The sequence below is a fragment of the Melospiza melodia genome, chromosome 18, assembly GCF_035770615.1.
Source record: "Melospiza melodia melodia isolate bMelMel2 chromosome 18, bMelMel2.pri, whole genome shotgun sequence".
Lineage (NCBI taxonomy): Eukaryota > Metazoa > Chordata > Aves > Passeriformes > Passerellidae > Melospiza > Melospiza melodia.
The window spans coordinates 14,914,740-14,982,713 of record NC_086211.1 but is presented as its reverse complement, the minus strand read 5'-3'; the positions used below and the strand labels follow the sequence as shown (position 1 = coordinate 14,982,713).

Genomic DNA, 67,974 nt, shown 5'->3' with positions numbered 1-67,974 from the left:
GCGCAGCCCGTGGAAGGCGTGCTGCTCCACGGAGCCCAGCTGGCTGCTCTGCAGGTCCAGGAAATCCAGGGCTGACAGATTCCTGAAGGCTGCGGCCGGCAGCACCGTGAAGTTGTTGCCGTCCAGCCACAGCGCTTTGGCGTTGTGGGGCACGTCCTCGGGCAGGCGGCTGAGGTTGCGGCCGCTGCAGAACACGTTCAGCTCCTCGCTGTAATCGTCCAGGCTGCAGGCGCAGGGGCTGGGGCACCGCGGGGCCTCCCCGTCCCCGCCGTCCTTCGGGGGGTCCCCGCCGGGGGGCTGCGAGGCCGCGGCCAGCAGCAGGGCCAGGGGGAGCAGGAGGGGGATGCCTGCTGGGGACCGAGAGAGGGGACAGCGTCAGGGCAGGGCTGCGGCTGCTCTGGGGGACACTTTGGGACCCCCCTTGAGACCCCCTTGGCACCCCTTGGGACACCCTTGGAACCTCCTTGGGACTCCTTGGGACCCCTCTTGAGACCCCCTTGGCAACCCTTGGGACATCCCTGGGAACCCCTTGGGACGTCCCTGGGACCCCCTTTAGACACCCTTGGAACCTCCTTGGGACCCCCGTGGGACCCCCTTGGGACCCCTTGGGACATCCCTGGGACCTCCTTGGAACCTCCTTGGGACTCCTTAGGACATCCCTGGGACCTCCTTGGGACCCCTCTTGAGACCCCCTTGGCACCCCTTGGGACATCCCTGGGACCCCCTTTAGACACCCTGGGACCCCCTTGGGACCCCCCGTGCGACCCCTTGGTGGGTGCCCGCACCGCCGGGGCTGGGGTGGATAAAGGGGTCACTCCCGGCCCTGCAGCTGCGGGGGTTTCCAGAGCTGGATCCCCTGGGAAACGGTCTAAGATCACCCCCCAGTGCTGCTGTGACCCCTCGGGTGCAGGGACCCCCCGAATTCATCCCCATATTGCAGCGGCAGCTCCTCCCTTTCACGGGAAAGGCCCCCGGACCCCTCTCCCTGTCCCTCCCCGGTGCCCCTGGACTCGCTGGGTACCGAAGGGTCCCGGTGCCGGTACCGCGGTCCCTGCCCATCCCCGCGCTCCCATCGACGTTTGGGCTCTGCCCCGCAGCCCCTGCAGCCCCCCCAGGCAGCTCCGGCCCCCCAAAATGTCTGATTAGCAGCGGAGGAGGAGCAGAGCCAAGGGTGCCCGGAGCCCGGGCAGAGCCCCAGCGTGTCCCCCCCGGTCCCTGCGCTCCCCCAGGCCGAGGGGCAGCTCCAGCCTCACCTTTGCCTGCGCTCATGGCGGCGGGCAGGGCAGGGCAGGGCTCCCGCTCCCGCTCCGCTCTCCGGCCCCTCGCACTGCGCAGGGATGGATGGAGCAACCACCTTGACGCCTGTCCAGGCTCCCGCCCGGCCGGGCTTAACCCCACTGCTGCTGGAGCCCCGGGCACCGCCACGGGCTCTGGGGCTGCCTGGGGGCAGCCGGGGACAAGGGCACGCAGCGAGGTGTCCGGGAACCTGATGGGCACCTGCCACAGATGGGGTTTGTGTGGGCTTTGAGCATGGAGGGAGGAATGGGGCAACCTCAGAGAGTGCCCCAGCACCGTGCCCCGAGCTCCTGAGCAGCAGCGGTGACCCCTCCCTGCCCTGGGATGAGCCCTGGCAGTGGCTCCTCGCTTCCCATCAGGACACAAAAACCACACGCTGGGGCTCGGAGCATCCACAGGACACGGGGATTGAAGTTTGGGGGTCAGCCTTAGTGCAGGATGGGCTGAAACTCCTGAGGGTTTATGGTGATGGGAAAGGGGGAAAAACTCTTCCTTGTGTGGCACTAAAACCCTCAGCCGCTCCTGGGCATTTTCCCATTTTCCCTCGTGGCTGGGGATGCTGCTGGCAGCTCTCCACCCTGCTCTGCCCAGTGCCCCTGTGCCCAAGGGGAAACTGAGAGCCAAGGCAGGGTCCCCCTGTGGGGTGGTGGCTCTGGGGGTCCCCTGGCAGCCCCCAGGCAGGGAGATGAGGGCGGGTGATGCTCCAGGGCTGGCAGATCACACTCTGCCCTGGCAGCTCATCAAAACACCCCGGGGAGGCACTGACCTCATCCTGTGTCCCACCTTATTTCCCCACCAGGCTCCAACACGGCTCTGTGGAATATTTTACCAGTTTCCAGGAAAGAAATAGAAACGAAAAACCCCAGCAAGAGGAGCCCTGTGGCCAGATAGAAAAGCCGTGGCTGAACCTTCCCCTGTCCCTTCTCCCTGGAGATGCACCAGGCTGGCCCCGCTGACATCCAGCACCAGCAATCTCTGCCCTGCAGTTGCTTTTCTCTGCTCTGGTTCCCCCAGGCTGCTTTGGGAGGAGCAGGGATTCTCTCCCCACCATTCCCTCCCCATGGGCACCCCACCTTGCCCCTTCCCCTGGGAGCCTGGCATTCCCCAGCCCCTCACCAGGCCCTGCCGTGCCCATGGAAAGGGGTTGGAGAGACACATCCAGGCCCCAGCCTTGCCACCCAACTTTCCCACAGGCTCTGCTTCCCCTCTTCCCTTTTGGCCCCGAGTGGAATCCTCCTCCCCCTCTATTTTAATCCTGTCTTCTGGGAATTTATAGATCAGGAGGGAGAAATGAGGCATAGGGATACATGCACCCACTAATAGGCACTGAGCACATATTGACACAAGGTGTAATCAATCTGGAAGCTAAAAAGAGCTGAACCAGCACAGGTCAGCCAGCCAAAACCCACAAAACCTCGTTGGGAAGTTTAAACAAGCCCTGCCTGCAGCTGGGAGCAGGTTCATCCCTGCCTGCAGCAGCCCTCCCCAGGGAAATATCAAATGAGATGCAAAGGGAAAATAAGGAGGGTAAATAAGGAAATCCCTCCCCAAAGTGCTGCACGGAGGAGCTGGACCCATCTCCACCTCTAGAGCTCCTTGTGACAGCGTTCACAGGGGTTTTTAGATTGGAGAAGAGATGTTGATCTGACTCCATGTTTCAGAAGGCTGATTTATTATTTTATGATATACATTACATTAAAATGATACTAAAAGAATAGAAGAAAATGTTTCATCAGAAGGCTGGCTAAGAATAGAATAGGAAAGAATGATAACAAAAGCTTCTGTCTTGGACAGAGAGTCTGAGCCAGCTCACTGTGATTGCCCATTAATTAGAAACAACTGCATGAGACCAATCACAGATGCACCTGTTGCATTCCACAGCAGCAGATAATCAATGTTTACATTTTGTTCCTGAGGCCTCCCAGCTTCTCAGGAGGAAAAATCCTAAGGAAAGGATTTTCCATAAAAGTTGTCTGTGACAAGCTCCTTGAGGCAGCTCCTCCAGGCCTGTCTGCACCCCCAAACCCCCCTGGCAGCCTGGGCTCCAGATGTGGCAGGAGCTGCTGGGACCCTGCAGCTGCACCCCGGGCCCCCCATGTGCCCTGGACACCCCGGGGACCTGGCTGTGGCTCCTGTCCCCTCCCAGCGTGTCCCTGGCCATGGGGACCCCTGTGTGATCCCTCCAGCAATGAACTCCCAGCCGGGAGCAAAGTCTGAGCCCCTCCCCTGGTTGCCTTGGAGAAGGCTGTAATGGTATTAGGGAAAGCAGCAAAATCCTTTAAAAGTAGTTTTTAAAGCTATTTAAACTCTAAGGAATCATTTACCTTCCCCAGCAGCCCCTGCAGTCCCTCCCCAGGGAGGTCCCCAGTCCCTTTGGGTGGGACATGCCACCAGCTGTCCCTGCTGTGTCCCCGGGCTGGGGAGGGGACAGTGCTGGGCCACATCTGCTCTGGGACCCAGGAGGGCCCCACCAGGCAGAGTGGGTGACCAGGGACACTCTGCAGGGGCAGCCCTGGGGAGCAGGGAGGTGACACGTGTGGTGGCACTGTCACAGCTGACTTAGGGAGTATTTTTAGCAAATCTTGCCAAATATTGTCCCTGTCTGGAGGAGAGCATCTCGTGTTGCCAGGGTAACCAGTGCTCCTCGTTCAGGACCAAAAACGTGTCCCAGAGAGAGGGGAGGGGTGACAGGGACACCAGCAGGACCCAGCCCCACGAGTGGCACTGTGCCCGATGCTCACCCACATTTCTGGCCACCCTGGTCCTGCAGGTGGGCACTGGGGAGTGGTGGCAGCTGCTCTAAAGGTCCCCATGGGCATCTCTGAGTGCCCCCAGCTGCCCTGCCAGGGCTGCAGAGCCTCGTGTGGGAGCTGGGAAAGGTGCCCATGTCCTGGCAGCCCCAGGGATGTCAGCTCTGCCCTGCTGGCACACGTGGTGCCACCAGCACTGCCTGGCTGGACTGGTTGGACTGGGAGAGGTGACTCAGGGAGGTCAGGGCCATTGCTGGGGGCAAAGATGGGGAAATTCCCAAACACTGAGGTGTGGGGAAAGGGGGGCCCTGGGAGGGGATTTGGGGTGCAGGGAAGAGCAGGAGAGCAGCAGCTGTCACTGGAACTGGGTGGGGAGGGCAGAGGGAAGGGAGGCACCACCGTGCCCAGCCCACCCTGAGGGCAGTGCCAGGGACGGGGGAGAGGGGAGAGGTGCTCTCCATGTGCCAGGGCAGCTCTCCAGAGCCGGGCACGGAGGGAGCAGCCTGGTCCTTGGGGTGCCAGGGAGAGGGATGGGGTGGGAGGATGACAGGGGGACCAGAGCTGAGGGACAGTGGGAGGGGGGCAGAGGGAGCAGAGCTTTCCTCCTGCCCCAGATCCCAGCCCTGCCCCATCCCAAGTCTCCTCCCAGCCCTGCAGGGAAGTGCCAGGAGGTGCCAGGGGGTGACAAACAGGACGTGGGGTGGCAGTGGGTGCTGGCAGCCTGTGGGACTGCCATCCCTTCTCTGACCCAGGCATTTCTTATCTCAAAGTTTACATAGAAACACATCCCATGCTAACCTTCTATCCAACCCTAAAATCTCTCTCCAAATCCTTTTCCCACAGCACCCACAAACCCAGCATGGGGCAGGGCAGGGAGAGGGTTCCCCCTGAGCCCTCCAGAGCACACAAACACCCCCAGGATGGGATCCTGGCACAGGGCAGGCCTGGCTGGGCCAGAGCAGACCCAGAGGGGACCCTGGAGATGGTTTGGGGCTGGAAGAACCTTTGCTGTTCCTTCTGGGGGCTGGAAGAACCTTTGCTGTCCTTCTGGGGAAGCTCAGAGAGGTTCTGCAGCTCCCTCCTCCTCTCCCTCACCCAGGCTGGGGGAGCTGGGGCTGTCCAGCCTGGAGAATTCCTTGTGGCATATCAGGGCTTGGAAAAATCAGAGAAAAGCTTTTCCTCAAGCCAGGAGACACGGTGGCGATTTTAAACTGGAACAGGGTGGGTTTAGGTTGGAAATAAAGAGGAAATTCACTGGGGGGGATCAGTGGGAGCCCAGGAATTCCCCATCCCTGGGGCAGTGAGGTTCGGGCTCCCCTGGTGTGAAAAACGCCAATCACTTGTTTTCTTTAAAATTTTAAAAGTTTAATAGTAATAAAATGGTTATTAAAATAGTAATAGAATTAGAGTAATAATAATTTGGACAATTTGAATTAGGACAATATGAGACAATAGAGACGGCGTCTGGGTACTTTTTTCTGGGCAGCATGAGCCTGAAGAAGGACTCACGTTAACAGAGGATTAACCCTTATAAACAACAGTCTGCCCATATTCATACACCTCATACATGATGCAGAAATTCCATTCAAACACAGGATTCTGTCTGGTCATCCTCAACTTCTTCCTCTGAATCCTGACAGCGCCTTTGAGGCAGGAAGAATTCATTTCTTCTGATAAGAGAGCCATAAATTATTTTTCTCTGAAAGATTTGGGTGTCCTGGGGCTGCTATTTCCCTGCAAGTCCTTTCTTTAAAAAGAGTATTCTACATAGCACAGTTTCTATTTTAACAATTTTTATAACCTAGGGCTACATTTAGCAGAGTCCTTAAGAGAATTAATACAGCATTACTTTCTAACACAACACATATAATATTCTAATTATATATTTTACTATATAATATATACTTAATACAGCATTACTTTCCAACACAACACATATAATATTCTAATTATATATTTTACTATATAATATATACAATATACAATATAATATATACAATATAGTATAATATAGTATAATATAGTATAATATAATATAATATAATATAATATAATATAATATAATATAATATAATATAATATAATATAATATAATATAATATAATATAATATAATATAATATAATATAATATAATATAGTATAATATAGTATAATATAATATAATATAATATAATATAATATAATATAATATAATATAATATAATATAATATAATATAATATAATATAATATAAATTCTATTCTATTATATATTATATATTATAGTATATGGTATATTGTAGGTTATTTATATTATATTATATATTATATTATATTATATTATATTATATTATATTATATTATATTATATTATATTATATTATATTATATTATATTATATTATATTATATTATATTATATTATATTATATTATATATATATATTTTATATGATATAATATTTTAATATTTGCGAAAAGCCAATCATAAAATACACATTTTTCACACCTGGCATCCCTGGGGCACAGAGGGCTCCCCGAGCATCCCTGGGGCACAGAGGGCTCCCCTGGCATCCCGAGGGCACAGAGGGCACCCCTGGCATCCCGAGGGCACAGAGGGCACCCCGAGCATCCCGGTGGACTCCGGCGGATCCGGGCTCGGGTTCCTTTGCAGCCGCTGGAAGCCAGATGGAGCCCTCACTGCGCTGAGCCCGTGCGGCTGTGCCGGAGCTGCTCCCCCGCTCCTCCCGGGGTCCCTGGGGGGCACAGGGCCGTGGGTGACCCTGCCAGGGCTGGAGGAGCGGGCACCACGAGCAGGGGCACCCCAAAGCCTCCCGGAGCTCACGGGGTGTGGGAGCGGCTCCATCTCCTAAAGCCGGGGCTGGGTTTGGGGTGATCCTGGCGAGGGGAGCCCTCGCCTCAAACCCTCAGCACAGAGCCGGGCTTTGGCCGTGCTTCGGTCCGGAGCGGGGCTGGAGACTCAGCGTCACCCCAAAACTTCATCTCTCGGCCCCAATCTGCTTCTGGTGGTGTTGCCCGCCGCAAAATTGGCTTTGTATTCCCAGTCCCCGGGAAAAGGGGTGCCTGTCACTCCTGGTGCCGGTAGGGCACCTGGCACACGGGTATTTATTGCATAATTCACGCCGTGTGTGCATTTGTTAATTGCCGTTAATTGGAGTGGGCTCCGCGAGCAGCAATGGGATGGGGGGAGTTACTCCCCCAAATCAGGGGGTCCGGGGCAGATCCCGGAGCTGTGGGGTGGGGGTGGCCCTCCTTGGGGTGCCCATTGGGGCTGTGGGTGCCCCTCCTTGGGGTGCCCATTGGGGCTGTGGGTGCCCATCCCTGGGGTGCCCATGGGGCTGTGGATGCCCATCCCTGGGGTGCCCATGTGGGGCTGTGGGTGCCCATCCTTACGGTGCCCATCCCTGGGGTGCCAATTGGGGCTGTGGGGTGGGGGTGCCCCTTCTTGGGGTGCCCATGTGGGGCTGTGGGTGCCCATCCCTGGGCTGCCCGTGTGGGACTGTGGGGCTGTGGGTGCCCACTGGGGCTGCGGGGTGGGGATGCCCATGTGGGGCTGTGGGTGCTCATCCTTGGGGTGCCCATTGGGGCTGTGGATGCCCATCCCTGGGGTGCCCATGGGGCTGTGGGTGCCCATCCCTGGGCTGCCTGTGTGGGACTGTGGGTGCCCATCCTTAGGGTGCCCATCCCTGGGGTGCCCATGTGGGACTGTGGGGTGGGGGTGCCCCTTCTTGGGGTGCCCATGTGGGGCTGTGGGTGCCCATCCCTGGGCTGCCCGTGTGGGACTGTGGGGCTGTGGGTGCCCACTGGGGCTGTGGGGTGGGGATGCCCATGTGGGGCTGTGGGTGCTCATCCTTGGGGTGCCCATTGGGGCTGTGGATGCCCATCCCTGGGGTGCCCATGGGGCTGTGGGTGCCCATCCCTGGGCTGCCTGTGTGGGACTGTGGGTGCCCATCCTTAGGGTGCCCATCCCTGGGGTGCCCATGTGGGGCTGTGGGTGCCCATCCCTGGGGTGCCCATGTGGGGCTCAGACCCCCCGGGACGGAGCTGCTGCTGCTGCTGCTCGGCTCCCCCGTGCCCAGAGCCGTGGGCAGGGTGCGAATCGGGCTCGGGCTGGGTGTGAAGAGACTGCGAATTCTCATCAACACTTCCATTACCTTAATGAAATTACTTCAGGTCTGTTAAGTTCTTCTGCAGAAAAACAAGCTGGAATTGCGGGGTTTGCTGGCTGCTCCTTCCCCTGAGCCCCCCTAGTGCTCAGCCCCTCTGCCCACCTTCACTGGGGGTCTGGGGGCTCCACCAGCAGCCTGGCACAGGTGAGGAGCCCTGCTTGTCATGGAGGGCCCCTCTCCCTCCCATCTGCTGAGCTCTGACAGATCCTGAGGAGTTATTCAGAGCTTTGGGCTTTTTTGAACATTATATTGTCAAAGCTTTTTTTCTGTGGGAGACAGATTCTTACCTAAACTCACCCACTCTCCAGAAATAGCAGCAATAATAAGCCTGAAATGAGGAGATTAAGAGCTGGAATTCACTTCAGAACCATGGAAGAGTTTTGAGTTGGAAGGGCCCCCTGAAGGTCTCCCAGCCCATCTGATTTCACCCTTTCAAGGTTTTCCATGTTATCCTCTCCTTGTTACCCTCACTCTGACCCTGGAGATTCTCCAAACTCTTTTTGCTGTGGGATTTGTCCCCATTCCAGCCTGGCAGGTCCCAGTTTGGAGGCAGCAGCAGCCCCCAGAGCAGCAGAGCCCAGATTTGGCTCTGTCTGGGCTGATCCAGGCTGGTTTCAGTGCAATCTTTGCTTTGAAACCTCTTTTTCCACACAGCAGCTCTGATGTGGAGGATGAATTGGGAAAGGTCTTTGCAGACCCAGAGCTCAGAGATGCTGGGGCCTGAGGTGGCACGGGAGGTTCAAGGAGTGCAGGGATGCAGGGGAAGTGTCCTGGAAGGAAATCAGATACTATGGGACGGGCTTGGAGCAGGTGGATGGTTTAGTGGGTTAATCAGCCCTTGGAATCATGGAATCAGGGAATGGCTGGGGTGGGAATGCAACTTAAAATCCATCCAGTGCCACCCCTGCCATGGCAGGGACACCTCCCACTGTCCCAGGCTGCTCCCAGCCCTGCCCAGCCTGGCCTTGGGCACTGCCAGGGATCCAGGGGCAGCCACAGCTGCTCTGGGCACCCTGTGCCAGGGCCTGCCCACCCTCACAGGGAACAATTCCCAATTCCCAATATCCCATCCATCCCTGCTCTTTATTCATTCTCAATTTCTCCTCTATTACTTTAAGATCCCCCTCCTTGTCCTGTCACTTTTGTACAACGTCCCTCTCTCTCTCTCTCCTGTCAGCCCCTAAAGCCCTGGAATGTCCCAGTCCTGGAGATGGAGCCCATCCCTGCAGCCAGCTTTGGGAGTGGTCCCTGCAGGGCTGGAACCCCTCCCTGCCTGCCCTGGGTGCTCCTGAGCTGCTCCTTGCAGTGCCTGGGCTGGGATGGATGGGATAAAGGGCAGGAATTGTGCCCTGGGGCTGCAGGATCCTGCTGGGCAGTGCCAGGGCTCTCCCTCCAGCAGCTCCCAGCTCTGGGATCTCTGCTGCTCACAGTGACCTCAGATGGGTTAGAAAGTCTCTTTTCCCAGCCCAGCAATTGAAGAAGGAGTCAGGGCTCTTCAGTTCTTGGTCTCAAGGTTGTTTATTGTTTCTTATCTATAAAATTCTTTCTCCTGCCCTGCCGAGGTCCATTCAGCAGGACAGTTCCAGGCACTCTGCATGCCCCTGGGGTGGTGTTATCTTTTTATACTAAAAACTACACGTACATTATTTACAATTACTTCCCAATACCTATCACCTATGTTAGACTGTGAGTTTCTACCTTAAACCAATCCAAAAGTGACACCATCACCCAGAAGATGGAGGACAACAACAAAAAGAAGGACAGGAAACACCCAGATTCCTCCATCTTGTCCCCTGAACCTCCATTCTAAAAACCCCAAAAATCTATTTTTCACCCCATGACAAACTAACCATCATTCTACTTAGACTTTCATGGCTTGCAGATCCTCATATAAGGTTGGTAATTTTTTCCATGGGTTAAAATCAAAGTCACAGGGGTCTGGGGCTCTGTGTCAAGGTCTCTGAGCCCCCTGGCAGGGGCTTGAGCCATCCAGGGCAGCCAGAGGGATGTCCTGAATTCCAATACCCAGGGTGGCTGGAAGGTTTGGAGCCACCTTAAAATGCAGGTGGAAGCCTCTGGTAACCAGAGTTGGTAGCAACAGTGCTGAACCTCCTTGGAGATCCTTCCTGGGCTCCTCAGTCGCTGCCTGCCCAGCCCTGAGCAGAGCCCTGGCCTCTGAGCACATGGATCCTGGAATTACTGCAGAGAATGAGAGTGTGAGTATCCTGACAGAGCACCCTGCTGCCCAAAAATCCAGCTGTGAACGTCTGCAGCCCCTTCCCAGCCCATGGAACCAGCACTCTGCCAAGGAAATCCTCAGCACAGGGGAGAAATGGCTGCTGGAAGCCTGGTTGGGATCTGTCAGGCTCTGAAAAGCAGGATGTGCAGGGATGGGATCTGTCAGGCTCTGAAAAGCTGGATGGGAAGGGATGGGATCTGTCAGGCCCTGAAAAGCTGGATGGGAAGGGATGGGATATGTCAGGCCCTGAAAAGCTGGATGGGAAGGGATGGGATATGTCAGGCCCTGAAAAGCTGGATGGGAAGGGTTGGGATCTGTCAGCCCTGAAAAGCTGGATGGGAAGGGTTGGGATCTGTCCAGGCTCTGAAAAGCTGGATGTGCAGGGATGGGATCTGTCCAGGCTCTGAAAAGCTGGATGTGCAGGGATGGGATCTGTCAGGCTCTGAAAAGCTGGATGTGCAGGGATGGGATCTGTCAGGCCCTGAAAAGCTGGATGTGCAGGGATGGGATCTGTCCAGGCTCTGAAAAGCTGGATGGGAAGGGATGGGATCTGTTCAGGCCCTGAAAAGCTGGATGGGAAGAGTTGGGATCTGTCAGGCCCTGAAAAGCTGGATGGGAAGGGCTGGGATCTGTCAGGCCCTGAAAAGCTGGATGGGCAGGGATGGGATCTGTCAGGCCCTGAAAAGCTGGATGGGAAGGGTTGGGATCTGTCAGGCCCTGAAAAGCTGGATGGGAAGGGTTGGGATATGTCCAGGCTCTGAAAAGCTGGATGGGAAGAGTTGGGATCTGTCAGGCCCTGAAAAGCTGGATGGGAAGGGTTGGGATCTGTCAGGCCCTGAAAAGCTGGATGGGAAGGGTTGGGATCTGTCAGGCCCTGAAAAGCTGGATGGGAAGGGTTGGGATGTGTCAGGCCCTGAAAAGCTGGATGGGAAGGGTTGGGATATGTCCAGGCTCTGAAAAGCTGGATGGGAAGAGTTGGGATCTGTCAGGCCCTGAAAAGCTGGATGGGAAGGGTTGGGATCTGTCAGGCCCTGAAAAGCTGGATGGGAAGGGTTGGGATCTGTCAGGCCCTGAAAAGCTGGATGGGAAGGGATGGGATCTGTCAGGCCCTGAAAAGCTGGATGGGAAGGGATGGGATCTGTCAGGCCCTGAAAAGCTGGATGGGAAGGGTTGGGATCTGTCAGGCCCTGAAAAGCTGGATGGGAAGGGTTGGGATATGTCCAGGCTCTGAAAAGCTGGATGGGAAGAGTTGGGATCTGTCAGGCCCTGAAAAGCTGGATGGGAAGGGTTGGGATCTGTCAGGCCCTGAAAAGCTGGATGGGAAGGGTTGGGATCTGTCAGGCCCTGAAAAGCTGGATGGGAAGGGTTGGGATGTGTCAGGCCCTGAAAAGCTGGATGGGAAGGGTTGGGATGGGCAGGGGGAGAGCAGGGCCCAGCTGGAGCTGCTCTGTGCCCCTGGTGCAGCTGGAGGACAGGAACCAGGAGGGGCAGCAGCCTGGAGACCCACAGGAGGAGATGGAGGAACTGCCTGGCTCCAGTGTGGACTTCCCAGCCAGGATGGTCCTGAGTGAGGAGGAAAAACTGAAGGTAAAACTTTGGGAGTCGGAGGGAACCGAGCTGTGATGGACACTGGATCCACAGTGGGAAATCTGAAAATTCCTCCTTCTGGGGGAGCTGTGTTGTGCTCAGACATCCATCCATGGCCTTCACTGGTCTCAGAACCCATCCATGACCTTCACTGCCTTCGTGTCCCCCAGATTTCCAAAGACCTGGTGGATCTCCAGATCGAGACAAACAGGATGAAGGAGCGTTATGAGACAGAGAACTTCCAGCTGAAAACCATGGTACCTCTTTGGGCACAGCCCCTTCCAGCCCTGCAGCCCCTTCCCCAGCACTGCAGCTCCCAGCACACCCCTGTGCCCTGCTGCCATCTCCTCCTGGCTTGGGAGGGAGCTGAATCCCCCAGATCCAGAGGAATTCCCGTGAAATCCGCTCTGGTTTGGGGCTGGCGGTGCTGCCCTGACCCTGCTGTCCCTGTGCAGATGCAGGAGCTGGAGAGGCGGGTGCAGGAGCTGGAGCAGGGCCAGGATTCCCTGCGGGAGGAGCGGGATTCCCTGCGGGAGGAGCGGGATTCCCTGCGGGAGCGCCTGCAGAGCCTGGAGAGCAGCCGGCAGGAGCTGGGCCAGGAGTTCATCATCCTCAAGAGCAACTACCTGGCCCTGGGCAGGGAGCTGGACAAGGAGGTGAGGAGGCTGCAGGGATCATCCCAGAGCTCATCCCAGGGGTTATCCCACGGTTCCAGCTCCACCTCACCTTCCCTGGCTGCAGGGGCTTTGCTTGGCTTTCATTTGTGCAGCCCCATCACAGCTCAGGGCCAGCGAGGTTTCTCATGCAATTGTACCAAGGTTCTCGTTGAGGGATCTCTTAAATGTCACCAAGTCCACAAGAACCACCCAGTGCCACCCCTGCCATGGCAGGGACACCTCACACTGTCCCAGGCTGCTCCCAGCCCTGCCCAGCCTGGCCTTGGGCACTGCCAGGGATCCAGGGGCAGCCACAGCTGCTCTGGGCACCCTGTGCCAGGGCCTGCCCACCCTCACAGGGAACAATTCCCAATTCCCAATATCCCATCCATCCCTGCCCTCCGGCAGTGGGAGCCATTCCCTGTGTCCTGTCCCTCCATCCCTTGTCCCCAGTCCCTCTGCAGCTCTCCTGGAGCCCCTTCAGGCCCTGGCAGGGGCTCTGAGGTGTCCCTGGAGCTTCTCCTCTCCAGGTGAGCACCCCCAGCTCTGCCAGCCTGGCTCCAGAGGGGCTCCAGCCCTTGGGGCATCAGGGATGGTCTCCCCTGGACTCTCTGCAGCAGCTCCAGGTCCTGCTGCTGTTGTTCCCCAGGGCTGGGGCTGCTCTGCAGGTGGGGTCTCATCTGAGGGGACAGAGGAGCACAATCCCCCCTCCTGCTGCCCGGGGGGCTCAGCCCAGCCCAGAGGGGCTCAGGGTCCCAGCACACCCAGGACATGTCCAGGCTCTGAGCTGTGACACGGCACAGCCTGGGCTGGGGATTGTCCCTGGGTTTGATGTGACACAGCTCCTCCTCACAGGGCCTGCAGACCTGCCCTGGTCATGGGGACAGGGCTGGGGAGAGGAACAGGGACAGGGATGGGGACAGGGATGAGGAAAGGGCTGGGGACAGGGATGGGGACAGAGATGAGGAAAGGGCTGGGGACAGGGATGGGGACAGAGATGAGGAAAGGGCTGGGGACAGGAATGAGGAAAGGGCTGGGGACAGGGACAGGGACAGGAATAGAGACAGGGCTGGGACAGGCTGGGGATAGGGATGGGGACAGGGCTGGGAACAGAGTTGAGGACAGGACTGGGTACAGAGATGGGGACAGAGCTGGGACAGGGCTGGGGACAGGGCTGAGGACAGGGATGGGGACAGGAATAGGGACAGGGATGGGAACAGGAAGAGCAACAGGGATGAGGACAGGCTGGGGACAGGGATGGGGACAGAGTTGAGAATAGAACTGGGTACGGAGATGGGGACAGAGCTGGGACAGGGATGGGGACAGGGATGGGGACAAGGATGAAGACAGGACCTGGGATCGCTGCCCCGCCGGTCCCGTTCCCCCGGCAGATCCCTCCCGTTCCCCGGCGCTGCCCGGGGGTCACGGCGGGGCTGCGGGGCCGCTCCCCCGGCGCTGCCAGCCCCCTTTGTTTCCCTTTTTTCTGCTTGGCTTGCGCAGCCCGCACGTGAACGGGTTGGAGCCGCTCTCATTGCGGCCGGCGGGAAGGGGCCTGGCAGCTTTCAGGTCGTGAAGTTTATAAAAACCCCGAACTCAAGCCAGTTCCTGACGGTTCCTTAAGGGACGGACACCTTCCCGCTGCCTGCCCGCTCAGCAAGGATTAACCGGAGGTTCTGGACCCAGATTTGTGTATTTTTGTGGCTACTTCAACAGCCCTTCCTCCGTCCCCTCCTCTCCCCCCTGCCGCTTCTGCTGTTTTTGAATGGACGGGATGAGTGACACGGTGCTGCTCCCTCCCTCCCTCCCCCAGCGGCGGGGCTGCCGCAGCTCAGTGACCTGGTTTTCCATGCGCTGCGCTGGATGTGCAGCAGGAATGCTGCCCTGCTCCAGTGTCCGCAGGACACTGATCACCCTTGGGCAGACGGCGTTTGTGTCCCAGGAATCGGGGATTTCTCCCAGCTCAGCTCCTGCAGGGGGGGATCCCAGCCCGCGATCCCGCTGCAGCGCAGGGAGGAGCGGCTCGGCCGTCAGCGCTCTCGGCTGCCTCTCGTCCCCAAGGGGGTGCAATGTGTTTGTCAAAACCGGCGTCTCCAGGCAGCTGACATCTCTAAATGATGGGTTTAGCGGGCTGGAGGCAATAGCGCACGATTTTCACATGGAAGCCGGGGTGGCACAGAGGTGAAAGCACGTGGATTCGGTTCTGTGCCAGAGAGCATCCTGAGGAACCGTAGAGTCAAGGAATGCTTTGGGCTGGAAGGAATTTAAACCCACCTGATTCCAGCTCCTGCTGTGACGGTGTTCACAGGGTTGTTAGGATGAGGGAAGAGATGAGCATCTAACTCCATGTTTCAGAAGGCTTGATTTATTATTTTATGATATATATTACGTTAAAACTGTACTAAAAGAATAGAATCAGAAGGCTGGCTAAGAAAAGAAAAGAAAGAATGATAACAAAGCTTTGTGGCTCGGGCTCTGTGTCCCAGCCAGCTGACTGTGATTGACCATTAATTACAAGCAACCACATGAGGCCAATCCCAGATGCACCTGTTGCATTCCACAGCAGCAGATAATCATTGTTTACATTTTGTTCCTGAGGCCTCCCAGCTTCTCAGGAGGAAAAATCCCAAGGAAAGGATTTTCCATAAAAGTTGTCTGCGACGCCTGCCACGGGACACCTTCCCCAGAGCAGGTTGCTCAGAGTGCTGAAGCAGGGCCAGAAGCCAGAGGTGAATTCCTTGGATGTCCTCCATGTGCCAAGGAGTTTCCTCCAGTTCCTTGGCTCCCACTCCCAAAAATCCCCGCCTGAAGCCAGCGAGGCTCCAGCTTGGCAGCCTGGCGCTTGTCGGGACATGGGCCTCTCGCTCATTATTTTCCCAGTGCGGACTTTCCCAAAGGAAACGGGAACAGCAGCCTGCGGTTCTGCCCCCTCCCCTTCCCCGGCGCTCCTCTGGGGCAGACAATGAGCCCTTTACACATTCCCAATTACAAGTGCTACTTGTGACCTTGCCAATATGTTGTCATGGCTGCTGGGCGCAGGAGCGGCTCGGAGCGCATTGGCGGCCCCGGGAAGGGCCGGGAGCAGCCGCAGCCCGGCCTTGTGGCGGCTCCTTTGTGCGGGGATCCCGCGGCACCGGCCCGGGAAGGGCTCCCGGAGATGCCGGGCAGGCGCTCGGGGCCTGTTCCTCCCTCGCTGTCAATTCTTCCTTTTCAAGGCTCTGACCTTCCCTCGCTCCCCGTTTCCTTCTCCTTTTGTGCCCCGGGCTCGGCGCGGCCCCCGAGGGGACCCAAAGGCGCTCTGGGTTTTCCCTGGAGCCGCGCAAGGCTCGGGAGCTCGGGAAAGGCAGCGGAGCCCAACTCTAACCGGGCGCTGCCCCTTTTTATTTTGGCTAAACCGGTCCCTGTGACCCCTGCGATCAAGCTGTCGGGGTGACAGCTGCAGATGGATCGCCGGGAGCCGGGAACAAGCGGAGCTGTCCGTGCCGAGCTGTCAGGTCTCACAGCTGTATATCTCACCTCTTTGTCAGCTCCTTTCTCCCCGCTCTCCCCCAGCCCGCCCCGCGCTATCTTTTGATAAGCTATTCTCTCCACGCATGACTCAGATGACCTCTGCCTCCCATCCTCCGATTCACTGCCATGGTAACAATTACTCAAGCTTGTCCCCAGCCATAAACCCCATCAGAGCTTTGTTATCTACACAGAAACCCTCCCGGGAGACATGAATTTCCCCAGTGTTCCCTCCAGATCACCTGGAACGGAGCTTTCCTCGTTCACATCCTCTTTATCTTCTGGAAATGTGTCACTCCACAGCAGCAGCGCTGCTCTGAAACACTGCCCACACTGGCTGGGGGCTGGGGAGAAATCCCATCCAACAGGGAATGTGTCATCTGCAGGGATGATGGATGGATGGATGGATGGATGGATGGATGGATGGATGGATGGATGGATGGATGGATGGATGGATGGATGGATGGATGGATGGATGAGGGATGGATGGATGGATGGATGGATGGGTGGATGGATGGATGGATGGATGGATGGATGGATGGATGGATGGATGGATCCATGGATCCATGGATGGATGGATTGATCCACAGATGGATGGATCCACGGATGGATGGATCCATGGATGGATGGATGGAGAAGACTTGACACTTCTCCTCGTGCTGTGGAGCCCAGCACTGCTCAAAGCTGCTCCATGGGGAAGGACATTCCTGAAGGGTTGGGAAGCTGGATGGAGGATGCAGGGTGGGGGTGAGGAGGGAGCTGGAGGCTGCAGAGGTGGTGGCAGAGCTGTGCCAGGGCTGGCTCAGGGCTCTGGACTTGAGTGTGGGATGTGCAGAGGGATAACACTCCACGGGAATAACCCTGCTGCCTGGAGTGCATTTCCACGGGAAGCAGAAAATCCCTTTGGGCATAGGAGACAGAACCAAAATTCAACCTTGATTTGGGGAGGGGGTGCCTGCCTGGAGCGCCCACCAGGAGCAGCAGGGATGTGCTGACCAGAGGGGGATTTCAGAAGTTCTCTCCTTCTTGTTTGACCTTGCAGGTGCTGAGGAACGAGGAGCTGACCCAGGAGCTGCTCAGCCTGGCCAAGGAGAGCAGCCTCCCCCCCGGCCTGGCCCATCCCTCCTCCCCAGGGCTGGCAAGAGGCAGAGCAGCAGGACAGCCCCGTTCTGCTCACAGGGGCAAGGTGAGGGACCCTCTGCCCTTCCAGCAGCCCCTCAGAGAACAGGGATCCACCAGGCCCCTTCTTCTCTCTCCCCAAAGCAGCCCGAGGATGCAGCTGCCCCTGAGCACGAGCAGCAGGAGCTGGAAAGGAACGTGAGTGTGTGCAGGGGCCTGCTGCAGGATCCTGGGAAGCAGAGGGGGATGGATTCCAACCCTGGCTGGCACCTCCTGCTGCTAACTTGAGTTTTGTGGATCAGCTGATGCCTTGATTCATTTTAAATCCTTTTTTTAAACCCTGCAGTTACAAAATGAGACAGGAATAGCTGCAGATGTGCAGGCAGAGCTGGGGAGGGCAGAGGTGATTCCCTGGGTCCGTGCCCTGGCAGGGGAGCACAGGCAGCAGCTTAGAAGCCACCAAATGCAGAGCAGAAATTTTTCCTCTTCTTTTTCACACTTGAGAAATCTGGGGGTGATGAAGCTCCCAAAACTGAGCGCACAGAGATGGTCCCTGCCTCCTCCCCATCTGCAGCCCTTGCAGAACCAGCCTGGGCTCCTCCACCAGCTCCTGCTGGAATCTGCCTCTCAACGTGAGAGCCACACATGTGCCCCTGCACGTGCCCTGGCTGGCAGCAAGCTCCATTCCTGCCCCTCCCAGCCCCACCAGGCCATGGCACTGCCCGGCTGGACAAGGGCTCAGTCAAGGTTCTCCTCACTTTGTCCTCTCTTCACTCAGCCTTCTGCCTCATCTTCCTCTTCGTCTGTCCCTCAGTTGCCTGGAAACCAGGATCACATAAAAGCAGAGCTGGAAAAGCTGAAGAAAAGGCAGGAGGAGCAGCAGCAGAAGCTGGAGGAGCGAGTGTGAGTGTCCCTGTGCTTGGCCAGGTGTCTGTGGGACTGGATGTGACCCATGCAGCAGGAGGGGAGGCAGCCTGCCTTTGGGGGAACAGGGAAGGAATGAGGCCTGGAAGGAAAACCTGATGGTTTCAAAGCACTTCAGAGCTGTCAGATGGAAGCTGGTGGTGTCCAGGGACACCTTGAAAATCCACTCTCTGTGACACACAGCAAATGTGTGACATCCCAGAGATTAATCTAGCCCAGCCCTTGCCCACAGAGGGGCTTTTCCATCACCTTGGAATGGGGTTGATGTCCCAGGAAAGGCTGCCCTGTGACAGTGTTCACTGGGGTTCTTGGATGAGGGAAGAGATGAGGATCTGACTCCATGTTTCAGAAGGCTTGATTTATTATTTTTTGATATATATTACATTAAAACTATACTAAAAGAATAGAAGAAAATATTTCCTCAGAAAGCTGGCTAAGAATAGAATAAGAAAGAATGATAACAAAGGCTTGTGTCTCAGACAGAGAATCCAAGCCAGCTGACTGTGATTGGTGTTAATTAGAAACATCCAACATGGGACCAATCACAGATGCACCTGTTGCATTCCACAGCAGCAGATAATCAATGTTTACATTTTGTTCCTGAGGCCTCCCAGCTTCTCAGGAGGAAAAATCCTAAGGAAAGGATTTTCCATAAAAGATGTCTGTGACACTGCCCCATCAGGAATGCTGCAGGACCCGACCTCTGAACTGTGCAGGGTGTTCATCCTCACTGGGCAGAGGTTTTGTGGCACTGCTTTATGCACATTTGGAGGCTGGCAGCTGCTGCTGGGAGATTTCTGTCATTCCAAAGTGATTTTCTTCCCAAAGCTGCCTGTGTTGGACCTATGGAGAATCACAGAACACCAGAAAGGGTTGGGTTGGAAGGGACCCTAAAGCCCATCTCCCTTGCCATGGACAGGGACACCTTCCACTATCCAGGGCTGTTCCAAGCTCCATCCAGCCTGGCCTTGGGATGCGATGGAGAATATGAAAAATGCCAATCACTTGTTTTTAGAATTTTAAAAGTTTAATAGTAATAAAATGGTTATAAAAATAGTAATAGAATTAGAGGAATAATAATTTGGACAAATTGAATTAGGGCAATGTGAGACAACAGAGACAAAAAGTTACGGACATCTGGGTACCTTTTCTGGGCAAAATAGGCTGAAAAAGGACACCCGTTAACAGAGGATTAACCCTTATAAACAACAGCCTGTTGCATATTCATACACCTCATACATGATGCATAAATTTCATTTAAATAAAGGATTCTGTCTGGTCATCATCAACTTCTTCCTCTGAATCCTAACAGCGCCTTTGAGGCAGGAAGAAGTTAATTTCTTCTGATAAGAGAGCAATAAATTCTCTTTCTCTGAAAGATTCGGGTGTCCTGTGGCTGCTCTCTCACTGCGAGTCCTTTCTTTAAAAAAAGTGTCCAACATAGCACAATTTCTATTTTAACAATTTTTATAACCCAAAACTATATTTACCAACGTACTAAAGAGAATTAACCCAGCATCACTTTCTAACACAACACATACAATATTCATTTGAATATTTGCGAAAAGCCAACCATAAAATACGTGCATTTTTCACAGAGAATGTCAGGGCAGTTCAATAAGCCATTCCCCCCCTGTGTGTGCAGGCTGGCGCTGGGGCAGGAGCTGCAGGAGGCAAAGGGAGCGCCCGGGGCCGTGCGGGCAGAGCACTCAGCGGTGAGCAGGGATGCCAACCCCACAGCACCCTCCAGGCTGGGGTGCCCCACTCCCGGCCCCCCAGCCCCTCTCCCTCTGCAGGGAGCCTGGCACAGCGAGCTCCTCCCGTGCAGGTTCCCCCTGCACGTGGTGGAAGCGCTGCCTGCAGAGCCGGTGGGAGGAATTTTGCTCGCTGGTTTTCCATAAAGAGTTGGTGGCATCACCGGGGTGCGGGGTGGCAAATGACAGAAAGTGGCAGGGGAATGGGGATTATAAATATTTCCAGCGGGTTCCTCTGAAAACCTGGGAGCTTGCCAGCCCTAGTGAAGGCAGATACCTGGGAATGAAGGCCCTCAGCCCTTAGGAGTGTCTCAGCAGGGTTTCTGTGTCTGTGCCAGGTGCTGCTCTCGGCCCGGCTGCGCGAGGTGGAGGCGGAGAACGCGCGGCTGCAGCTGCAGCTGAAGGAGCTGAACGAGGAGTATCGGTGCCGGCTGGCACAGTGCCTGGGGGACCTGGCTGTGGGTGCCCCCGGGAGGGGCACAGAGCCGTCCTCAGTGGGGAGGGATTCACAAGGATCATGTATTCCAACTCCCAGCCCTGCCCAGACACCCCAACAATCCCACCCTGGGCATCCCTGTCCAAGCTCTCCTGGAACTCTGGCAGTCCCGGGGCTGTGCCCATTCCCTGGGGAGCCTGGGCAGTGCCAGCACCCTCTGGGGGAAGAACCTTTCCTGAGATCCAACCTAAACCTCCCCTGACACAGCCCCAGCAGTTCCCTCAGGCATCTCCATACTGGCACCCTCCTCTTGTAGGCTGCAGCCAATAAATTAGAGTAAATACATAAGGAAAGGGGTTTTTAAATCCCTGTAATCTGACCAAGAAAAGTCCCAGCAGAAGCCCACTGACAATCCAGGAAATCTGCATAGGGGAGCTGCCATAGAACCATGGAATGGGTTGGAAGGGACTTTAAAGGCCATCCAGTTCCATCCTTGCCATGGGCAGGGACACCTTCCACTAGAGAATGCGACTCCAAGCCCTGTCCAAGGGTTGGGTTGGAAGAGACCCTAAAGCCCATCTCCCTTGCCATGGACAGGGACACCTCCCACTAACCTAGGTTGTTCCAAGCCTGGCCTTGGGCACTGCCAGGGATCCAGGGGCAGCCACAGCTGCTCTGGGCACCCTGTGCCAGGGCCTGCCCACCCTCACAGGGAACAATTCCCAATTCCCATGTCCCCTCTAACCCAGTGGGAAGCCATTCCCCCTGGATTTCCCTCTCTGTGTATTTACAGAACTACATGGACAGCAAACCCAGCAGCATGCCAGGACACAGCAAAGCCCCAGGTGGCCACGCTGCCATGCAGAGCTTTGTGGACAGCATGCTCAGGGACATCCAGGCCTCCTACAGGCGCCGTGAGGAGCAGCTGGCCCGGGCAGCCCGGGGCTACAAGAAACGCCTGAAGGAGCTGGCCAAGAAACACGAGAACCTGCTCATTGCCTATGGGTAAACCCCAGCACCTCCTCCTCCTCCTCCTCCTCAGGGCCAGCTGGAAAAACCCCACAGCAGCCAATCCTGCCCTGGGAGGAGGCAGGCAGGGCTCCCAGCTGGAGCAGAGGGTCTGGGACGCACATTGACGCCCCTGCTCCTGAATGCACATTGATCCCCCTGCTCCTGAATGCACATTGATCCCCCTGCTCCTGAATGCCCATTGATCCCCCTGCTCCTGGCAATCAGGAATGCACATACATTGATCCCCCTGCTCCTGAATGCACATTGATCCCCCTGCTCCTGGTAATCTAGAATGTACATTTATCCCCCTGCTCCTGGCAATCAGGAGTGCACATTTATCCCCCTGCTCCTGAATGCCCATTTATCCCCCTGCTCCTGAATGCACATTGATCCCCCTGCTCCTGAATGCACATTGATCCCCCTGCTCCTGGTAATCTGGAATGCCCATTTATCCCCCTGCTCCTGGCAATCTGGAATGCACATTGATCCCCCTGCTCCCGAATGCACATTGATCCCCCTGCTCCTGGTAATCTAGAATGTACATTTATCCCCCTGCTCCTGAATGCCCATTGATCCCCCTGTTCCTGGCAATCTGGAATGCACATTTAATCCCCCCTGCTCCTGGTAATCTAGAATGTTCATTTATCCCCCTGCTCCTGGCAATCAGGAATGCACATTGATCCCCCTGTTCCTGAATGCCCATTGATCCCCCTGCTCCTGGTAATCTAGAATGTACATATATCCCCCTGCTCCTGGCAATCAGGAGTGCACATTGATCCCCCTGCTCCTGGTAATCTGGAATGCACATTGAATCCCCCCTGCTCCTGGTAATCTAGAATGTTCATTTATCCCCCTGCTCCTGGCAATCTGGAATGCACATTGATCCCCCTGCTCCTGAATGTACATTGATCCCCCTGCTCCTGGTAATCTGGAATGCACATTGATCCCCCTGCCCCTGAATGCACATTGATCCCCCTGCTCCTGGCAATCTGGAATGCCCATTTATCCCCCTGCTCCTGGCAATCTGGAATGTACATTGATCCCCCTGCTCCTGAATGCACATTGATCCCCCTGCTCCTGGCAATCCAGCACCAAGCTGCCTCCAGCTGCACGTCAGGGTGCTCTGGACCCCGTGGAACTGCTTTGCACATATGTTCCTCCCACTCCCAACGCAGGGTGAGAGATTGAGCCCACGGTGGATGGTGTGGAAAGGCAGAGGTACCACAAATAGCTCCACCTCCCAGCCCGTCCCTGCGGCGCTCGCAGCGCTCTCGGCAGCTTGGGCTGTGGGAAGCAGCAGAAATACCCGTGGTAGAAAAGCCACAAATAGCTCTGGGACAAGCTCCCCTCAGAAACTCTCCCACTTTCCCTTTGCAGGTGGCCAGAGCCAGCGGGTCCCAGTGAGCGGCACCCCCGGGAGCAGCAGAGCTCTGGTGGTGTCACCCAGAGGGACAGCCAGTGACCCTGCGCTGTTTCAGGCTGCAGCGGGAGCAGATCCGCGCCCTGGGCAGCGCTGCCGTGGACTGTGGCCCTGCCGAGCTCCACCTGACCGTCACTGACCCCGAGCAGCTGGCAAACAGCTCCCGGGAGCTGAACCGCCTGCGCCAGCACAAGGCAAGGCTGGAGCTGCAGCTGCAGGAGCTGCAGCAGGTAGGGAGGGAGCTGGGAACAGTGCCATGAGCCCTCTCCTTAGGGCATTTGTAGCATTGGTTAGGTTGGAAAAGCCCTCTCAGGGCTTTTGTAGCATTGGTTAGGTTGGAAAAGCCCTCTGAGATCACCAAGGCCAACTGTTCCCTGTGACGGTGTTCACAGGGGTCTCAGGTTGAGGGAAGAGATGAGGATCTGACTCCATGTTTCAGAAGGCTGATTTATTATTTTATGATATATATTACATTAAAACTATACTAAAAGAATAGAAGAAAAGATTTCCTCAGAAAGCTGGCTAAGAATAGAATAAGAAAGAATGATAACAAAGGTTTGTGGCTTGGACTCTCTGTCTGAACCAGCTGACTGTGATTGGCCATTAATCAGAAACAACCACATGAGACCAATCCCAGATGCACCTGTTGCATTCCACAGCAGCAGATAATCAATGTTTAAATTTTGTTCCTGAGGCCTCTCAGCTTTTCAGGAGGAAAAATCCTAAGGAAAGGATTTTTCATAAAAGATGTCTGTGACATTTCTCCAAGCACTGCCAAGGCCACCACTCAGCCATGTCCCCAAGTGCCACATCCACGCTCTCCCTGAGGGTTTGCTGTGCCTGGGCCACAGGCAGGGGACACAGCAGTCACCTCCATGTGACAGAATCATGGAATCATGCAATATGTTGGGTTGGAAGGGGCCTTAAAACTCATCTTCTTCCACCCTGTGTTGTGACTCCACAAAGGGGGGATCAATGCCACAGTCAGGATTGCTATTTATGGTATTTGCAGGGATTTTCAGGATGAGGTGAGAGATGAGAATTTGATTCTCTATTTTTTGAAGGTTGATTTATTATTTTATGTTATTATATTATAACAAAGAATACTAATATAATTATATATGATATATAATTATATATTATATATAATTATATACTAATATATACTGTATTATATATCTACTAATATATATGCATATAATATATTGATATATATAATATTATAGATTTATATATAATTTATATGTAAATATATCTTTATATATAAATTATATATAAATTATGTATAATACATTATATAAATATACAATAAATGTCTATTTATAGATATATTTTAATATATTATATATAGTATATTATACTAATACTGAAATATATATATTAGCATAGTATATAGTAATATATACTATATATAAAATACATATAGTATATATTATATTATATTATATTATATTATATTATATTATATTATATTATATTATATTATATTATATTATATTATATTATATTATATTATATTATATTATATTATATTATATTATATTATATTATATTATATTATATTATTACTGAAACTATACTGAAAAATGGAGAAAAATCCAGACAGGAGGTTTAATAAGAATGATAATGAAAGCTCGTGACTCCTCAGAGCTTTGACATAGCTGGCCGTGATTGGTCATTAATTAAAACAATTCACATGTTGGATAAACAATCTTTAGACTACATTTTAGAGCCGTAAACACAGGAGAAGTTGAGGCTTCTCAGCTTCCCAGGAGAAAATCCTGGGTAAAGAGGATTTTTCAGGAAATATGACAGTGACACCAGCCCTGCCATGGCAGGGACACCTTTCCACCATCCCAGGTGGATCCAGGACCTGTTCAGCCTGGCCTTGGACACTGCCAGGGGTGGGGAAATGTCCTCCCCCTGGGCAAATGTGGGCCTTGATTTGCACAGGATGCATTCATTTAGAAATTCAGAGAAGGGAAGACCTGAAACCTTCAGACTGTACAACCCCTGGCTTCCTTGCCCTGGCACTGGCGGCTGTGGGAGTGCTGGGATGCCTTGTGCCACTTCCAAGGGCACAGAAAAGAGGGATAATGTCATTTTGCGTGTGCAGACAGTGACAGGACAAAGGGAATGGATTTAACTAACAGAGGAGAGATTTAGGTTGGATGTTAGGAAGGAATTGTTCCCTGGCAGGGATGGATGGGATATTGGGAATTGGGAATTGTTCCCTGTGAGGGTGGGCAGGCCCTGGCACAGGGTGCCCAGAGCAGCTGTGGCTGCCCCTGGATCCCTGGCAGTGCCCAAGGCCAGGCTGGGCAGGGCTGGGAGCAGCCTGGGACAGTGGGAGGTGTCCCTGCCATGGCAGGGGTGGCACTGGATGGGCTTTAAGGTCTTGATGATGGCAGGATCTGGGACTGCAATGGGTTCATGTTCACAGGAATTCTGCTCTTCCTTTGCCTCCAGGAAAGCCCCAAAGGAGCCTCTGCCCTCGCAGCGCCTCCGGAGCAGTAAGTGCTGCTTCTGCCTTGGGATTTTTGCCATTCCAAATTCCCATGGATGTGTGGGTTGAGGGATCCTGATTGCCTGGCTGGAGGCAGCCACAGGCAGGGAAAGGAGCTGCTGGAGCTGTCTGGGAAGAGGAGCAGCTGTCCCCTCTCCTGCAGGAAGGGACTTGGTCACTGGGCCTGGATCCAAGAAAGCTCTTAAGCACATATTTGATTTAATCGTGTTTTTAGCCCCACTGACCTCTTTGAAAGCCAAAGTTAAGCACATGCCCAAGTGCTTTGGTGGATCACAACCTGAGAAAGGCCTGTGAGACACCACCAGTTTGGGATGGTCCTATTTTTCCTCCTTCCCAGTGCAGGAATTGGGCTGGAATCCTTTGGTGCCACTGTGCTGACACCTCCCTGGCATCCCAATAAACCCTGAAATTCCTAAATTTTGATGTGTCTCTTCCCCTGCTCCATTATCCTGCTAAAACTCAACCAGTTATAGCTGTGGAGGGGTGGAACAAAGCATGAGAGAAACCTGAGCTGGGGTTTCCAGCCCTTTAAAAGACATGGTCACCTAGAAAACATGTCAGATATTCCATTAGCTGCATGCCAGCACTGAGGAGTGGGTGAGTGCTAGAGCCCCTGGGCTCTAGAGGGGTGTCTTGAGCCCCAACCAGGCTCTGCCATGTGTTCCACACTGAAAATAGCAGTGTCCGTGAGGAAATGCAGCAGGCACCATAGGAGCAGGGCATGCAAGGTCCAGAACTTGAATTTCAGTGATGCATTTCATCATTTGGGGTTTTTTTTTAAGCTGCCATGAGACCCCACACACTCCAAATTCTGCTGGGTTAATTTGTGTGTATTGCACATTACAGAAATGTGTACAAATCACCAATGAGCCTTGAGCTGTTTGATTTTCCACCATCACTCTCATTCCACGGCTATGACAGTGGGAAGATGCCAGCAGCTCACATCCCAGGCAGCAGACAAAGAACTCAATGTTACAACTCACTTTAAAAGTGTTTTGGCCAATCACACAAAGCAGAAGCACATTGACAGTAGTTCTATCCAACCACCATAAGCACAGTTAAAACACTGCTTGCTTATTTTGGATACAATACCTGCTTGTGAGCCTTAAAACACAATGCACAGAGCTCCATTATTAAGCTTCAAACTTTCTAATATCTTGCTAGATAAACCTTTCTGCAGCTTAGGGAGTTATGCTAGACAAGCATTAATACACAGACCATTGTTCTGTTCGTCCTTGCTTTTCTACTTTTTACATAATTTTTCTGCAGACCAATCTCATGGCTGCTGCTCAGCTCCAATCACAGTCCTGCTGTCTCTGAGGCCTGCACTTTGCAGCTTTCCCAAAACCCCTCTGATTTTATGGATTCCCACAGTGTGCTGTTACCTGGCTCCTCCAGCTGGAGACGGGAGCCCCGGTGTTCCCATAGCCCTAATCCCAGGAATTCTGGTGTTCCCCAGCCCCAGTTCCCACAGCCTCTCAACTTTGCAGAGCCCAGGCTGGGCTTGGAGGCAGCTGTTGGGAAAATTAATCCACAAACTCCAGAGGTTTATGTCCAAAAAGGAGCCATAGGAGTCCTTTTTTAGCTTTATTTGAATAAAGGGAGAGGCCATGGGGCATTCCCTGGGATCTCTCTAATTTTTGGAGGACGCAGCCTCCTTTTTATCCTAAGTTCCTGGCTGCATTTCTCTTCTCTCTTTCCCCAAATCTTTAAAAAAAAAGAAGAATGGAAAAATACTCCCAAATATTAAAATGGCATCTACAGAAAATGACTCGGTAACATCAGCCACATCTGTGCCAGAACAATATTTCCACTCAACAGATTTTCTAAATATGTAACTAGTGCCTTTATTAATAAGTAATAACATGCAAATAACTGAAAACTGCTCATATACCTAAAATGATGAATTTGTATGTATGGCTGTAGATGTAGACGTGAGTTTATGCATTTATGTGTGTGTGTGTGTATGTATGTCTGCATTCATGGAGACACATAGAGATTTATATATCTGTGTATTTGATCTGTGTGGAGCTGTGTGAGCTGTGTGAGCTGTGTGGTCTCTGCAGGGGCTGGATTTGGTGTCTGGGCATGATCCATGTGAGCTCTTCCCTCTCAGGCAGCTGGACGAGGAGGGCTGGGCAGAGATCAGGAGGAAGCTCCGGGAATTCACACTCAACACCCAGGTAAAGGCTGGAACAGCCCCTGGAGGCCGGGCTGATCTCTCACCCACAGGCAGGGATGTGCTGCCTCAGCCCTGCCCTGGGGCTGCTCCAGCCCGAGGGGGAAACTTCCATGGAGTCACAGAAACCCTGAGTGGGAAGGGAAGGGACCCGCAGGGACCATCCAGCCCAGCCCCTCCACAGACACCCCAACAATCCCACCCTGGGCACCCCTGGAGCAGTGTCCAAACCCTCCTGGAGCCCTGGCAGCCCCAGGGCCGTGCCCATTCCCTGGGATCACTCTCCATGCAGCCTTGCTGTGGCCTCAGCCCTCCCAGCTGGTGCTGTCTCCAGGCTAATTTACTGTCCCTGCTCCTAAAGCAAGGAGAGCAGCCCCTTGGCAGTCCTGCCCATGTTTCAGAACAACATTTTGGCATCTCTGCAATAAACTGGGGCTGATTGCTGCCCTGTGCTGGCACTGCTGGGACATCTCCAGTCCTGGGGTCAGTTCTGGGCCACTCATGACAGGAAGGACCTGGAGGGGCTGGAGCGTGTCTAGGGGAGGGAACAGAGTTGGGAAGGGTCTGGAGCACCAGGAGGGGCTGAGGGAGTTGGGAAGGGGCTCAGCCTGGAGAAAAGGAGGCTCAGGGGGGACCTTGTGGCTCTGCACAGCTCCTGACAGGAGGGGACAGGTAAGGGTTGGGCTGTGCTCCCAGGGAACAGGGACAGGAGGAGAGGGAACGGCCTCAGGCTGGGCCAGGGGAGGTTCAGGTTGGATATTGGGAAAATTCCTACATGGAAAGGGTGGTCAGGCACTGGCACAGCTGCCCAGGGCAGTGATGGGGTCACCATCCCTGGAGGGATTTATAGGACATGTGGATGTGGCACCTGGGACATGGGTCAGTGATGGCCTTGGCAGTGCCAGGTTAACACCTGGATCCTCGTGAATTCCTACACAATTCCACCATTCTTTGATTCTATTTGACCTGGTTCAAGTCTAGGCTGAATGTAAATCAGCTTCCCAGGCCGGTTCCTGCTGGCTGCAGGGATATTCCCTTCCATGTGCTGGATATTCCCTTCCATGTCCTGGATATTCCCTTCCATGTGCTGCCTTTCCCTGTGCACAGCAACCTGAGGGAGTGCTCCACCATTCCTTGGGGGTGTAAAGCTCATTCCTTGGGGGTGTAAAGCTTGTTTCTTGGGAGCGTAAAGCTCCACAACTGCATGGGGCCTACCTCTGTGTCCAAAAGAAGGGAGGTGTCATGGCAGAGAGGTTGGAGTGGTGGGGAAGTGGTCGGAGGGTTGGACTAACACAGCTAAGAGGGGCAGAGCAACATCACTGCCGTGGCACAGATCTCTTTTTTACAATTTTTTTCACATTTTTTCCATGTTGTGTGCCCTGCAGGAGGAGCTGGAGCAGCAGAGGAGCCAGCTGCTGACCCGGGCTGTGATGGCAGAGGAGCAGGTGCTGGAGCTGCAGGGATACATTGACCAGCACCTGGCCAGGTGACAGGGGGGGACAGCCCTCTCCAGGCTTGTGCCAGTGCTGGCCCCGTGCCCACTGCTGGCCCTGCCACAGCACTGCCCATGTCCCACTGCTCCTGCAGCTGTGCAGGCAGCTGCCACCACCTCTTGTGGCACAGGGCAGCAGGACAGACACGCCCCACACACCACAGGTGTCCTGCCCTGTGAGCTCACCCATCCTTGGGAGGAATCACAATCATGGAAAGGGTTGGAAGGGACACAAATGTTCATGCAGTGCCACCCCTGCCATGGCAGGGACACCTCCCACTGTCCCAGGTCACTCCCAGCCCTGCCCAGCCTGGCCTTGGGCACTGCCAGGGATCCAGGGGCAGCCACAGCTGCTCTGGGCACCCTGTGCCAGGGCCTGCCCACCCTCACAGGGAACAATTCCCAATTCCCAATATCCCATCCATCCCTGCCCTCTGGCACTGGGAGCCATTCCCTGTCACTTTATGCCATTGTCCAAAGTCCCTCTCCTACTCTCTTGGAGCCCCTTTAAGCACTGGAAGGCACTCTAAAGGTTTCCTTGCAACCTTCACAGGAACCTAAAACCCAAAGCTGAATCTAAAGCCTAAAACCTTCAGAGTTCTTTTATTCCCAGGTTCTAACCTCAGTCCTGCCCCTGATCTGTGTTCCCCTTCCCTGGCTCATCCTGCCCTGGAGCAGGGAGAGCAGTAGGGAGGGAGAGGACCAGCAGGGCAGGTGTGGCAGGGCACGATCCCCCTGCTCCTGCCCTGGGCTGGGTCAGGCTCTGCCCGTGCCTGGCACAGCCCATGAATGCCCTTTCCTTGGGAAAGGCTGTGGGATCTGTGTGCCAGGCTCAGCTCCTGGCATGGCTCATTGCCCAGGGACTGTGAGTGTGTGGGGGTACCAGTTATGGGTTTCACTGGGTCTGGATTGAAGGCACTTGAGACAGTAATTCATGTTCAGACTCAGGTATTTATTATTTCTTATCAGTAAAACAGTCTCACTGCTGTGAGTTTGGCAGCTTTTCATTAGAAAGCACAAAATGGCCAACAATCTCTTGGTACAAGGTCTTTTAAGACTAAACTATCCAATTAAGAACTGACACCTGGATTATTTTCCCTTTTAACCCAATAACTGATCCCAAAGAGCTGCAATGGGGACTTTTCTGCCCAATTACAAAATGCCACCCAAACCCATGAAGAAGGAAGAAGAAGCAGCATGAAGAAGAAGCCCAGGACAACACCCTGTGCCCTCCATCTTGCTTCCATCCAGAAGATACCAAAAATCCCAAAACCTAAATTTCTCACCAAGTGACACACCTGCACTACTCTCTATAATCTGTTTCACACTTTTGTGGATTCTGGTCTATCTTGAATCTAGGAAACTTTCTCCATGAATGAGGGTCAAAGTCAGTGCTCCCCTGGGGGTCAGGGCACCCCAGAGCAGACAGAGAAATATTCCCTGTGGTGTCCTGGGTTTCCACATGTGTGGTGGCAGTGGCACTTCCACACTGCTCACGGTGACAGTGGCACTTCCATACTGTTCATGGTGACAGTGGCACTTCCACACTGCTCATGGTGACAGTGGCACTTCCATGCTGTTCGTGGTGACAGTGGCACTTCCATACTGTTCGTGGTGACAGTGGCAGTTCCACACTGCTCATGGTGACAGTGGCACTTCCATAATGTTCATGGTGACAGTGGCACTTCCACACTGCTCATGGTGACAGTGGCACTTCCATGCTGCCCGTGGTGACAGTGGCACTTCCATGCTGCTTGTGGTGACAGTGGCACTTCCATACTGTTCGTGGTGACAGTGGCAGTTCCACACAGCTCATGGTGACAGTGGCACTTCCACACTGCTCATGGTGACAGTGGCAGTTCCATGCTGCTCATGGTGACAGTGGCACTTCCATACTGTTCGTGGTGACAGTGGCAGTTCCACACTGCTCATGGTGACAGTGGCACTTCCATGCTGCCCGTGGTGACAGTGGCAGTTCCATGCTGCCCATGGTGACAGTGGCAGTTCCACTGCAGGTACAAGCAGGAGATCCTGCGCCTGAGGAAGGCTGAGGGCAGCGAGGTGCCCCCAGTGCCCGGTGCCAGCAGTGCCAGCCAGGAGCCAGAGCAGCCCCAGCCTTGGGAACAGCCCACTGCAGGGAAGGTCTGTGCCCCGTGCAGTGCCAGGCACGGATCCTGCTCAGGCTGGGAGTGGGAACAGCCAGAGAAACCTCGTGGGTGTTTCTGCTCTGAATTCACAGGACTGAAATGAGACCAGACAGCGGCGGCTGGGCTGTGCCCTGCAGGAATTCTGCTCCTCCCTGAGCACCCCTGGGACACAGGGAGGGATCCCAGGCAGCTCTGCACTGCTGGGCTGCAGGGACAGCTTCCTCCTCCTGCTGGATGAGGAATATTTTCCCTGGATGAGACCTGGACCTGGACCAAGGGCTGCTCCTGCCTTGCTCCCCTCACCTGTGAGACACAGCCAGGCTGGCTCAGACCAGGATTTGTTCTGGGCCTGGACAAAGGGATGAGCTGCTCTTTTACTGGGAGGGTGGGGAAAGGCTGCCCAGAGCAGCTGTGGCTGCCCCTGGATCCCTGGCAGTGCCCAAGGCCAGGCTGGGCAGGGCTGGGAGCAGCCTGGGACAGTGGGAGGTGACCCTGCCATGGCAGGGGGAGGAACAAGAGCAGCTTCAAGGTCCCTTCAAGATCCCTTACAACCCAGCCCACTCCATGATTCTATGACTCTGTGGTGGGAAAACCCCATTTTCCCCTGTGCTTGAGTGGAAAATGGAATATTAGACTGAAGAGCAGGGCCAAACTGATCCTGCATGCAGGTGAGCTGGAAAGGATGGCAGAGCAGAGCCAGGAGCAGCAGCTGCTCCAACTCTCAAAGACAAAGCAAAAACCTCAGAGGAACAATCAATCAAAACTTTATTTTTAAAAACTTCAACTGAAATAAAGCAGCAATCATCTAAAAAGAGGCACTGGAGTTTCACCCCTTAAATCCTGCGTTAACCCCAGGATTTCCAGGTTTGATTTTCTCCTCTCTTGCTTTGCTCACACTCTGGAAAAATGAAGATCTGCCACCCTGCAAGTCCCCAGGAGAAACGCTGGCCAAGCACTTCTGTCCTGAGCTGAGCCAAGGGCTGGGGTGGCACTGACCCTTAATGCCAGGCTTAAGGAGGCTGCTGTTAAACCAGGCTTAACAAGGCTGGGCTCAGACCTGGCTTTGCTGGGCCCTGCCCTGCACTTCCCTCCGCACCTCCTTGATGTCATAGGCCCAGACCTGGTCCAGGCCCTGGCCCAGGGTGCAGCTGGGGCTCCAGGAGGGGAAGGGGTAGCGGCCGGCCACCACCCGCGCGTCGTCGGGCAGTTCTGCCAGGAGCTTGGTGGCCAAGGGAGGCTTCTGGGGACAGAGACACAGCCAGGGACAGGAGGCAGCATTAGGACACGGTCACACAGTGACAGACCCACCAGGGACCCTCTGGGACATCGGCCCTTCAAAGCAGAGGGCTGGTACTGGCCCGGGCTAAGGCTGGGACTTGGAGCAACAGGACAAGAGGAACGGCCTCAAGTGGCACCAGTGGAGGTTCAGGTTGGATACTGGGAAAATTTCTTCCCTGAAATGGTGGTCAGGCACTGGCAGAGCTGCCCAGAGCAGTGGTGGGGTCACCATCCCTGCAGGGCTTTAACATGGATGTGGCACTTGGGGACATGGCTCAGTGCTGGAGGAACTGCAGGACTTCAACCCAGAGGGATTTTCCAACCTCCATGATTCCATAAATCCAAATGCTGTGCAGCACCAAACCACTCAGCCACAGGGATTCCCACCTGGCCTTATTCCACCCCTTATTTCACCCATTCCACCCTCATTTCACCTCTGTTCCCCAAGAAGCCCCCAGAAGAGCTCAGGGTGTGAGGGGCTGACTCACCACGCTGGGGGCCAGGAACACGATCACGTTGTGGCAATCAGAGAGATTCACCTGAAAACAGAAGGAAAAGGGCAATAACGAGCAGCAGGCAGAGCAGGAACAGCTGCTGGAGCGTCCAAACCTTGTGGGTGATCTTTGGAATCTTGCAGGGATCAAAGATGCCACAAAAGATGTGGGATGGGGAAGTGGGGGTGTGAAAGCAGCACGTCTTGGGAAACACCTGCCTGCAGCACCATCCCAGACCCACATTCCCTCATGGATTCTCTCTGGTCAGGCTGCAAATACCTCATGGCAGCCTGAGAAGCTCATGCCTGCAGGTGAGCCTGTCAGCAGCACCCAGACCTCTCCTCAGAGATGCTCCAAGCAGCAGAACTGGCCACGGGCTGCTGCCCCAGCTGGCATTCCCTGGAAAGGAGGATGGATTTCCACCTCCCAAGAGCAGTGTGGGATGGGGAAGGAGCAAGCAGCCATCAGCAAATCCATCCTGGAGATGCAAACAGAGCTCTGGCCCTGCCCTGAGCACACCCAGACCCTCGGGATGCTGTTACCTTCCACAGATCCCTCTTCAGGAAGGAGATCTTGCCGTGGTAGCCGGCCCTCCAGGCACGGTAGTTGGCCAGGCACAGCAGCCAGGGGTTGAGCTCATAGCCCAGGGCTGGCCTCAGCCCCTCCTTGTAAGCCTCGAGCACCTGCACAGGAGAGAGGGAGAGAGGGAGGGCTGAAAGCCAAAGCAGCCCAGTGCTGAGTGTGGGGCAGGATTTGGGAGGGCAGGATTTGGCTGCCCAGCTGCACCCACCCCATCCTGCAGGCTCACAGGCAGGGTGACCTTGGAGCTCAGCACCACCCAGAGCCCTCACTGCCACCCTGCTCCCTGCATGCATCTTTTGGGGCTGCCAAAGACCACCTATGGCCATCTAGAGCCACCCTGGACCACCTAGGGCTGCCTAGAACCACCTGGGGCTGTCTAGAGCCACCTAGGACCATGCTGGGTCACCAAGGACTACCAAGGACAGTCTAGGAATATTTAAGACAGTCTAGGGCCACCAAGGACAGTCTAGGACCACCTAGGACAGTCTAGGGACACCTAGAGACATCCAGGACAATCTAGAACCACCTACAGCTGTCTAAGACCATCGAGGACGCTCTGGGACCACCAGGGATGGTCCTGGCCACCCAGAAGCCAGGCACAAACCCAGCAGCAGCAGGGTGTGGGTGTCCCCTGCACCCTCCCTGCCCTTTGCCCACCCAGGACACCCCAATTTCCCTCAGAACCCTTACAAGCCGTCCATCTCCGGATCCCAGATCCACGGTCTTGCCGGCACGGCCCCGCAGCAGCGCCAGGGTGTTGGCCACCTGCCGGGGGCTGGAGGGCTGGTACGGCACCTGCGGGGGCACAGCGGCTCAGGGGGGCCGGGATCGGCGTCCTGGGGGTTCGGGGTGCCGGTACCGGCAGGCACAGCGGGTCAGGGGGACAGGCCTCGGGATCAGGGTGCCGGTACCTGCAGGCACAGGGGTTCGGGGTGCCGGTACCTGCAGGCACAGGGGTCAGGGGATCGGGGTGCCGGTACCGGCAGGCACAGGGGGATTGGGGTGCCGGTACCGGCAGGCACAGGGGGATCGGGGTGCCGGTACCGGCAGGCACAGGGGATCGGGGTGCCGGTACCTGCAGGCACAGGGGGATTGGGGTTGGGGGTGCCAGTACCGCCAAGCACAGGGGTCAGGGGTTCGGGGTGCCGGTACCTGCAGGCACAGGGGGTCAGGGGTGCCGGTACCGGCAGGCACAGGGGGATTGGGGTGCCGGTACCGGCAGGCACAGGGGTCAGGGGTTCGGGGTGCCGGTACCCGCAGGCACAGGGGTCAGGGGATCGAGGTGCCGGTACCTGCAGGCACAGGGGTTCGGGGTGCCGGTACCGGCAGGCACAGGGGGATTGGGGTGCCGGTACCGGCAGGCACAGGGGTCAGGGGTTCGGGGTGCCGGTACCGGCAGGCACAGGGGTCAGGGGATCGGGGTGCCGGTACCGGCAGGCACAGGGGTCAGGGGATCGGGGGGCCGGTACCTGCAGGCGCAGCGGGACGCGGCGGAAGCCGGGCATCAGCAGCACGGCCCAGGTTGCCCACACGGCCGCCCCGCTGGCCGCCGCCAGAGCCAGCAGGCCCCGGCCGCCCAGCGCCGCCCCGGGACGGGCCCAGCTCGGCTCGCCCGGCTCGCCCGGATCCCAGCCCGGGTCCAGGGGCAGATCCGTGCCCGGCTCCATGGCCGCCGGAAGGGGAGGGCAGCTCGGCCGGGCGCCTTCCGCCGGGGCACCGGGGACACGGGAGGGACACGGGCCGGGCACGGGGATGGGGTCAGGGGTACGGTACCGGGGAATCCGCGCTGCCCCCGCCCCGGGGCTGCGGGAGGGACACAGCCGGGCATGGAGTGTGCGGGTGTGCACAGGGGTGTGAGAGTGTGGGTGTGAGAGAGAGAGAGTGTGTGTGTGTGAGAGAGAGAGAGTATGGTAACAGCTGTGTGTGTGTGTGTGTGTGTGTGTGTGTGTGTGTGTGTGAGATAACGTGTGTGTGTGTGTGTGTGTGGTAACACCTGTGTGTGTGTGTGATAACAACTCGGTGTGTGTGAGTGTGTCTCTGTATCTGTGTGTGTGTGTGATAACTGTGTGAGTGTGTATGTGTGATAGCTGTGAGTGTGTGTGTGTGATAACAGCTCAGTGTGTGTGAGATAACGTGTGTGTGTGTGTGTGTGGTAACACCTGTGTGTGTGTGTGATAACAACTCTGTGTGTGTGAGTGAGTGTGTCTCTGTATCTGTGTGTGTGTGATAACTGTGTGAGTGTGTATGTGTGATAGCTGTGTGTGAGTGTGTGTGTGTGATAACAGCTCAGTGTGTGTGAGATAACGTGTGTGTGTGTGAGTGTGAGAGAGAGAGTATGGTAACAGCTGTGTGTGTGTATGTGTGTGTGTGTGTGTGTGTGATAACAGCTCAGTGTGTGTGAGATAACGTGTGTGCGTGTGTGTGTGTGTGTGTGTGTGATAACTGTGTGAGTGTGTATGTGTGATAACAGCTGTGTGTGTGTGTGTGGGGTAACAACTGTGTGTGTGTGTGATAACAACTCTGTGTGTGTGTGTTTCTCTGTATCTGTGTGTGTGTGTGTGTGTGTGTGTGTGTGTGTGTGTGTGCGTTTGTGTTTGTGCAGAGCTGGTTTTGCTCCAGGGCAGTTCTGCACGGTTGTTGTGCACACGTTTGTGTGGAGCTGTGAGTGGTGAATGGCTGTGCACTGCTGTGTGTGTATGTGTCTGTGTCTGTGTCTGTGTGTTTATGTGTGTGTGTGTGTTTGTGCAGGCTGTGCATGGCTGTTGTGTGCAGGGTGTGCTGCTGTATGCTATGCACGATGGGCACATGTGTGTGTGCTGGGAACAGCTCTGTGTGTTGTGCACAGTTTGTGTGGATGTTTGCACAGACGTGCAGTTGTGTGGGGCTGTGAGCGATTCCAGCTGTGTGTGTGCAGCTGTGTGTGGCTTGGCACGCTGCGTGCTGCTGTGCACAGCCAGGTACAGTTGTGCATGGCTCTGTGTGCCTGTGCTGTGACACACAGCTCCGTGTGGCTGTGCAGGGCTGTGCACACTCGTCGGAAGGGTTCTGATGGCTGCACAGCCGTGCACAGACGAACACAGCTGTGTGAAGCTGTGGGTGGTGTTGTGCAGGGCTGGGAGTGGCTGTGTGTGTGCTTGTGCACAGGTCAGCGCAGCTGAGCGCGGTCTTGCAGGACTTTTACAGCTGCAGGGCTGCATGCATGGTGCCCAGCTGTGCACAACTGCCTCTGCATGGCTGGCTGTGCATTGCCCTGTGCAGCTGTGCCCAGCCGTGTGCAGGTGTGCATGCCCTGCACGAGTGTTGGCGCTCCTGCTCGGCTGTGCACGGATCTGTGTGTGGTTCTGCGTTGGTGCACAGTCCTGTGTGGGGTGTGCATGGTGGGGTGCAGTTGTGAGCAGCTGTGCACAGCTGTGTGTGGGGTTGTTGAGGGGCTCTGCACACCCGTGTGGGGCTGGTGTGGGCTGTTTGTGGTTGTTGGGGGCTGTAGGGCTGTGCAGTCTCCCCCTGGGCCTTTCTGGCTGCAAGGCAGCAGCGATGTGGGAAAATTCCAGGCATTGGGAGGGGGGCCCCAGGCCCCGCAGCCCCTGCCCAGCCCCAGTTAGTGACCCCCCCCAAGCAGCCCAAACACAGAACAACACCGTCCAGCAGGGCACAAAGGGCCACAGCCCCCTGCCAGGACAGCCACATGTCACCGGGGATGTCCCTGCTGTCACCTCTGTGGGAATCCATAAAATCAGAACGCTTTAGGAAAACTGCAGAACTGTTCTCTCCTCAGCCCGTGGGTCAGCAGTTGTGGGGTGTGACAGTGTTCACAGGAGTCCCAGGATGAAGGAAGAGATGAGGATCTGACTCCATGTTTCAGAAGGCTTGATTTATTAGTTTATGATATATATTATATTAAAACTATACTAAAAGAATAGAAGAAAGGATTTCTTCAGAAGGCTGGCTAAGAATAGAAAAGGAATGATAACAAAGGTTTGTGGCTTGGACTCTCTGTCTGAGGCAGCTGACTGTGATTGGCCATTAATTACAAACAACCAACATGAGACCAATCACAGATGCACCTGTTGCATTCCACAGCAGCAGATAATCATTGTTTACATTTTGTTCCTGAGGCCTCTCAGCTTCCCAGGAGGAAAAGTCCAAAGGAAAGGATTTTTCATAAAAGATGTCTGTGACAGTGGGGTGTGTGGGGGTCCCCCTCCAGCCCCATATTGGGGTGTCCCCTGAGAGCCTGGGGGGGTCTGATGGCCCCCATGTCCTTGCCACAGGACCCCCAACCTCACAATGTGCCTCGGTGTCTGTGGGGCTGTTCCCAGGGGAGGAGAGCCCCCAGCCCCATCCTGAGAATGGCTTTGGGGGTGCAGGGAAGCAGAATTGGGGAGTGGGATCCCCACTCCTCAGTGCTGCAGATCCCCTCTTTGCGGAGCTGCCCAGGGCAGGAGCGTTCCTGCTCCCACCTCCCCCTGGTTTGTGGGAATGGAGCGGGATGAGGATGCACACACACCCACACACGGGTTCTGTCCCCCCACACACATCTTGGGGCACCAACAGCAGCCGGACCCCATTAATCACGGCCCCAGAGCAGCGCTGGGGGAACTGAAGCCGCCCCCAAAACACATCCCAAGGCTGCTCCCTCCCCAACCCCCCAAAGGGACGGCGTGGCCAAATCGGGGCTCACGGGGATCACCCCGATTTTCCGCTTTCTGCTCTTTCTTGCTGGCAGGTGGAGCTGCTTAAAGCAGAAAATCCCGGGAAATCGGAGCCGGGGAGCCGGGGGGCTGAGGAGGAGGAGGAGGAGGATGAGGATGAGGAGGATGAGGAGGATGGTCCGTGGGGAATGAGCCGCTCCCGGAGCCGCCCGAGCGGTGCTGCAGAGTGAATGAACTCAGGAGGAAATACCCGGGCAGGGCTGAGCCCTCCTGCCCTGTCCCTGGCATTGAGCAGGGGGTGAAAAACGCCAATCCCTCGTTTTTAAAATTTTAAAAGTTTAGTAGTAATGAAATGGTTATAAAGATAGTAATGCAATTACAGTAATAATAATTTGGACAATTTGAATTAGGACAATATGACACAACAAATACAAAGAGTGACAGACGTCTGGGTACCTTTTCTGGGCAGCACGATTAGGATTAACCCTTAAAAGCAATAACCAGTTGCATATTCATACACCTCATACATGACTCATAAATTCCATTCAAACACAGGATTCTGTCTGGTCATCCTCAACTTCTTCCTCTGAATCCTGACAGCACCTTCGAGGCGGGAAGAAGTTCATTTCTTCTGATAATGGAGCAATAAATTCTTTTTCTCTGAAAGATTCAGATGTCCTGTGGGTGCTATTTTGCTGCAAGTCCTTTCTTTAAAAAAAAAATATCCTACATAGCACAGTTTCTATTTTAACAATTTTTATAATCTAAAACAATATTTAGCACAGTACTTAAGAGAATTAATACAGCATTACTTTCTAACACAACACATATAATATGCATTTGAATATTTGCGAAAAGCCAATCATAAAATACATGCATTTTTCACACAGGGAGTGCCCGGTCCCTCCTGTCCCTGGCATTGAGCAGGGGGTGCCCGGTGCCTCATGCCCTGGCATTGAGCAGGGGGTGCCCAGTCCCTCCTGTCCCTGGCATTGATCAGGGGTGCCCGGTCCCTCCTGCCCTGCCCGGGGTGCCCGGTCCCTCCTGTCCCTGGCATTGAGCAGGGGGTGCCCGGTCCCTCATGCCCTGGCATTGAGCAGGGGGTGCCCGGTCCCTCCTGTCCCTGGCACTGAGTAGGGGGTGCCCGGTCCCTCCTGTCCCTGGCATTGAGCAGGGGGTGCCCGGTCCCTCCTGTCCCTGGCACTGAGTAGGGGGTGCCCGGTCCCTCCTGCCCTGCCCGGGGTGCCCGATCCCTCCTGTCCCTGGCATTGAGCAGGGGATGCCCGGTCCCTCATGCCCTGGCATTGAGCAGGGGATGCCCGGTCCCTCCTGCCCCTGGCATTGAGCAGGGTGTGCCCGGTCCCTCCTGTCCCCGGCATTGAGCAGGGGATGCCCGATCCCTCCTGTCCCTGGCATTGAGCAGGGGGTGCCCGGTCTCTCCTGTCTGTCCCTGGCATTGAGCAGGGGGTGCCCGGTCCCTCCTGCCCTGGCATTGAGCAGGGGGTGCCCGGTCCCTCCTGCCCCTGGCACTGAACAGGGGGTGCCCGGTCCCTCCTGCCCCTGGCACTGAGCAGGGCGTGCCCGGTCCCTCTGCCCTGGCATTGAGCAGGGGGTGCCCGGTCCCTCATGCCCTGGCATTGAGCAGGGGGTGCCCGGTCCCTCCTGCCCTTTCGCGGTGCCCGGTCCCTTCTGCCCTGTCCCTGGCATTGAGCAGGGGGTGCCCGGTCCCTCCTGCCCTGTCCCTGGCATTGAGCAGGGGGTGCCCGGTCCCTCCTGTCCCTGGCATTGAGCAGGGGATGCCCGTTCCCTCCTGTCCCTGGCACTCAGCAGGGGGATGCCCGGTCCCTCCTGTCCCTGGCATTGAGCAGCGGGTGCCCGGTCCCTCCTGTCCCTGGCATTGAGCAGGGGGTGCCCGGTCCCTCCTGCCCTTTCGCGGTGCCCGGTCCCTTCTGCCCTGTCCCTGGCATTGAGCAGGGGGTGCCCGGTCCCTCCTGCCCTGTCCCTGGCATTGAGCAGGGGATGCCCGATCCCTCCTGTCCCTGGCATTGAGCAGGGGGTGCCCGGTCCCTTCTGCCCTGTCCCTGGCATTGAGCAGGGGGTGCCCGGTCCCTCCTGCCCTGTCCCTGGCATTGAGCAGGGGATGCCCGATCCCTCCTGTCCCTGGCATTGAGCAGGGGGTGCCCGGTCCCTCCTGCCCTTTCGCGGTGCCCGCAGCATCTCGGAGCGCCGGGACGAGCAGGTGGCCGTGCGAGGGGACCGGCTGCGCTGTGTCACTGCAGCCAAGGAGTTTTTAATCCTCCTCTTCCCAGGGCAGCCTCCCCCGGCGGGGCCGCGGCGGCTGCAGAGCAGCCCCGAGCGCCAGGAATGTGCGGCTCTGCGCTGGGAACGCCGCTTCCCTGCAGCTGTCGGCAGCCGCACGGGGGTGAGGGGCCGAGGGGGCCCCGCTGCGGGCCGGGGTCGCCTCCAGCCCCCGCATCCCTCCCCGGCTCTGTCCGGGTCACAGGATGGGGCTGGAGGCAGGGCTGGTGCCGGGATTTGGGGGGCAGCAATGGGGGGGTGTGCTCAGGGTTATCAGTCCCCAGGGCTGTGGGGTGGAGCTTCCTCCGGCCCCACGGGGCTCATCCTGACCCTCTGGGGCATCCTGGACCCCTCTGGGCTTCATCCTGAGTTTTAAACTCCAGAGGCATCGTCCTGACCTTATGGGGTATCCCTGAGCCCCAGGGGGTTTATCCTGAGTTTATGGGGCTCCCCCTGGTCCCAGGGGCATCATCCAACCCTATGGGACACCCTCAAACCCTGGGATCTCATCCTGACCCTACTGGGCATCCCTGAGCCCCAGGGACATCATCCTGACCCTGTAGGGCATCCCTGAACCCCAGGGACCTTATTCTGACCCTTCTGGGGATCTCTGAACCCCAGGAACATCGTCCTGACCCTGTCGGAGATCCCTGAACCCCAGGGACATCACCCTGACCCTACTGGGGATCTCTGAACCCCAGGGACATTATCCTGACCCTATTGGGGATCCCTGAACCCCAGGAACATCGTCCTGACCCTGTCGGAGATCCCTGAGCCCCAGGGACATCACCCTGACCCTTCTGGGGATCCCTGAACCCCAGGAACATCATCCTGACCCTATTGGGGATCCCTGAACCCCGGGGACATCACCCTGACCCTACTGGGGATCCCCTGATCTCAGAGCCACCCCTGTGTCCCTCAGCACCCCCTGAGCTCCGGGGTGCTGCCGGCAGGGTGAGCAGGTGCCCGGGGGTCCCGGGGGTCCCCACTCGGTGCTGGGGCCGCAGGGGGGGCTGAGCCGCCTTTGTGGCTCCCTTTGCGATTCACACGTTCGGGCTTTCATCCGGCAGCCGGGGAGGAGGAGGAGGAGGAGGAGGAGGGCGAAGGGAGAGGAGAGGGGGGAGAGGGGCTGGAGGGGGAAATGGCGGGAAACGGCGGCTGCCTTTGTGTGACAGGGATGGGGACAGGGACGGGGACAGCGGCAGTGCCACCGCTCGGGGTTTGCCATCCCGTGTGAACGCCCACCCACGGCGTGACCGAGGGGCTGCACGGCCCCCAGGAGGTTCTGGAGCTGGGCTGTGGGTCCACAATGGGGCTGATCCCACGGAATGAGGCGCCCCGGGCACGTCCCTGGGCACACAGGGAGCTGCTGTGGGGCGCTGCTGTCCAAGGCTGCCCCAAATCCCACCCCGTGTGGGGCAGGCTGGTCAGTGGGGGGCTTTTGGAGCAGATCTGGATTGTCTCCATGGTGGGCACCATGGGGCCACCCTGCCCTGTCCTGCCAGGGGCTGTTACACCCCTCATCGTGGTCACCCCTCACCGTGCTCACCCCTCACTGTGATCACCCCTCACTCTGGTCACCCCTCACCATGGTCACCCCTCACCGTGCTCACCTCTCTCTGTAGTCACCCCTCACTGTGGTCACCCCTCACTCTGGTCACCCCTCTCTGTGGTCACCCCTCACCGTGCTCACCCCTCACTCTGGTCACCCCTCACCGTGCTCGCCCCTCACTGTGCTCACCCCTCACCATGGTCACCCCTCACTATGGTCACCCCTCACCATACTCACCCCTCTTCGTGGTCACCCCTCACCATGGTCACCCCTCACCGTGCTCATCCCTCACCGTGGTCACCCCTCACCATGGTCACCCCTCACTGTACTCACCCCTCACCATGGTCACCCCTCACCATGGTCACCCCTCACTGTACTCACCCCTCACCATGGTCACCCCTCACCATGCTCACCCCTCACCATGGTCACCCCTCACCATGCTCACCCCTCACCATGGTCACCTCTCACCATGGTCACCCCTCACCATGGTCACCTCTCACCATGGTCACCCCTCACCATGGTCACCCCTCACCATACTCACTCCTCACCATGGTCACCCCTCACCATACTCACCTCTCACCATGGTCACCCCTCACCATGGTCACCTCTCACCATGGTCACCCCTCACCATGGTCACCCCTCTCCGTGCTCAGCCCTCTCCGTGCTCACCTCTCACCATGGTCACCCCTCTCCGTGCTCAGCCCTCTCCGTGCTCACCTCTCACCATGGTCACCTCTCACCATGCTCACCCCTCACCATGGTCACCCCTCACCATGGTCACCCTTCTCCGAGCCCCTCCTGACCCCCCCAGCTCCACTCACTGTCCCCACCCCGTTCCCCTGGCCCTGCTGCCTCCCACCACACTTTCCATCCTGTGGAGGAAACATTCCCCGGCCTGGAGTTTCTCTCATTGTGTTTTCACCCTTCACGGCCTAGCTCCGTGCCAAGAGGCCGGGCAGGAATTTTGGCTGGGCCAGGGCCGGGCTCTGCTTTCGGGGAAACGCTGGGATGGAGATCCCAGAGCTGTGGGATTCCCAGAGCCCCAGGGAAGGGCTGTTACCCCAGCCCACAGAGGGGAAACTGAGGCACGGTTATCCCTGCCATGCTCCCACAGGAAGCCTCAGTGCCCTGGTCAGGGCCTAGCACTGAGCGGTGACAGCCGCGGGAAGCGACCCAACCTGACAGGGGCCAGAGGGCACCAAAACCAGCCCAGAAACCTCCGTGCCAGCAAAGGAGCGCAGTCCCAGCCCTTTCCGCAGCGGCACACCGAGCTGCTCTGGCCAAATAAACAGATGGGAAGAAAAACAAGAGGTTTTGCTGGCGGGCAGAAAAGCGCCGGATGCCTCTCGCGTTAAACGCCGGCATTGAGCCGGGAGGAATGCGGGGTCGGAGCAGCCGTGATTTACCCCCGCGCATACAGAGGATGCCGTGGGCAGCACAATTCCCTCTGCACCTCATTTATTGCTTTTCCAGCTTCATTTTTCCTCCTCCGCTGGGTTTCCCACTCCTTCCCCCTTCCCCCTGCCTCTCTTGGCTCCTGCTCGGATCTGGCATCCTGCAGTGCCCAGCGTGGAGCTCCAGCCTCCCCAGGGCCAGGTCCAGCCCTCAGAGCCCGGCCCGGCCCCAAAATGGGGCAGTAAAAAGGATAAAATGAAAATATCCAAGTATAAAATTGGCAGTAAAGTATAAAGCAAGCAGCAAACTCTCCTCAAGGGAAAACATGTGTTGTGTATCAAACCCACCAGGATCTTATCACAGCCAGATCATTCTATACACACACACATATAGATATTTATATTTAATTATGCTCCAAAGCCCACAGCATTCTTTAGAAACTTTTTTTGGCAAGGAAAAGCACATTGTGGTCAGCAGAGGCACCGAACACTCAGCAGCAGCTCATCCTGGCTGGTGATATTTGAAAAGGTGTTATTGAAACAAAATTGGAAAGGTTTTAATTACAAGCAGACGTGGCAGGAGATTTGCTTGAGAGGTTTGGGGGGCTCGAGGGGTTTGGGGGGACTCAGGGGCTGAGATTTCAGTGCTGAGCCCTGTGGCATCAGTGGTGGGGAGGAAAGGTCCCTGGCTGGGGGTGCTGCGCCCCATTCCCATGTCCCATGTCCAGGGGGGTTCCTGTGCCCCATTCCCATCTGGGTCCCCCATTCCCATGTCTAGGGGGATTCCAGTGCCCCATTCCCATCTGGGTGCCCCACATCTCATATCTAGGGGGATTCCAGTGCCCCATTCCCATCTGGGTGCCCCATGTCTAGGAGGGTTTCAGTGCCCCATTCCCATGTCCCATGTCTAGGGGTGTGCCCGTGCCCTATTCCCATCTTAGTGCCCCATGTCCCATATCTAGGGGGATTCCAGTGCCCCATTCCAAGCTGGATGCCCCATGTCCCATGTCTAGGAGGGTTTCAGTGCCCCATTCCCATGTCCCATGTCTAGGGGGATTCCAGTGTCCCATTCCCATCTGGGTGCTCCATGTCCCATGTCTAGGGGGGTGCCAGTGCCCCATTCCCATCTGGGGGTCCCATTCCCATGTCTAGGAGGGTTCCATTCCCCCATTCCCATCTGGGTGCCCCATGTCCCATGTCTAGGGGAGTTCCAGTGCCCCATTCCCATTGGGGGTCCCATGTCCCATGTCCCATGTCTAGGAGAGTTCCATTCCCCCATTCCCACCTGGGTGCCCCGTATCCCATATCGAGGGGAGTATTCCAGTGCTCCATTCCATTCTGGCTGCCCCCTGTCCCATCCTTGTCTGGGAGGCTCCTGTGCCCCATCCCCAGCTGAGGTTTGCTGGCTGGGGATTCCGTGTCCCTTCCCTGCCCGGGGGTTCTGTTCCCCGTCCCCGTGCAGGATTCCCACGTCCCAGCCCTGCCCCGCAGTCCCGTCCCCCTCGGCATTCCCAGGGGAGCGGGGCCGGGGCCGGCGGGCAGGGCAGGGCAGGGCTGGGCTGGGATGCTGCCGCGGCACAATCGGGCACAATGAGGCACAAAGAGGCACAAAGAGGCCTTGTGGCCGCTGGCTCTGACGAGAATCAGCGCTGACAGCGGCTCCTCCAGCAGGGTCACCCACCCAGCACAGAGCCACCCGCCCCTGGTCCCCACACCAGGAATACCCGGGGAGAGGGACCCCAAAGTGCTGGGGATCGCTGGGGTGCAGAATGTGCAAACTGCAATAAATCTCTCCATACAGAGAGATGTCCAGGTATCAGGGCTGTTTCCAGCCCCAGGGCCACAGCTGGAGCTGGCACAGAGGAGAGCAGGTGGCACACACTGAACATCCTGCTCAGCTTGCTAAAAACAGGAGCCACACTCTACAAATACAGCTTAGTTTATAAAAAAGAAGTCACAAATTTGGTATCGTTATAACTTTAGTGCACATACGATGCCCCCCACCCCCAGGTCCAAAGTTCCCCGCGGCTGGCACGGCCTGCCCTGCTCACCCAGGGCTGCCAGGGACGGTGGCACTGTCACCTCTCCCTGTTCCCGTGGCACCTTCCTATGTCAGTGCTTTGGTCCTGCCCTGACCGTGCCAAGGACACCTCTGCTCCCCCACCTGCCTTCCTCCCACCTCACTGTTCCCTTCACTCCCTTCAGCTTCTCTCCTCTTCCTCGGCATCCGCCCCGCAGCTCCTGCCCGTGCCAGGGCCAGGCTCACCGCTGCCTGCTCCCCCTTCCACCCCCAACCTTACAGATCCATCTCCTGGCCCTTCCACTCCCTTCCGTGCCTTCCGTGTCCCTGGACCGGCCACCACGGCCACCCGCCCCGAGCCCTGCCGGGGTCTGGCCAGACCCACTGTGCCCACAGCACCCCCTGAGCATGCAGCACCCCGCTCCCCATTCTGCTGCACCCCTCACCCAGGCAGCTCCCTGGGCACCCTGGGCAAATCCCTTTCCTTCCAGCAGGATTTCCCCAAACCCCCCAGCCCGCCGGCGGGTGCTGCCCCTGCCCAGCCCAGCTCCGTGTGCCACGCTCCCTCCAGGCACCGTCCCCGTGTCCCCGGGATGCTCTCGGTGAGGCAGAGCCGGCTCCCCCGGCGCTCCCGGAGCCACTCAGTCCACGGGGAACTCGCAGGGGTTCTGGTGCGTGCGCTGGGCGCCCCGGTAGATGCGCTGGAAGTCCCGGTAGCGCGGAGCGCAGCTCAGCCAGGCCTCCCCGAAGTGCAGCCAGCCCGTGAAGAGGAAGGAGCCGGGGCCCGGCCGGACCCCGCAGCGCAGGGGGGTGCGGATGCTGCCCACGGGCCGGCCCGGCCGCCCGCCCGCCTGGAACAGCGGGAATTTCTGCCGGTGGATGCGCGTGGCGCTCACCCCGATGATGGATTCCTGCAGCTCGGCGTCGTTGGACACGCTCCGGATGCTGCCGCGGATGACTGCGGGGGGAAGGTGGGAGGGTGTCAGCATGGCCCTGGCCCTGTCCCCACTGCCATCCACGTCCCCAGCCTTGTCCCCATCCCTGTCTCCATCCCCATCTCCATCATTGTCCCCGTGCACATTCACATCCTCATCCCCATCGCAGTCCCTGTACCCACCTGCATTCTCATTCCCATCCTTATCCCTGTCTCCATTCTTGTCTTGTTCCCACTCCCATTCCCATCCCCATCTCCATCCCAGTCCCCATCTTCATCTCCATCTCCAACCCTGTTCCCATCCCCATTCCTGTTCCCATCCCCAGCCCCATTCCCATTCCTGTTCCCATCCCCATCTCCATCCCAGTCCCCATCTCCATCTCCATTTCCATCTTGATCTCCAACCCTGTTCCCATCCCCACTCCCATTCCTGTTCCCATCCCCATTCCCATTCCCATTCTCATCCCCTTCCCATCCTTGTTCCCATCCTCATCTCCATCCGTCCCCATCTTCATCTCCATTTCCATCTTGATCTCCAACCCTGTTCCCATTCCCATTTCCATTCCCACCCCCATTCCCTTTCCCATCCCCACTCCCTTTCACATCCCCATCTCCATCCCAGTCCCCATCTCCATCTCCATTTCCATCTTGATCTCCAACCCTGTTCCCATTCCCATTCCCATTCCCTTTCCCATCCCCATCCCCATTCCCATTCTCATCCCCTTCCCATCCCTGTTCCCATCCTCATCTCCATCCCAGTCCCCATCTCCATCTCCATTTCCATCTTGATCTCCAACCCTGTTCCCATCCCCATTCCCATTCCCACCCCCATTCCCTTTCCCATCCCCACTCCCTTTCACATCCCCATCTCCATCCCAGTCCCCATCTCCATCTCCATTTCCATCCTGATTTCCAATCCTGTTCCCATTCTCATTCCCATTCTCATCCTCATCCCCATTCCCATTCCCATTCCCATTCCCATTCCCATTCCCATTCCCATTCCCACCTCCATCCCCACTCCCATTCCTATCCCCATTCCCATTTCCCACCCCCAACCCCATTTCCATTCCTATCCCCATCCCCATTGCCATTTCCATTCCCATTCCCATTCCCATCCACAGCTCCATCCCCAGCCCCAGCCCCAGCCCCAGCAGCACTCTGCACATCCCATCCCATCCCATCCCATCCCATCCCATCCCATCCCATCCCATCCCATCCCATCCCATCCCATCCCATCCCATCCCATCCCATCCCATCCCATCCCATCCCATCTGTCCCAGTGCCCCTTTCAGGTCCATCCCCTGTCCCCTCCCCAGGGTGGCACTCACCAAAGTCACTAGTGCAAATGGCCATCAGTATCTCGGTGTCATTGCACGGCCGGCACGCACCTGCAGGGCCAAGCACAGCCTGTCACCCCCAGGCGACACAACACCCGACCCAGCCCCTCCCCACCCGCGGGCACCCTGCAGGACCAGGGAAACTGAGGCAGGGCTCGGGCTCACCTTCGCTGCCGAGGCTGGCGGAGGGCAGCGCGGGCCGGGCCAGCCAGTCCCCCCGCAGCTCGTAGCGGAAGGCGGCGATGCGGCGGCTGATGTCGGGCTGCGGGGTGGCCTGCAGGAACAGCGCCACCTTCTCGTGGGGCAGCCAGCTGAAGCAGCGGGCGTGGGGCCGGGGCGCCTCGGGCAGCAGCAGCTCCAGGCCCCCCTCCCTCTCCAGGTAGAGCTGAGCCCCCCGGAAGGTCGCGCTGGGCTTGATGCAGGCGGTGACGCGCGGGGGGCTCCGGCCCTTGACGGCGGCGCTGGTGGGCGGCAGGCGGGGGGCCAGGCGGAGGCGGAGGGCCCCCGTGGGGTACAGCCACTCCAGCGAGCCCTCGGCACAGTGCAGGGACAGCTGCTCCACGCTGCCAGCCTCCTGTGACAGCCCGCTGTGGGCACAGCACCGCGTCAGTGACAGGGACCCCCAGTGACAGGGACCCCCAGCCCGTGTCCCCCCGCACTCCCAAGCAGCCCCTCCACAGAGGCAGGAACAGCACCAAACCCTCGATGAGTTGGGCTTGGGGTTCAACCGCACCATTTTGGGGTGCCTGTGTTCCCCCAGCGCCTTTTGGAGGGAGCTAAGGGGGGCAGCACAGCAGACCAGCCCCCTTCACACGCAGTGTGGGCTCCCAAACCACCCCCGGAGCGGCCACAACTCGGGGTCCCCTGTTCCCACTTTGGGATCCCCAGGGGATGCGGGGTCCCACTCTCGCACACGATGCCTGGAGCCGCTTCTTTCCCGCGGCACGGGGGGGGACAGGCCTGGAGGCCGGCGTGGGGACAGCGGGGACACTCGGGGCTGCTTTGTCCCTGACAGGGCGCTGGTGGCTGCGTGGCCCCCGTGTCCCCCCAGGCCCCCCGCGTGGGGCAGCCCCTCTGGCGGGCCCCGGCTCTTTGTTCCGAGTCCGGCGCCTTCGGGCGATGCTCAGGGCCCTGCCGGGGGTCCCGCCGGCCGCAGGGATGGGTTCCACGGGTGGGGGGCTCAGGGAAGGGGGTCCCGGAGAGGTGCGGAGCCCCGCAGGGGGACCAGCATCCCTCAAAGCGGGGGGGAGCCTCACCCAGGGCTGAGGAAACTGAGGCAGGCGCGGATTCCCAGCATCCCACCCGCACCCTCCGCACGGATGCGGGAGGGGTTCAGCCCTGAGATGGAGATGGGGGGGCGGGGAGAGCAGAATCCCCATCCCCCATGAACCTGCCTGATCCGGGACCCGCGTGTGCCACCCCCGCCCGCCCCGGGGCCGCTGCTCCCGGTGCCGGTTCCCGGTGCGGTGTTCCCGGTGCGGGGTTCCCGGTGCCGGTATTCCCGGTATTCCCGGTGCTCCCGGTGCCTACCTGCCCCTCCAGCTGCACTGATCCGCGGCCCCGCCGCCGATGGCCGCCCCCAGCCCGGCCAGGCACAGCGCCCGCAGCGCCCACATGGCCGCGCCCGCGGGGCCCCGGGCGGCCCGGCCCGGCCCGGCCCTGCCCGCAGCGCTGCCCGCACCGGGGCCGGGGCCGCGGGGACGGACGGGGGAGCGCGGCCGCCACCCCGCGTCGCGCCCCGAACTTTCCGCCAATGGCGGCGCAGGGGCGGGCACGGGAGCCGCCCCCGAGGCCCCCTCCCCACGGCCGGGGGCACCGGCATCCGCCGCAGCGGCATCCCCGGAGCCCCCCGGGCTTGTCCGCAGCGGGGACACCGGGAGGGGACACGGCTGAGGCAGGGGACAGGGCCTGGAGAAGGGCTGAGGTACCCCAGGGTCCGATCCGCACCCGCGGGCGCGCCCTGTATTCTGTAGGGCCAAGGCTGTGACAGCCATGGCTACGGCACGCCGGGCTGGGAACACCCCAAACTGTGCACAGCCCAAACTGTGAGCCCCAGACTGTGAACATCCAAACTGTGAACACCCCAAACTGTGCACCGCCCAAACTGTGAGCCCCAGACTGTGAACATCCAAACTGTGAACACCCCAAACTGTGCACCGCCCAAACTGTGAGCCCCAAACTGTGCACAGCCCCAACTGTGAGGCCCAAACTGTGAACATCCCAAACTGTGCACAGCCCAAACTGTGCACAGCCCAAACTGTGCACAGCCCAAACTGTGAACACCCCAAACTGTGCACAGCCCAAACTGTGCACAGCCCAAACTGTGAACATCCCAAACTGTGCACAGCCCAAACTGTGCACAGCCCAAACTGTGCACAGCCCAAACTGTGAGCCCCAAACTGTGCACAGCCCAAACTGTGAGCCCCAAACTGTGAACATCCCAAACTGTGAACATCCCAAACTGTACACGCCCCAAAACATGCACGCCCCAATTGTGCACACCCCAAACTGTGCACATCCCAAACTCTGCACCTCAAACTGTGCACATCCCAAACGTGCACACCCCAATTGTGCACCCCCAAACCCTGCACATTCCAAATTGTGCACATCCCAAACTGTGCACACCCCAAACTGTGCACATCCAAACTGTGTGCACCCCAAATGTGCACACCCCAAACTGTGCCCACCCCACACTGTGCACATCCCAAACTATGCACATCTCAAACTGTGCATGTCCCAAACTGTGCACACCCTAAGTGTGAACACCCCAAACTGTGAACACCCCAACAGTGCGTGCACCCCAAACTGTGCACACCCTGGCTATAGACACCCCAGGCCAGGCACACCCCAATTTTTCACACTCCAGCTCTGTCTATAGACACCCCAGCTGTGCACAGCCAGGCACAGGCACAGCCCGGGCTATGAACACCCCAGAGTGCAGCTCTCTGGGTTATGCATCCCCCCAGAACCGTGCACCCCAACACCTGCACACACTGCAGGCCAGGACATTCACCCCCACGGCCATGGGCACCCCAAGGCACGCACATGTGGGGCACCCCAGGCTGGGTGCACCCCAAACTGTGCACACTCCACACCACAGTCCCCCTGGTTTACACACCCCCACCCCAGAACTGTGCACCCCCAGAGTCCCACACCCCCCAGTCCTGAGTTTCACACACCACGGGTCCCTGCACCCCGAGTCCTGCACCCCAGGCTCCATACACCCCAATTTGTGCACACCCCAACCCTTGCACAACCCAGCCCATACACACCCCAGGCTACAGGCAAGCCAGGCTGTGCACACCCCATGCTACAGCCCCCCTGGTTTACCCCCACTCCAGAACTGTGCACCCCAAGAGTCCCACACCCCCCAGATCTGAGTTACACACACTGGGGGTCCCTGCACCCCGAGTCCTGCACCCCAGGCTCCATACACCCCAAATTATGCACACCCCACCCTATACACACCCCAGGCTACAGGCGCATCCCACACTGGACCCCCCTGCTTTACACCCCTAGAACTGTGTACCCCAAAATTTACACCCCCCCTCAACCTCCTTATAACCTGTCCCCATCACCGGCAGCGTCCCCACCGAGACATTTTCTGAACGGGGGAGCCCAGGCACGTGGCACCGGGCCCGACACGGGGGTCGAGCACATCCGAACCCCGAATTTCCCCCGCTCCAAACCTGGGGATTGCTTTCCACCCCCTCCCTTCCCGCCGCTATTGTGCCACCACTACAGACCACACCATTAATTAAGTTTCCATCCAGTGACAGCCCGCCAAAATGTTTGAAATAAACACGGAACAATTGGGATGGGATGATACAGGCCGGGAACAAAGTCCCCGGCCAGAGGGTGGAGCGGAATGGAAATGAGGGATTGTAAATTGGGATGGTGGGAAGAAAGAGGGGAAGGGGGGAAGGGGAGGGGGAGGCAGGCGGGGAGAGGAGGATTCACAGCCCTCCGGCCATGAAATGATGCTGAAAGAAGTCATGCTGCTGGAATCCGTGGCAAATGAGGGGCCGGAGGGGCAGTGGGTTAAGGTGGAGCGGGTCGGGATGTCGGGGTGTCGGGGGGCTGGGCTGGGGGTCGGTGGGCGGCCCGTGCTGAGCCCACCAGCTGCCATCGGGGGTTTGCCGGGGGTGGCTGTGCCCCAGGGGACCACAGAGACCCCGGCACGGCGGGGACACGGCCCCAGAGCCGAGCCGGTGACACGGTGAGGGAGTGGCACCGGCTGGGCTCGGAGCTGGGCAGGCAGGGAGCCCACCATAGCCTTGGCCAGGTGCCAGGGGCGAGGTGGCACCAGGGGATGGGTGACACCAGGCGCTGGTGACCTCTCCCCACAGACACTGCACCCAATGCGGTGCTCAGCACCCCGTGGGATGTTCCCTCGGGACACCCCGCGATGCAGGGAGCTGGCACACGGTGCCACATGGCAATGTCTGCCCTAGTGCCAGCGCCCCAGGGTGAGGCTGCGCCCCTGGCCCCCTCCACAGCCCCCGACCCACCTTAACTGGTGTCACTGGGGAAACCCCGGCGCCTGCTGCTCCAGCAGCTCTGTGGAGCAGGGCACGGGGCACCCCGGGGTCGGGCACGGCCATCGGGGGGTCGCGGAGCCCCTCGGAGCAGACACAGCCGGAGCGGGCACGGATCCCGCCGAGCCCGCAATGGTCTCAGAGCTCCGGGGAGCCCGTGGCGCTGGGCTGGCACCGCCGGGCACACCCCGAGCAGCCTGGTCTGGTGTCCCCCGCGTCCCCTGGCCACCCCTCCGTGTCCCCGGCTGGTTGTGCCCGTGGCACTGGGGAGGAGGGAGGGTCCGAGCTCCCCGAGGCCCCGCTGCGCGTCCGCTCTGCCCCGGGGCCGCTCGGGGATGCTCGGGCTCGCAGTGCCCTCTGGTGACCGCGGGCACGGCGGCCGGGAGCGCCACCCCGGGCTCGGGGACCCGCTGGGGGCTCGGCTGGGACTGGGGAACAGAACTTCAGCTCATCCCCCAGGACCCCCGAGGAGCGCCCGATGCCAGCCCTGCCCCGGGCACGGACATCTCACCCCAGCCCACGGGGCACCCACAGCTCCTCCAGCTCCTCAGCGCCTCCCCCGCAGCGCCATTCCTCCTTTTATCCCATCTGAACGCATCCTCCTCCAGCTGAAAACTGCTTCCCCTTTGTTGGGGAAGATGAAACAGGAAAGCCTTATAAATGTGATTGCCTGGCGAAAGATTTTGAGAATATAGAAACTATAAACGAGATTGAAATGAAAGCAAGCTTTGAGATACCTCAGTTACTGAACAACTGGAAAACAATGGTGTGGCCAGCTGAAGGTGATCCCCTTTGGATGGAACAACACCCTCTGCCTGCAGACAGGCCCAAGGGTCAGAGCAGACCCTGCCAGCTTGGCAGAAGGGGCCCAAAGAGGAGTTTTTAAAATGTAACACAGTGTGGTAATGTAATGATTCCTATAGGCTGTATGGAAATGCTATAGGATTTGTATCTTGTACTAGATTGGTTAGTGAGAATCAGAATATTCAACACAGAAGAAGATTTATTGTATTGTAATGGGAACTTCGCTCTCTTTACCCCTTTTACTCTCTTCCCCTCTCACCCTCTCTGCCCCTCTCTTCTCTCAGCCTGCTCTGAGCTGTGTTTGGCAGCTCCCAGCAGGGCCCTGCCCCCAGGCCCTTTGCAATAAACCCCAAGTTCCTGACCTGGTGCAGAGATCTCTGTCTCCATCCTGACCATCCTACCCCCGACACTCCTACACCTTCTTCTCCCTCTGCAGTTCCTGGCCAAAGCTCTCTCTGCCAGCCTCCCGAGGTCCCTTAGGTACCACCAGGGTGCCAGAAGGTTTCCTGCAGGCTGGATGGCTCCAGCTCTCTCAGCCTTTCCCCTCAGGACAGATTCCTGCAGCTCCCTGAGCATTCCCGGTCCCCTCCGCATCCGCTGTGACTCACCAGGATTGCTCTGTCCCTGACCCATCTGCCGCTCACAGAGCACTCCTGCAGGAGCTTCCCTTGGATTGTGATGATCCTGTCTATCCCTGATGGGTCACCCCAAAGTTTTTCTTTCCTGGGCAGCTCCCCCTGCCACTCCTGGAGTTTCTGGCAGGTCCCTGGGACCTCCACGCTGCCCCCAAAATGTCCTTGTGGGTGGCTCTGGGCACTCCACACTGTGCCACTGTGGGGATGGCATGGGCAGGGATGCTCCAGGCTAGGCTGTGCCCAAGAAAACCTTCCTGGAAAGGCAGAAGGGACATTTGGGACAGCTTGGAGGGCTGCTCAGGTTCTGGGGTCCCCAGGCTGTCCCCATGGAGCTCCCCATCCCCCCGGGCTGCGTGGGGAGCTCTCCCAGCACCCGAAGGAGCTGTGACTGTGGGAGGCACCCACCTTGGCTTGAAAAAATAGCTCAGGAGCCTCAGCTCAGCTCCCAGCCCGTCCCTGGGGATGTGCAGGGACAATCCGAGCTCCTCTGCTCAGCAGCCAGCCGGCTCTGTCCCCTCTCTGTGTCCCCTCTCACCCACACCCCCAGGATGGTGTCCCCGAGAGTGGGAATGTGCCCTGAGAGGGCTTGGGGAGCTCGGGGGGGCTCTCAGGAGGGGTGAGGGTCCTCAGGGCAGGGCAAAGGAACCCCACCACAGCAAGGTGGGGATCCCCAAAGCAAAGATGGGCTCCACATGTCAGAGTAGGGGTCCACGTGGAAAGGAGTGGATCCCACAACCAGGTGGGGATCACCGTGGCCAGGTGGGGATCACCCTGACCAGGTGGGGTCCCATGGCCAAGTGGGGTCCCATGGCAAGGTGGAGGCCACCATGGCAAGATGGGGATCACCATGGCAGGATGGGGGTCCCATGGCAAGGTGACGATCACCATGACAAGGTGGGGTCACCATGGCCAGGTGGGGGTCTCATGGTCAGGGAGGACTCCTATGGCAAGGTGGGGGTCCCATGGCAAGATGGAGTCACCATGACAAGGTGGAGGTCACCATGGCCAGGTGGGGGTCTCATGGCAAAGTAGGGGTCCCATGGCCAGGCAGGGGTCCTATGGCAAGGTGGGGGTCCCATGGCAAGATGGGGTCACCATGACAAGGTGGAGGTCACCATGGCAAGGTGGGGGTCTCATGGAAGGTGGGGTCACCACAGTAAGGTGAGGGCCCCGTGGCCAAGTGGGGGTCCCATGGCAAAGTGGGGTCCCATGACAAGATGGGGGTCACCACAGTAAGGTGAGGGTCCTATGGCAAGGTGGGGCCCACACTAGTGGGAGAAGGTTCCCATGAAAGGATGAGGCTCCCAGAAGCTGGAGGAGAGACCTCATGGCTGGTTGAGAGTCCCCACAATAACATCAGGGTGCCCAGAGCGAGAAGAGGGTCCAATGGTCCCTGCAGCAATGTGGGCACCCCATCTCTGTGAGGGTCCCCACAGAAGCCTGAAAGCCACCACGTCCTCACCCACCCTAACCCACACACGGCCCGGATGGGGGAGCCCGAGGGGGAATCAGCAGGGAGAGCTCTGGGCCCTGTGGGGTCGGCACAGATGGGGCTGAGCCGGGGGTGACCCCAGCCCGGACAGACCGCCCTGCTCCCCCCTTCCCATGTGTGCATCCTGCGGGCAGCGAATGGCGCTGCCTATTGATTCGCAACCCGGGCTAAAAATAACTTTCAACTCTTCATCCCGAGCTGTGAAAAATCCCCCATTGCTAGGCGACGGGTTACCGGGAGACAGCGGCGCTAGGCGACGGCGGTTGCTGCGGCGACGGCCCCGGCGCACTGCGGTCCAGCCCGGCCCCGCCGCTCCCGGCCCCGGCACGGCCCGGCCCGGCCTCCCGGAGCCCTGCGACACGCTGGGGCCGAGATCCGGCATCCCGGGGTGCTGCAGGGGATGCGGCAGCCATTGTCACCCAGCTCTGGTGACAGCCTGGCCGGAGCGTGGGGACACTGGCACCACCAATGGGGACAGGGAGCAGGGGGCTCAGGAGGATTGTGATGGTGACCTGTTGTTGGGGGAAGATGAAACAGGAAAGCCTTATGAATATGATTATAGCCATATGAATATGCCTGACAAAAGATTTTGAGAATATAGAAACTATAAGCGAGATTGAAATGAAAGCAAGCTTTGAGATACCTCAGTTACTGAACAACTGCAAAACAATGGCATGGCCAGCTGAAGGCAATCCCCTTTTGATGGAACAACACCCTCTGCCTGCAGACAGGCCCAAGGGTCAGAGCAGACCCTGCAGCTTGGCAGAAGGGGCCCAAAGAGGAGTTTTTAGGGTTTAAAATGTAGCACAGTATGGTGATGTAATGATTCTTATAGGCTGTATGGAAATGCTGTAGGATTTGTATCTTGTACTAGATTGGTTAGTGAGAATGAGAATATTCACCACAGAAGAAGATTTATTGTATTGTAATGGGAACCTCGCTCTCTTACCCTCTTGCTCTCTCACCCTCTCACCCTCTCTGCCCCTCTCTTCTCTCAGCCTGCTCTGAGCTGTGTTTGGCAGCTCCCAGCAGGGCCCTGCCCCCAGGCCCTTTGCAATAAACCCCAAGTTCCTGACCTGGTGCAGAGATCTCTGACTCTGTCCTGACCATCCTACCCCTGACACTCCTACACCCTGTGTGCGCAGGGAGAGTTGGGGTGAGCAGCACTCACATCAGGCACCCAGGTGTGGGTACCCCTGCTCTGGTGGCACCCCAGCTGTGCCCCCTTCCCCAGGGACACACACACACACCTGGAGTCTCCTCTTGCCCAGGGACAGCTCCTGTTGAAGGAGTTTTCAGCTTTCTTGGCATGAAAATGTGCCGAAGACATGGGGCCACAACAACTTGTCTCCTGGAGGTGGCAGGGGTTAGTGACAATGTGCCAGGAGGAGGGGACATCGGGGACCATGAGGGCCCCAGTGGCTCCCAGGCTGAGAGAAGAGAGGGCAGAGAGGATGAGAGGGTGAGAGAGTAAGAGGGTAAGAGAGCCAGGTTCCCATTCCAATACAATAAATCTTCTTCTGTGTTGAATATTCTCATTCTCACTAACCTCCCACTTGGCCTGCTCTGGGTGCAGGGTGTCCCCAAGGGCTGCACCACGGCCTTGCTCCCAGGCTGCTGCAGGTCCCAATTCCCCTGGAACAGCTCCCCGGGGAGCACAGGGTTCAGCAGGGCACTGCTGGGGGGTGAGTAGCTGTGGGGGGGAAGCACCTGCAGCTCCTCAGGGCATGGGGAAACACGGGGCACCAGCACGAGGCCATGGATCCACACATCCCTGCAGGCACTGTCCCCTGCAGAGTGTGCTGAGGGTGTGAGTGTGAGCGTGAGTGTGAGTGTGAGCACAGTCTCCTCCCCCAAGCCCCCTCCCAGCTGCAGGGTGAAACCCAACCTGCCTCATCAATAATGGAAGCAGCTCCCTGTGCCTCCCCAGGGCCGGGCTGTGCCAGGGCAAGGCACAGGGGACAGGGCTAAATGTGCCAGCTGAGCTGCTCCCTCCACTCTGGGGAGCTGGCACACGGGGGACAGCAGTGGGACACCCCCAGCAGGTCTCAGTGCCAGGGGTGGCTTGGGCAGGTGATTCCTGCCAGGGCACGGGCACAGCAGCCTGGCATGGGTGATTCCCCCAGGATTTGGGCACAGCAGCTTGGCATGGGTGATTCCCCCGGGATGCGGGCACAGCAGCCTGGCATGGGTGATTCCTGCCAGGGCACGGGCACAGCAGCCTGGCATGGGTGATTCCTGCCAGGATATGGGCACAGCAGCCTGGCATGGGTGATTCCCCCAGGATGGGCACAGCAGCCTGGCATGGGTGATTCCCCCAGGAATTGGGCACAGCAGCCTGGCATGGGTGATTCCCCCAGGATGGGCACAGCAGCCTGGCATGGGTGATTCCTGCCAGGATATGGGCACAGCAGCCTGGCATGGGTGATTCCCCCAGGATGGGCACAGCAGCCTGGCATGGGTGATTCCCCCAGGATGGGCACAGCAGCCTGGCATGGGTGATTTCTGCCAGGATTTTGGCAGAGCAGCCTGGCATGGGTGATTCCTGCCAGGAGTTGGGCACAGCAGCCTGGCATGGGTGATTCCCCCAGGATTTGGGCACAGCAGCCTGGCATGGGTGATTCCCCCAGGATGGGCACAGCAGCCTGGCATGGGTGATTCCCCCAGGATGTGGGCACAGCAGCCTGGCATGGGTGATTCCCCCAGGATTTGGGCACAGCAGCCTGGCATGGGTGATTTCTGCCAGGATGTGGGCACAGCAGCCTGGCATGGGTGATTCCCCCGGGATGTGGGCACAGCAGCCTGGCATGGGTGATTTCTGCCAGGATGTGGGCACAGCAGCCTGGTCTGGGTGATTTCTGCCAGGATTTGGGCACAGCAGCCTGGTCTGGGTGATTCCTGCCAGGATATGGGCACAGCAGCCTGGCATGGGTGATTCCCCCGGGATGCGGGCACAGCAGCCTGGCATGGGTGCCCGCTGCCCCTGGAGGTGCTGGCACAGGGTGCGGTGTCACTGCTGGCCCCCGGGGCTGTCACAGAGCCCGAGGTGCTGCCGGGGTGAGCAGGGTCTGCAGCAGGATGTGCACCAGGATCTCCAGCCTGCCATGCCCTGCTGGGGAGAGAGCCAGAGCAAGCATCCGTCTGTCCATCCAGCCTTGCACCCATCCCTGCGTTCAGCCTCCCAACCCTCCCTCCCTCCATTTCTCCAGCCACCCCATCCCTCCATCCCTCCCTCAATCCATGCTTCCATTTCCTCCTCCACGCCTCCATCACCATTCTCCCCTCCATTCATTTCTTCCTTCCTCCATCCTCTCCAACCCCTCCATCCTCATCCCTCCATTCTTCCCTCCATCCCTCCATTTTTCCATCCTTCCTTCCATCCTTCCACCTCTCCATCCCCCCATCCATCCATCCCTCCCTCCATCCCCCATCCTTCCACCCCTGCATTCCCCCACCCACCACCCTCTCTCGCTGCACTCCCAGCTGCCAGCCCAGCCCCATTCCCTGTCCCGCACCCTCACCTCGCCTCTCCCGGTGCCGCTCGGTCCCCGCCGCCGCTGTCGGTGTCCCTTTAACGGGCTCGGCCGGTGACACGCGTGTGCGTGTGTGCGAACGCGCGTGTGCGTGTGCTCCCCGCTCCCGGGGCTGGCTGGCAGCAGGGCCCCCCTTCTCCATCCCCCCGGATCCGGATCCGGCCCCATTCCCCCCCTCCACTCCCCGCTTATTTTTCCTGTTGTTTGGCGGGGTCGGGGCGGGGGCCGGGCGGGATCCGGCCCCTTCGCCAACGGGGGATTTTTGGGGGGATTATTCGCCGTTTTCTTCCCGCTGGGATTTTTTTTTTTTTTTTTTTTTTTGCTGCAACCGAAAGAAGACGGGCGCAAGGCATGGCATGAGCTTCGGGAGACAGGGCTGGAGGTAAGAGCCGCTCGGGAAAAGCCTTTCCCACACAAAGCCGGTGCCGGGCTCGATGGCGATGCCGGGGTCGGTGCCGGTGCCCGTTGTGTCGGTACCGATACCGGCAGCGGCAGCGCGGCCGCCCCAGCCGCATCCCGCATCATGGAGCCGCGTTATATAACGGAGCGGAGCCGGCCCGGCCCCGGGGCTCCCGGTCCGGTGCCCCCCCGCCGCCCCCGCCGCCCATGGCTCGGCAGAGGATGGAGGTCGCTGTGAGCCTCCCCCGGCCGGCGCTGCTGCCCCCTCCGCCCCCTCGCTGTGGGGAGGGGGATGCGGGGGGCGAGGGGATGGGATGTGCTGTGTGTCCGTCCCCCCCTCCCCAGCATGGCCGGGCAGCAGCGGGTGGGGAAGGCAGGGAAAGGGGGATCGGGGCACCCCGAGGGAGGCAGGGCTGCTCTGGGATGGGGGTGGAAGGGCAATCGCTGTAGGGACATGGATGTCCCAGTGTGCGGGTGATGTTTGCCCCCTTCCAGCCTCTAAAATTCCTCTAAAATCCTGGGATGGGGGTGGAAGGGCAGTCGCTGTAGGGACGTGGATGTCCCAGTGTGGGGGTGATGTTTGCCCCCTTCCAGCCTCTAAAATTCCTCTAAAATCCTGGGATGGGGGTGGAAGGGCGCATCGCTGTAGGGACGTGGATGTCCCAGTGTAGGGGTGCTGTTTGCCCCCTTCCAGCCTCTAAAATTCCTCTTGTCCTCCCTGGTGGCACCATTGGCATCCCCGAGGCTGCACTCGAACACCCAAACACCCCAAAAGCTCCCTGTGGCTTTCGGGGGATGCAGGGTGACCCCAGCCAAGGGATGGGGGACAGGGGCAGCCCCCCCATTCCCAGAGCCCAGGGAGATGGAGGAATGGAAAGGCTCTGGCTGGGATGGGGCTGAGCGGGGTCCTGCAGACCCCAGCATGGATCCATGGATCTCCCATCAGCCCAGGATGGGAACAGGAGTTTGTTTTGGTGGGGAGGATGAGGAGGGGCACAGGGATCAGCGTGTGGGGCTGGGGATCAGGCAGACTCGACGCCATGGAATGGCTGGGGCTGAGCACAGCTGGGGAAACTGAGGCACGGGGTTCTGGCAGCAAGCAGCAGGATACCCCCAAGGTCTTGGCCATGTGTGGTTCCAGGGGTGCCATGGGGCACTGGGCTGAGGTGGTGTCCCTCTGGCATCTGCTGGTGCCCCTGGGACGTGGCAGTGCCTGGCAGGGAAGGCCAGAGCATGGTGGCAGAGCCTCTCCATGCCCACCCTGTGCCCAGGGCCTGGGGTCTCACAGCACCCCGGGGTGCTCAGCAGGCTGGAGCAGCGGGCACACAGCCCCATGCCGTGCTGGCAGCTCCCCTGCTCTGAAGCTGGTGCTGATTTCACTCTGGCTACCAGGAAGAGGGAGGGAGGTGGCTTTGGAGTGGGGAGGACTCGCTCAAGCATCCATTTTTAATGAGCTAGATATCTATTTTTCCCCGAGCTGGCTTCCCCCACATCGATCCCTTTGCCTGCTCCCCTCCCGTGCCAGCAGCTCCAGGGCACAGGGGAGCAGCAGGATGGGCACCCCTGGCACTGGGACCCTCCTGCCACCCCAAATCTGCTCCTGGGGGAGGGGTGACCCTCACTGGGGCCGGGGTAAGGTGAGAGTGGGGAAAGGGTTCCCTTGTCCCCTCAGCGGGGTCACAGCCGTGGTGACCATCATGTGGGGACCTGGCCAAACAGAAGGACAGCAGGAGTGGGAGCACTTGGAGGTTGGAGGTTGGAGGTTGGAGTTTGGAGGTTGGAGGTTGGAGGTTGGAGGTTGGGGGTTGGAGGTTGGAGGTTGGAGGTTGGAGGTTGGAGGTTGCAGGTTGGAGGTTGCAGGTTGAAGGTTGGAGGTTGGAGGTTGCAGGTTGGAGGTTGGGGGTTGAAGGTTGGAGGTTGGAGGTTGGAGGTTGGAGGTTGGAGGTTGCAGGTTGCAGGTTGAAGGTTGGAGGTTGCAGGTTGCAGGTTGGAGGTTGGAGGTTGGAGGTTGGGGGTTGGGGGTTGGGGGTTGGAGGTTGGAGGTTGGGGGTTGGGGGTTGGAGTTTGGAGGTTGGGGGTTGGAGTTTGGAGGTTGGAGGTTGGAGGTTGGAGGTTGGAGGTTGGAGGTTGGGGTTGGAGGTTGGAGGTTGGAGGTTGGGGGTTGGAGGTTGGAGGTTGGAGGTTGGAGTTTGGAGGTTGGAGGTTGGATGTTGGGTGCTGCCCCTCTGCTCTGCAGATTGAAGCTGTGCCTGGCTCAGCAGCTCCATGGCAAAGCCACCTGCTCCTGCCTGGAGCTGTGTCCCCATCTCCCATCTCCTGCAGCTGCCAGCAGTGCCTGAGCAGGAGCTGCACCCCCAGAGGGGATTTGGGAGGCGAGTGGGAGCTGAGCTGTGGGAGGGAGCAGCGCTGGGTGTGCAGGCAGCAGAGCTCCTTGGCAGCACCCCTTCCCAACCCCTGCCCACCTGCCACGGGCACAGCCACGTGTGCCGGGGGCTCTGGGCCCACGGGAGGAGCTGGGGATGGGCAGGGCAGGGTTTGGGGAGGGCACAGCTCAGCAGGACCCGCTCCTCCCTGCTGGAGGGCTGATCCATGCCCAGCTCTTGGACGGGGCAAGCAGGAGGCCAGGAGCACGAGCAGGATGGTGCCTGATGGCTTTTGGAGCCCGGGCTGGCATTCAGCACCCAGAGCCCACCAAGGAGTGCCCTGGCTGGACACTGCCTGCCCTGGGGTCCCACCAGCCTCGTGCCAAGGGCCCCTGCCTGACCCCAAGGCCAGGGAAAAAGGGCCATCAGTGCCACCAATACCATCAGTGCCATTAGTGCCATCAGTGCCACCAGTGCCACCAGTGCCATCAGTGCCACCAATGCCATCAGTGCCACCAGTGTCACCAGTGTCATCAGTGCCACCAATGCCATCAGTGCCACCAGTGCCATCAGTGCCACCAGTGCCATCAGTGTCAAAAGTGCCATCAGTGCCACCAGTGCCACCAGTGCCATCAGTGCTCGTGTGGCTGTCACCATGCCTCTGGGGGTGAAGGGTTTGGGCAGGCACAAACCCCAGCAGGACCTGAGGAGCTCATCCACGTCCTGTGCTCGGGGACAGCTCCTGGCTCCTCAGGGGATTGTGCATTTCAGCCCTTGCTGGGCACAGGGAAGGGCTGGCACACGCTGGGAGCTGTCACCGGGCTCTGGATGGGGCTGTAGTGAGAGGAGGCCGGGCTGGGGAGGATTCAGCACACGAGGAGCTGCTCCCTCCGTGCCTCAGTGGGGAGCAGGGAGAAGCTTGGCCTTTCCATGGTGTGAGAGCGAAGATCTCCAGAGGAGGCTGGAGGGGAAGGGAGCAGGGCTCCAGCTCTGCCCTCAGTCTGTCCCTCCCGTGCTCCTTTGGGTGGGGGATTCCTCCCAGGGGGACAAGGAGCTGCCTGGGGAAAGGAGAGGTCAGGATTTGCTGTCTCTGGGAGAAGGGGGTTCAGCAGAGAGCTGAAAGCTGCTGCAGGAGGGGCTTGGTGGCCCTGTTTGGGGGGAAGTTTTGCTTGGGCAGGCTTGGGGCTGGAGCTCTGCCTCCCCCACGCTGAGGGCTGGGGACAGGAGCTGCACCTCCCAGTGCCCCCAGACAGGAGCTGCATCCCCCAGTGCCCCCAGACAGGAGCTGCTCTCCCACTGCCCCCAGACAGGAGCTGCACCTCCCACTGCCCCCAGACAGGAGCTGCTCTCCCACTGCCCCCAGACAGGAGCTGCATCCCCCCAGTGCCCCCAGACAGGAGCTGCTCTCCCACTGCCCCCAGACAGGAGCTGCATCCCCCCAGTGCCCCCAGACAGGAGATGCACCTCCCAGTGCCCCCAGACAGGAGCTGCACCTCCCAGTGCCCCCAGACAGGAGATGCACCTCCCAGTGCCCCCAGACAGGAGCTGCTCTCTCCCCAAAGCAATGGGGCCCTGAGCAGAGCTTGGTGCTGGCACCTCAGCCAGCTTTTCCCAGCTCCCTGGGGATGGGGCTGACCCTGCAAATCCCGAGGCTGACCTTTGGGCAGGCCGTGGGAGCTGAGAGGTTGCAGTGCTGGGGGTTCCTGCTGTGACAGCTCCTCTGCTTGGCCATGGGCTGCAAGAGGCAGCGATGAATTCACCAGCCTGGCTGGCACTGAGAGCAGCAGCCCCAGCACTGGGACTCAAACCAGTCATTTCCCAGCCCCTCCTGAGCCTCTTGGTCCCCTGCAAGGTGGGATGAGCTCCTTGGCACCGTTGGGAGCCTCCAGGGGAGCAGGAAAGCTGCTCTCAGCCCTTGGGTCTCCCCTGGAGTTCTCAGGGCAGCCCCAGGAGGGATTTTCCCAGCTCCCATCACACAAACAGCAGCACTCCAGGGCCAGGTGGAGAGGCAAGGCCTTTCCTTACCGTGAATTCCTGGACTGTGCAGCAAGGAAGAGGCAGCACTGAGCTTGGAGCTGTGCTCTGAGCCTCTGTCCCTGCTCACCTGTGTGAGTGCTGGAGCCCAAATCCACCTGTGCACACACACACAGACACACACACAGCATCTCCAGGCATGGAGCATCTCTCCACTGCTCCTGCATCTCCAGGAGAAGCAGTGGCTCCTCCAGAGTCTCCAGCAGCTCCTCTGCACTGCCGGGGTGATCCAAACCCCCTGAGGAGACCCAGACTGGAGCTGGGTGCCGGGCAGCGTTCTGATCCGGCGGGATCGGGGCTGGGGGCATCAGCAGCAGCAGCAGCAGCAGCAGCACGGCAGCTCTGCAGGGGATGTGCTCGTGTGTTCATCGCTGCCGTGTGCTCCGACAGGCGGCTCCGGCCCCAGCCCGGCCCCGGGCAGCTCAGCCCCCCGGAGGCTGCACAAAGCGCGGGCCCGAGCTCGGCACAGCGCTCCGCCCGAACGGAGCCTTGGTTTGCTGCATTAGTAAAAATAGCCGGGTAATGAATTCAGCTGATGCAACCCCGGCAGCGCGTGCACGCGGCAGGCCCAGCTGTGCTGAGAGTGTGAGAGGGGTTGGGTGAGTGTGAGTGTGAGTGTGAGTGTGAGTGTGAGTGTGTGTGTGTGTGTGAGTGTGTGTGTGAGTGTGAGCAGGATTGTGTGTGTGTGTGTGTGTGCATCCCGTGTGTGTGAGTGTGCATGTGTGTATGTGTGTGTGTGAGTGTGAGTGTGTGAGTGTGTGTGAGTGTGTGTGCATCCTGTGTGAGTGTGAATGTGAGTGTGAGTGGGATTGTGTGTGTGAGAGAGTGAGCGTGAGCAGGATTGTGTGTGTGTGCATCCCGTGTGAGTGTGAGTGTGAGTGGGGCTTGTGTGTGTATGCATCCCATGGGTGTGTGAGTGTGAGTGTGAGCCGGACTGTGCCAGGGCACCCCGCTGCCTGGGGCTCTGTGTGTGTGTGTGTGTGTGTGTGTGTGTGCACCGTGTGTGTGTGTGTGCACACCGTGTTTGTGTGTGCACATCCCATGTGTGTGTGTGCACCATGTGTGTGTGCACGCCGTGTTTGTGTATGCACATCCCATGTGTGTGTGCACCGTGTGTGTGTGTGAGTGTGAGTGTGTGTGTGCATCCCATGGGTGTGTGACTGTGAGTGTGAGCCTGGCTTGAGTGTCCATCCCATGCATGTATGTGTGTGTGCACATCCCATGTGTGTGTGTGTGTGTGAGTGTGTGTGTGTGTGTGTACAACCCGTGTGTGTGTGAGTGTGAGCAGCAGCGATGGCTGCTCGCTCCGCACGGCTTTGCCACCTTTGGCAGCAGCTCTGGCTCCTGGCAGGGCCATACAAGGCTCCGAGGGGGCTGGGGGCAGCAGGGACCGGCTGGGTGACAGCAGGGTCCCATGGAGAGTCTGTGGGGCAGTCATGGATTATCCCTGGGATCCCATCTGCCTGCTGGGTTACTGTGGGATCTCTGACAAGGATCTGTTGGAGCAATCCTGGATCTTGCCAGGGCCCTGAGGGGTGACGGAGGTTCCCTTACAAGGAGCCGGTGGGGCAGGGCTGGATCTTCCCTCCCAGGGCCGGATGCGGGCAGGGACACAGACACGAGCACGGTGTCCTTGGGGGGCCGCTGTCCCCGGTGCTGACCGGGACCGGAGCCACTGTCCCCGGTGCTGACCGGCACCGAATGAACGGGACCGCTGTCCGTGGTGCTGACCGGGGCCGCTCAGCGGAGCCGCTGTCCTCGGTGTACTGAATGACCAGGGACCGAATGACCGGGGCCACTGTCCCTGGTGCTGACCGGGACCTGTGACCGGGACTACTGTCCTCGGTGCTGACCAGCACAGTCCGCTGTCCCCGGTGCTGACTGGGACCGATGATCGGGGCCGCTGTCCCCGGTGCTGACCGGGACCGAATGAACGGGACCGATGACCGGGGCTGCTGTCCTCGGTGCTGACCGGGACCGATGACCGGGGCTGCTGTCCTCGGTGCTGACCGGGACCGATAACCGGGGCTGCTGTCCTCGGTGCTGACCGGGACCGATAACCGGGGCTGCTGTCCTCGGTGCTGACCGGGCCCGATGATCGGGGCCGCTGTCCGCGGTGCTGAGCGGGACCGAATGAACGGGACCGATGACCGGGGCTGCTGTCCGCGGTGCTGACCGGGACCGGGGCCGCTGTCCTCGGTGCTGACCGAGCCCGCCCGCTGTCAGGGGCCTCCCAGGCCGCCCAGCCCAGGATCTCCGCTGGCTCCAGTCTGGCTCCAGCCCGGCTGTCCCGAGCCCAGCCCGATCCCTGCTGCACAGGATAACTGCTCCAAGAGCGGGGATCCCCCAGACCAGGCACAAACAGGGTGGGTGAAGGCCCTGCCCGTGTCTCAAGGCCTTCATCCCTCTGCACTACCACGTGCAGACAGTAAACTCGCCAACAGGTTGGGCAGGCTCTGTTTCCCAGGCAGTTACCATTGTGTTCATGCCAGCACGCTCACAGTGCAGTGTTTGTGGTGCCAGGCTCTCAGACCCCGGCTCGTTTCTCTCTCCCTGCGTCAATCCCGCCCCCCAGCACTGCATCATCGCTCCCGTGGGTGACAACCCCCCCAAACCTCCCTGCCGGTGACGTATCCTGAGAAATGGGCACCCTGCAGTGGATTCGGGAGGCTCGAGGGCTCTGGCCTTTGCTCTTGTCAGGTTTTCTCCTACTGGGCTGGATCTGGCACTCCATGGCTGGGGGAGACCTCTCTGTGAGAGAGCAAAGGGGGGCTGCAAATCTGGGCCCTCACTGTGGGACCCCAGAGCAAGGATGGTTGTACCAAATGCTGAACAATCCCAGTGATGATGATGATGATGATGATGATGATGATGGTATGCTTGGCCCAGTCATGCAATCTGCAAACACTGAGATGACAGGGAGAAGGGAAAGGGACAAATCTCTTCTCTCCTGTTGCTTTGGAGTGGCCAAAAAGCATTTGGAGGCGTTCATGGAACTGTTGGAACATGTGGGAGGGTCTGTGCTGACACCTCCAAGGCAGACAGCTCCGGGTTTGTCTGTCCATCCGTGTCTCTGGGCTGGGAGTGCCTGGGGAGGGGCAGGGTGGGCTCTGTGACCCCCAGGGGCTGTGGCAGTGTCATTTTGGGCATCAGAGCAGTGTGGGCTCAGCCCTGGGCTGCAGGAGCTGGGGGGCTCCTGCCTGTAGGCCGAGGCTCTCCCATGGCACAGGAGGGCAGATGCCAGCCCTGCCCTTGGTGTCACAGACAGCAGCTATTGGCCCCCTCCCCTTCCAGCCCACCCTCTCCACGCTGGGGTCTTTCCAAACCCTCTCCTCACTGGGGTCTTTCCCCAAGCCCAGTTCAGTGCCTGGGGGTGCTGGGAGCACCCAAATTCTTCCCAGCTCATCTCCCAAGAGAGAAATGCCTGCCTGGCTTCCCCCACCGCTGCCCAGATCCTCCCATGCCCAGAGGCTCGAATCTCTCTCCATTTTTCTCTTTGAAGTGACTTCAGGCTCACTCAAGGTTCGAGATTTCTGTGCTCTGTTCAGGCAGCCCGAGCTCCCTGGGCAGGTGCCTGGCTCAGCTTTCCAGGAAAAGCTGCTGGACCCTCTGTGCCCCCTGAGCCCCCTGAGCTCAGCCTCGAGGACCAGCCGAACTCTGAGCAGGTTTTGGATGCGGTGCCAAAACCTCCTGCTGGCTGCTGTGAGTCTGGCGACTTCTCAGATCTGTGTCCTGCTGGGACCGTCCCCTCGGGCTGCCGAGGCCCTGCTCTGCTCCTCTGCCACCACCTGCCCTGTCCCTGTGCCCAGCGGCTCTGGGGCTCGGTGCCACCACCTGCCCTGTCCCCAGTGTTGGAGTGACGGCGGGTGGCATGGCTGGGACAGATGGAAATGAGAGATCTCTGCAGCCAGGTCGTGGAACTTGGGGTTTATTGCAAAGGGCCTGGGGGCAGGGCCCTGCTGGGAGCTGCCAAACACAGCTCAGAGCAGGCCCAAAGAGGAGACAGGGAGAGAGGATGAGAGAGTAAGAGGGTAAGAGAGCCAGGTTCCCATTACAATACAATAAATCTTCTTCTGTGTTGAATATTCTAATTCTCACTAACCAATCTAGTACAAGATACAAATCCTATAGCATTTCCATACAGCCTATAAGAATCATTACATTACCACACTGTGTTACATTTTAAACCCTATAAACTCCTCTTTGGGCCCCTTCTGCCAAGCTGTAGGGTCTGCTCTGACCCTTGGGCCTGTCTGCAAGCAGAGGGTGTTGTTTCATCAAAAGGGGATTGCCTTCAGCTGACCACACCATTGTTATCCAGTTGTTCAGTAACTGAGGTATCTCAAAGCTTGCTTTCATTTCAATATTGCTTATAGTTTCTGTATTCTCAAAATCTTTTGCCAGGCAATCATATTTATAAGGCTTTC

General features: G+C 58.2%; 5 protein-coding genes across 5 annotated transcripts in view; 2 read left to right on the top strand and 3 right to left on the bottom strand.

The window, feature by feature from the left end:
• The window catches only part of IGFALS (insulin like growth factor binding protein acid labile subunit), a gene marked incomplete at its 5' end in the record, with an annotated part of 2,291 nt that extends 1,928 nt beyond the window's left edge, over window positions 1-363 (bottom strand). The window contains one exon of the mRNA XM_063171465.1: window positions 1-363. This exon is cut by the window's left edge and continues 1,928 nt beyond it. Within this exon, the coding sequence (XP_063027535.1) occupies window positions 1-363 (363 nt within the window).
• A 10,005-nt stretch (window positions 364-10,368) lies between these two features.
• Window positions 10,369-31,599, top strand: CCDC78 (coiled-coil domain containing 78). Its single transcript, XM_063171292.1, has 15 exons — window positions 10,369-10,429; window positions 11,917-12,039; window positions 12,210-12,296; window positions 12,495-12,695; window positions 17,242-17,365; window positions 17,413-17,516; window positions 18,133-18,221; window positions 19,888-19,957; window positions 20,335-20,454; window positions 21,226-21,437; window positions 22,922-23,093; window positions 25,333-25,376; window positions 27,507-27,573; window positions 28,955-29,055; window positions 31,077-31,599. The coding sequence occupies exons 1-15, from the start codon at window positions 10,397-10,399 to the stop codon at window positions 31,309-31,311; spliced, it is 1,782 nt and encodes a 593-aa protein (XP_063027362.1). The 5' UTR covers window positions 10,369-10,396; the 3' UTR covers window positions 31,312-31,599.
• A 357-nt stretch (window positions 31,600-31,956) lies between these two features.
• ANTKMT (adenine nucleotide translocase lysine methyltransferase) lies at window positions 31,957-35,229 on the bottom strand. The gene is made up of 5 exons (XM_063171464.1): window positions 35,032-35,229; window positions 34,253-34,357; window positions 33,523-33,663; window positions 32,975-33,025; window positions 31,957-32,448 (listed from the first exon to the last, which is right to left on the bottom strand). Exons 1-5 carry the CDS (start codon window positions 35,227-35,229, stop codon window positions 32,260-32,262), a joined length of 684 nt encoding a protein of 227 aa, XP_063027534.1. The 3' UTR covers window positions 31,957-32,259.
• A 10,152-nt stretch (window positions 35,230-45,381) lies between these two features.
• METRN (meteorin, glial cell differentiation regulator) lies at window positions 45,382-49,365 on the bottom strand. Its single transcript, XM_063171290.1, has 4 exons — window positions 49,280-49,365; window positions 47,915-48,336; window positions 47,741-47,800; window positions 45,382-46,436 (listed from the first exon to the last, which is right to left on the bottom strand). Exons 1-4 carry the CDS (start codon window positions 49,363-49,365, stop codon window positions 46,120-46,122), a joined length of 885 nt encoding a protein of 294 aa, XP_063027360.1. The 3' UTR covers window positions 45,382-46,119.
• Window positions 49,366-58,812: 9,447 nt separating this feature from the next.
• The window catches only part of FBXL16 (F-box and leucine rich repeat protein 16), a 16,567-nt gene continuing 7,405 nt past the window's right edge, over window positions 58,813-67,974 (top strand). The window contains exon 1 of the mRNA XM_063171293.1: window positions 58,813-59,133. The gene's annotated coding sequence lies outside the window, so the exon portion shown is untranslated. The remainder of the gene's footprint in view (window positions 59,134-67,974) is intronic.

Bases quoted from the DNA above. Each gene is read 5' to 3' on its own strand.
- METRN (XM_063171290.1), bottom strand. From the start codon at position 49,365: ATGTGGGCGCTGCGGGCGCTGTGCCTGGCCGGGCTGGGGGCGGCCATC. The intron at 48,337-49,279 runs GTAGGCACCGGG...CTGTGCCCACAG, and splicing joins CAGTGCAGCTGGAGGGGCAG to CGGGCTGTCACAGGAGGCTG. The intron at 47,801-47,914 runs GTGAGCCCGAGC...TTGGCCCTGCAG, and splicing joins CGCCAGCCTCGGCAGCGAAG to GTGCGTGCCGGCCGTGCAAT.
- ANTKMT (XM_063171464.1), bottom strand. From the start codon at position 35,229: ATGGAGCCGGGCACGGATCTGCCCCTGGACCCGGGCTGGGATCCGGGC. The intron at 34,358-35,031 runs GTACCGGCCCCC...GTGCCCCCGCAG, and splicing joins GCGTCCCGCTGCGCCTGCAG to GTGCCGTACCAGCCCTCCAG. The intron at 32,449-32,974 runs GTGAGTCAGCCC...CTCTGTCCCCAG, and splicing joins TGTTCCTGGCCCCCAGCGTG to AAGCCTCCCTTGGCCACCAA.
- CCDC78 (XM_063171292.1), top strand. From the start codon at position 10,397: ATGGATCCTGGAATTACTGCAGAGAATGAGAGT. The intron at 17,366-17,412 runs GTTCTGCTCACA...CCCTTCCAGCAG, and splicing joins CAGAGCAGCAGGACAGCCCC to CCCCTCAGAGAACAGGGATC. The intron at 23,094-25,332 runs GTAGGGAGGGAG...CTTTGCCTCCAG, and splicing joins AGCTGCAGGAGCTGCAGCAG to GAAAGCCCCAAAGGAGCCTC.